The sequence below is a fragment of the Callospermophilus lateralis genome, chromosome 7 (assembly GCF_048772815.1).
Source record: "Callospermophilus lateralis isolate mCalLat2 chromosome 7, mCalLat2.hap1, whole genome shotgun sequence".
NCBI lineage: Eukaryota > Metazoa > Chordata > Mammalia > Rodentia > Sciuridae > Callospermophilus > Callospermophilus lateralis.
The window spans coordinates 72,903,443-72,958,574 of NC_135311.1; the positions used below are offsets into that span (position 1 = coordinate 72,903,443).

At 33.4% G+C, this 55,132-nt stretch overlaps 1 protein-coding gene and 1 pseudogene across 1 annotated transcript; one reads left to right on the forward strand and one right to left on the reverse strand.

Annotated features, from left to right (window-relative positions):
- Positions 1-8,055: 8,055 nt before the first annotated feature.
- LOC143403893 (calcium-activated chloride channel regulator 1-like) lies at positions 8,056-30,612 on the reverse strand. Its single transcript, XM_076862209.1, has 14 exons — positions 30,454-30,612; positions 29,124-29,264; positions 28,785-28,932; positions 28,157-28,265; positions 25,942-26,122; positions 21,258-21,485; positions 20,144-20,383; positions 17,166-17,343; positions 15,932-16,032; positions 15,256-15,480; positions 13,539-13,809; positions 12,833-13,003; positions 12,156-12,395; positions 8,056-8,396 (listed from the first exon to the last, which is right to left on the reverse strand). Exons 1-14 carry the CDS (start codon positions 30,610-30,612, stop codon positions 8,056-8,058), a joined length of 2,733 nt encoding a protein of 910 aa, XP_076718324.1.
- A 9,497-nt stretch (positions 30,613-40,109) lies between these two features.
- LOC143404620 (gem-associated protein 5 pseudogene) lies at positions 40,110-44,216 on the forward strand (annotated as a pseudogene).
- The last annotated feature ends 10,916 nt before the right edge of the window (positions 44,217-55,132 follow it).

Genomic DNA, 55,132 nt, shown 5'->3' on the forward strand with positions numbered 1-55,132 from the left:
CTATATAGTATACCTCTGTATGCATGCAGAGCTAAACCAAGATACGTGGGTACAATACTTGATGTCCGTAATTCAAGTTTATATTTTGAAAATATCTGTAAATTTATATAATGGGCCTGAAATTAGATTTTTATTTTACATTTTAAGAAATTTAAAAAATCTGGGAGAATACAAAGGACAGTATAACAAAACACTCTCATTCTCCTGATATAAAAATAACAATTAAAAAAATTATATCAGTTTTTTTTTTCAAGGGCTAAAACATTATAGTTTAAACTTAAGACATAGGTAACAAAGTTAACACCCTCAGTCTCATTTACCTTTCTGTCCACCACTCAAATCTTCCTCTATGAAGTGTTTAATGTGTCTCCTACCTAACCAGTTTTTCAAATACTTATTTATGCTTACAAATAAATATAGTACAGTTTGTTTTAATTTATGTACATTATATCATACTGTATCATTTTGAATTTTTCTTAATGTTTTTATTTTAAATTTGTTTAATATAGATTAAAGATTTATATTATTTATTTCTTTTAGCTATTGTATAGACGTCTACCCAGTCCCCTACTTCCGGATGCTTAGATTTTTCCAGTTTTCAGTTTGAAAAACATTTCTACAGGGAATGTCTGTCTTTACATATCCTGGAACACAAACATATGTAGGAATATGCCTGTAAGTAACATGCATGTTTTTAAATCTTACTAAATATAGCCAAGTTGCCTCCAGAAGAGAGTCCTATTTCCTCCCATTTTTACTAAGTAAAAGTTAATAGATATAATTTGGTGGAAATAGCATCTTTTTTATCGGCAGTTTGGTACCTTCAAGATTGAGACATTTTTTTGGTCTTTTAATTTTTCCTCTATAAAATTGATTATTGGTGTGCTTTTGCCTATTTCTTTGTTGTTGAGTTGTTGATATGTTTTTTCCCCCTCTTTTTTTTTTTTGGTCTGGAAAATACCTGCTTCTTACTGTCACAAACTTGTGTGTTATTTAAATTATTACTATTATTATTTTAAAAAATATTTCTTTTAGTGTTGATGGGCCTTTATTTTATTTGTTTATTTATGTGTGGTGCTGGAAATTGAACCCAGTGCCTCACAAGTATGAGGCAAGTGCTGTGCCACTGAGCTACAACTCTAGCCCGTAAATTATTTTTAAAAAATATTTTTTAGTTGTCAATGAACCTATATTTTATTTATTTGTATGTGGTGCTGAGAATTGAACCCAGTGCTTCACACATGCTAGGCAAGTGCTCTATCACTGAGTCACTACTCCAGTCCTTAAATTATTTTTTATTATGCTCTCATATGTATTAGTAATCAAAATTTAAATACTTAAAAAATTTCAAAAGGCTAAAACATTATGGTTTAAAACATATTGGGTATTTTAATATATGAATATGATACGTTTCTCCTTCAGATCTCTTTGAATGGTCTTCAGTGATATTTTATAGTTTTTCTCTATGAATTATGCATTTTGGGTTAAATCTTTTTTTTAGGTACTTTATATTTTGTTCCTAAGTGAATGTGAATTTTATAAATTATAATTTCTGGGCTGGGGTTGTGGCTTAGTGGTAGAGTGGTTGCCTAATATTCTTGAGGCACTGAGTTCGATCCTCAGTACCACATAAATATAAAATAAAGGTATTGTGTCCACTTAAAACTAAAAAATAAATATTAAAAATTACAATTTTTAAAAGACTTACTTATAAATAAGGACACTATTGAGTTTCATACATGGAATTCTCATATTCATATTGTTTGATTGCCTCTTTTAGTATTTTCTATGAAGATAATTATGGCTTCCAACTAATTGGTTTTGTTACTCTATAATAGTCATACTTTTGATTTATTATCTTATCTTTTTATATTGATTAAGGCCATCAGTGTAATACAGACTAATAGTAGTGCTCCCCTCATCTTGCGGAATACTTTAATGGGAAATCTTCTAATGTTTGCTTGGTATTATAATGCTTGGTATAGTATTGTCTTGGTAATCTGATTAAAATTCCTTTAATATCCCAGTATGCTAAGTTTTTCTTTTCTTAAAAAAATCATGAATTGATCTGGAGGAGTAGCTTATTCTGTAGAACACTTGCTTAGCATGCATAAGGCCCTAGATTTGATCCTCAGCACTGTTAAAAACAAAAACAAAACACACACACACACAAACAAAACAAAACAAAACAAAAACAACTTTCAGGCTAATTAAACTAGGTGCTATGGTGCCTTTCTGTAGTCCCAGCTACTTGAGAATCTCCAAGTAGGAAGATTACTGGTTTGAGTATAGCCTAGGCAATTTAGCAAGATCTTGTCTCAAAACGAAATAGAAAGTAAGCATCCATTGTATTTACTTTTCTATTCTAGTGATTGACACCTAAAGTTGCTTTCAACTTTCTGTAACTACAAAATAACACTATCATAAATATCCTCATGTAAAGTTGGATTTTGATTTGTGTGCTGGTTTCTCTGATACTTATGTCTGAGTATGTGATTGTTGGGAGGCCAAGGTAAGGTGTATATTGAATTCATTAAATACCACTATTTTTTTTCCCATAATGTTGTTTCAGTTATACTTCTGACAATAGAGGATAAGAATCATTATTTTTTTCATTTTCTCACCTCCAGTTGGTATTATTTGTATTTTAATTTTTATCAACCTGATGAATGTTAAGGTATTATTGCAATTGATGTTTCCTCTAATTAAAAGTGCATTTCCTTCATTTCTACAGTTAATTTGCCATTGGGCTTTTGCTGTGTTTTAAATATGGTTTGCCTTCTTTGAAACCTAAGTTGAAATTTTCCACTATGATGGTGTTGGTAGGTGGGACCTTTAAGAGGTGATTAGATCATTAAGAGGGATCAATTCCTTTCTTACCAGAGTGGGTTATCACTCTTTCAGGTCTGGATTAGTTATTGTGAGAGTGGGTAGTCATAAATAAGGCTGTCCTCATGTTTTATTTCTTCCACATACAACCTCTTTCTCTTCAGTTTTCTATCTAATATTTCTGTCAAGAGTTGAGGCAGCCTGAAACCTCAGTAGATGTGGCTGCCTAATTTTTGGACTATGAGTCAAAATAAACCTTTATCTTTTATAAATTTCTCAGCCTCAGGTATTCTGTTATAGCTAAGATTTACTAATCTTCTTCAAAATTATATCAATGTTTATAAATCTTTATTTCATATAATTTAGATTATTAGATAATTTAGTTATGTAGCAATAGATAACTAATTATGCCATGACTTAGTGGCTTAAAACAACATTTATTATCTCTCAACTCTTGTGAGTCAGGAATTCAGAAGCACCTTAGCTTTCTTGTGCTGAGTTGAGGTCTCTCATGTGATTGCAGTAAAGATGTCAGTTGGGTCTACAGTCATTTGATGGCCTGACTGGAGCTGGAAGATCCTTCTCCAAGATGCTCACTCACATGGCTGGCAAAATGACACTGGCTATTGCAGTGTCATCACTTCTTACCACATGAATCTTTTGATAGAGAAACTAGTATTCTCACAACATTGCAGCTGACACTTCCTAGAGTAAGTGAGTAAGGTAGAGGCTGCAATGCTATTTATAACCTAGCCTTGGAAGTCACACTCCAACATTCCTGAAATAACCTAGTTGTACAAATAATCTTACCTAACTGTGGTAGAGGACTATATAAGTAAGTAAGTGTGATTGGGGGGCCCTCTTGGAGGCTGGTTATCTCAGTCAGTCCTCTGGATACCAGTAATTACTGTCCTTCCCACATATATAATCTACTTATCCTTCTAACAAGGCTTCCCAAAGTTTCATTCCATTATAGCATTAGATTGAAGAATAGATTCTCATATAAATTATGATTAGGGGCAGATGAGGCTCCTTGGGTGTAATTTCTCAAGTAAAGTTCTACTTTATCTGAAGACCTGTGAACTGAGAATAAGGTTCACACAATGGTATATATACCACGAGGCAAGAGTCATGGGGGTATATCTTGAAGGATGGCTACCACATTTCTTACAAGGCAGGTCTTCCAGAGAAAAATTTACTTGATTGTTTTTCTAAGAGATTTTCTATTTCTCTTTTACTTTTGAAGAACAATTTTTCTGGTTACAGAATTTGATGGTGGTTTTTCTTTCAACTATTAAAAAAATTTATTGGTACTGGAGATTAAACACAGGGGTGCTTTACCACTGAACTACATCCCCATTCCTTTTTATTTTTTATTTTGAGATAAGGTCTCACTAAATCACCGAGAGTATCCCTAAGTTGCTGAAGCTGGCCTCTAGTTTGAAATCTTCCTGCTTCAGCCCTCGGCATCACTGGAATTACAGCCATATGCCACAACACTGGGTTGTCTTTCAGCATTTTAAGAGTTCACTTCAATATCATGTGCATATACAAATATATAACAACAAATTCCATCATTATGAACAACTATAATGTACCAATTAAAAAATGTGGGAAAAATGCCTACTTCATTCTCTTTTTGCTTCCATGGTTCCTGAAGAGAGTCTGATGTAATTCTTGCCCTTATTTTTCTATAGGTAATATTTTTTTAATTTATATTTTTTCAAGACCTTGTCTTTATCTTTACTTTCTCAAGTTTTAATGTGATATACCTATTTATAGTTTTTTATTGTGCTTGGTGTTCTTTGAGTTTCTTGGATCCATGGCTTAACGTCTTTCATTCACTTGAGAAAATTTTTAGGTATTATTACTTTAAATATTTATTCTGTTCCTTTCTTCTTCTTATTCCCATTTCATGTATGTTATACATTTTTGTAATCATTCCACAGTTCCTGAAAATTCTTTTCAGTTTGTTTTTTTCTCCTTTTTTTCAGTTTTAGAAGTTTCTACTGATATATATTAAAGCTACTAATTATTTTTCAGCTGTGTTATGTCTGCAGATTAGCTCATCAAAGGCATTTTTTATTATTGTTACAATATTTTATATTTATAGCATTTTTGATTCTCTCTTAGGATTTCTATGTCTCTCCTTCTTACGATTACCCATGTCTCATTCTTGCATATGGTCCCCTTTTCCATTAGAAGTTTTCTCACATTGACCACAGTTACTTAAATTCTTGGTTTGATAATTCCAAATTTTTCATTATATCTCAATCTGATCATAATGTCCTTTTTCTCCCACTTTCTCTTCAGATTTTTTTCTTTAATATGCCTTGCAATTTTTCATCAAAAGTCAGACATGATGTTTTAGGTAAAATGAACTGTGGTAAACAGGCTATTGGTGTGAGGTTTTATATTATCTGGCTAGAAGTTAGATTGTGTTTATTGTTTGCTGTAGCTTTAGGTCTCAAAAATTTTCTTTAGGGTACTTTTGTTAACTCCCTGGTTATCTTTGAGTTTCCTTAGAGGCACTGTCTTAGATTGGGTTTTAGGTTTCTAGTTCTTTCATCCATAGTCTCCTTTTCATATATAGCAGCCTATTAATGTAGTGGTATGTTGTGTGTGGAGGACTATCATGTAGTCCTAAACCTAGGTCTCAGTCTTTTGGTGTGCTTGTCTCTCCAGGGCTGTGACTTTCACAAGTGCTTTTCAGCCTTTTATTCCCCTTTGATGAGAAGGAATACTAGAGGACTCTTAAATTAGGTATTTTCCTCTTCCATATGGAAGAATATAAGAGACTGGAGTTGAGTATTTTCTCTACTCCAACTTGGTTAGGCACTAACTAACCAACTAACCTAAGGCAGTTAGGCTTCCTTGAGGACAGGCTTTTGTTAAGGTGAACAGAATTCTCTAGGCATATTTCCAAATTGTTATTATTCTTCCCTTCCTTCCTGAAAGTCTCTCATTTTTCCTTAGTGCTCACTCTAAGAATGTGGTGAGGCTCCTAGACATGTTATAACTCTCAAGCTTATCCATCAGAGTTGCTTGCAATTCATCATTTACAGTTTCATCATACCAGTTTCTACTGGTATTTTCACTGCCAGGTTTCTGTTCCTGATCATCTACGATTTTCTGTATTTGCCTGTCTCTCCAATTTTCTGGTAGCAGATTGCAGTGTGATTTCAGTTCTCTGATAGATCTAAGAAGAATTGGTGATTTTCAGTACACCTTTTTTCTTGTTTTAAAGATGAAAGTAATGACTGGGTGCTATTGATTTTTTTTACAGTTTATTTTGTGCCTGGCAGCTTTTCAGTTTTGTTTTGTTTAATTTAAATTTTTTATTCTATTGTATTTTTATGTCATCTGCAAAAATTAATATTTTTTCAATTATTATATCTTCTATTCCTTTTTTTTCCTTATTGCATAGGAACTTTGCTTTTTTCAGTACCTGCTAAAGCTCTATCATTTAGTATACTGGTCAAGTATAGGAACATAAATTTACCATTTCCTGATTCTATAGGCTTTCCTAATTTCAAAATCTATAAGCTTTCATATAATATTGATATAATTTTTTTTATTTTCCTGGAAGTTAGAATTATTACTTTTTGATGTCTAATTTCTTATCTCTACCTGAATATTTAATGCCCTTTTTCTTTATTTTCAAATGATCAGAGTTTGGACTTTAAGGTTAAAATATTAGCCTAATAATTTTCAAAAGTTTCATTTTGAATGAAGAATGATGGTTGAATTATAATATACTTTTTTATGTGTATTTAGATGATAATCTAATTTTCCTTTATAATCTGTTAATTTGGTAAAATACAGTAATCTTTTAACTTTTTTTAAAATCTTTTTTTTTAGTTGTAAGTTGACACAACAACTTTATTTTATTTATTTATTTATTCATATGTGGTGCTGAGGATCGAACTCAGGACCTCACACATGCTAGGTGAGCACTCTACTGCTGAGCCACAGCCCCAGCCCCATGATTTTCTAATATTAAGTTATCTTTGATTTTTGGGATAAATTCAATTTGGTCATGATATATTATTATTTTTTATATTTTCTTATGGGTTTGGTTTGCTAATATTTTATGATTTTTATATAATTTCTTCTTTGTATGTATTTGAAAGCTTTTTGAAATTTTGCCCATAAACAAAGGATTTTCCTTTGATATTAAACTCTCTCTCTCTCTCCCCCTCAGAAAAATCCCACCATTGCAATATTAATAGCTTAATTTATGTTATTAGCTTATAAATTCCATTGAGGTGATATACAATTAATTTTATGAACTTTATATATTGGCTCATAAGTGGCAAACAAATTACATGAAGTCCTCACAATAAATAACTATGTGCATTGATATTATATGGGCATTTTTGATGTAATAGGGTCAAATTTGTATTTCTTTTGAGAGGATGAAAATATTCATTAGCTTATTTAACAAGTATTATTGAATATCTACTACATATCAAGTACCATTCTGGATGCTAAGCATAAAAAATTTCCTGTCCTAGTGAACCATCTTGGTAATACTTTTAGGACCTCAGAATAAAACTTTATTATGATAAAGTTCAGAATAGAACTTTATTATGATGTTCCACAATTTATATGAAATAGTACTCTTGCCAGTTATTTCATGCTTAAGACTGAAACTTTGATACACTACTTTTAATCAATGAAAAGAAAGTAAATTTTACCTCCTAAGGTCAAAGGATTTCTTTTTCTCTTTTGAATCAGAGTGTTTCCCAGGCTGACTTTGGATCATTTATCATTGAAAAATTATCTTTATAGTCATTTTGGATTACAGTTTATGTAAACATGAAGTATTCACTCATAATCAAGCATATATACATCATTCTATAAAATTCTATACTACTGTGTATACATAAATATTTTTTAAATAACTTGTATAAATTTTGATTTTGTTAATATACCATATAAATCTGTGCATACTCTGAAAATGTTTTTATGAAGTCCATAATTATAAATATGTATTTTCTTTCATATTAAAAAATATTGGATGGATTGTTTGGAGAAAGGAATCATTAATTTTGATGTACATTTAGTAACTTGATTGGTATTAACTCAAATAATTAAGAAATTTATAATTTTTATACATATATATATACTACAAAGAATTTTGTATAGTTTAGTAAATTACTTCTAAATAGATGTTTACCAAGTATATGTAACATTGAATTTTAGTTAGAACAAATTTTTAGTTTAAAATACAGATAAAATTGCAGCTAATCCCAAAACTGTTAAACTGATTGCAGAGATATTGGTACCCAAAGCTGGGATGCTAGTTTCCTTTGGAGGAATAAACTTGGTTGCTTGTACAATGTTAGAAACCTCTGAAGTGAGATTGGCTTCATTGATAGCTTGAATTGCAATATAGAACTTGGTGCCATTTTCTATTTTAAAATGTTCTGGTTTAAATTCAAAAATTTCTTTTGAGCCAGCCTCCTTAGGTATTAGAGCAGAAGTATTTACTGAAGCAGCATTATCGAAATCTTTTTGGAGATCCAGGAAACATTTACTTATTCTTATATTGTAGCTCTTAGCTGAAAAACAAACACATGTCTGTTAAAATCACCAGGATGCTTTACTGCCGTCGCACTACCTTATGTTTAGGAGCTATCAAAAATTCACAGTAGGTTTTAGTTGTGGAAATCATATATATATAATTTTTTTTAGTTGTAGATGGACACAATACCTTTATTTTATTTGTTTTTATTTTTATGTGGTGCCAGGGATCGAACCCAGTGCCTCATGCGTGCTAGGCAAGTGCTCTACTACTGAGCCACAACCCCGACCCCTCAGATATATTTTTTTATCTGGTTATTTAAGGACAAATATATGTAAAGTTTTTTTAGGTATAGTTATCTAGTCACAGAAAAATTTAATTCATTATCATATACTACTTACAGAACCAGAATCTAAATTTATTTTTTAAAAGAGAAATATAGAACTGAATCCACTTTTTAATTTAGAACAAGAAACACAATAATGTTCAAATACATTAAAGACCTTTAGTACCTTGCATTTATGTTATTTCTTAAGAGAGGGAATATTGGGAGTAAGAAAGAAGATAGAGAAGGAAAGAGAGACAAGGATAAAGAGCAAAATAAGGTAGAGATTTGTACTAACTAAATATGTGCTCAAAAACTAGGCAGACCTTGATTAGGACCAGAATTCTTCTATTCTCAAACTGTGTAATAACAACAAGAAAAAAAAATAACCTTTCTTTTCTCCACCTGTAAAATAATTATTCAATAATTCTAGTGGTGAGAATGGTAAATGATAATGCATGAAAAGTGTTTAGCATAATTTAATAAACATTAATGAATTCAAACATTCATTAGCTATTATAATTATTAAAGAAAAGGAAAGAAGATGCCTGTGTAAATATTTCATGCCACACTGCTTTTAGATATATACCAGTAATTGACATAAAAATATCTTCCAACGTTCTGAAACATGAGAGTAAAACATCAAATATCCTTTTCTGAAGTGAAGACTTTATGTTTTCAGGAAATGTTGAAGATATTTCAAGTGTATGAAGAATATAACTGATTCAGCTTTTTTCCATTCAAACCTTCTATTTAATAATTTCTCCATAGATAGGCCTAATTGAGTCATTCTACCATTCACACAAATCCCATGTTCCATTAAGGTGGATCTAGGTACCAATCCCTTACTTTAATTCTGCTATTCCATTGTGAAGTTTTGCTTTCTTGACCTTGATCATGTAGTGTGAAGGTTCCTTCTCTTCCTGCAGTGTGCTTCCCTCTTGCTATATGCAATTTATACTCATTTTTTTTTTAAGGTCCAACCAAGGACCAAGTTCTCATGAAGTCTTGGTCAAATACTTCGTGCACCCTGATGATTGTCTCCCATGAACTCATATTACATGGAATGGAGTTTTCCAGATTGTTCTGTAGAAGTTCAATTTTCTTACTTACTTTCTTTTTTTTTTTTTTTGGTACCAGGGATTGAACTCAGGGGCACTAAGCCACATCTCCAGCCCTATTTTTGTATTTTATTTAGAGACAGGGTTTCACTGAGTTACTTAGTGCCTCCGTTGTTACTGAGGCTGGCTTTGAACTTGCTATCTTCCAGTGTCAGCCTCCCAAGCCGCTGGAATTACAGGCATGTGCTACCATGCCTGGCTCGGGTTCAATTTTTCATTCAGGTGAGGTCCTGTTATCTAAGGTCAAAGGTTTTCTTTTTCTTTTTTGAATCAGAGTGTTGCTCAGGCTGACATTAAACTTCTGGGTTCAAGTGATCCTGCTTTTTGAGCCTTCCAAGTAACTGGGACAACAGGCATACACCACTGTGCCTGGCTCAAAGACTATTTTTTATACTTCTTTTGTATTATCTAAGGCATCTGATACTGTAATGGGCATGTATTTGGTCACCTTAATTACTTATTGTCCAACATTACAGTTGTTGATACTTGAAATGATTGAAGTAGAGTATCATAAAATACTAGAATTATATCTACATGTTTTAGTAATTTTGAGATCATCTGGTCTAATTTACATATTTGACAGGTATGTAGTTTTGTCCCATTGGGTTTAAGTGCCTCATTTGAGATTATATAGATGTTCATTTATTTATTTTATTTTTGTGGTGCTGGGGATTGAACCCTGGGCCTTGATGCATATGAGGCAAGCACTCTACCAGCTGAGCTACATTCCCAGTCTTCATTTATTCTTTAGGATACTGCTACTACCTTACTTTTGTAATGTCTGAAGGTAATATTTGATGGTTACTTTTACCTCTTCCTGTATGTCACAAGAAAAGAGGGAGATTAGATCCCACCAATTTAGGCACTTTCTCTTATGGATCTCAGGGTCCATAAGTAATGCATTACTTCTAATTCTAGTTCCTATAATAAGCATGAGGGACATTTATTAAGACACAATCTTACTGAAGGTTTGGTCTTTACTGAATTGAATTTTGAACTAAATATTTGGTTAGGTAATTTCATTTGTGACTTTTTTAGTGCAAGTATTAGTATTTTAATTTTATTTGATTTTGCCATATGTTTAACAATTATTATGAGAAAATAATATATTTTAGAAGCTGTCACAGTGAGTTTTCAACATTGAAGTACAAAATATCTATTTGTGGTTGTCTTATATTTTCTCTGACTTGTGAAAGATTTTGTTCCCTGGTATAATATTGCTAAAAAAGAAATACAGCTTTAAAAATGCTGTATAAGTTGGTGTAAGATTAAAAAGAATCTTTTATTTTGAGAACCTTAATATAGTAAGCATTTTATTGAAACCCAAGAGAAAGAGTTATTGAATACCTGGTGTTTCAGCACCTACAGATCTTGAGATAGAATGTTTATCAACATTATATATTGCTTTCATTTTCTCACTGTACAGGGGAAATAGCAAGATTCATTTTGTCATGTAAAAATCTACTAGTCTATATAATACTGGAATATGGCAGATATTCAATAAATACTGATCGAATTTAGCTAAGTGTAAAGCAAAGATAGAAGTGATATAAACTTTTTGAAATTAGGGCAATTTATTATTAGGAATTTGAGTAAATGAGATATTTTGGTCTTGAACTTTATTCAAATTCCATGGCCAAATCTCCTGAACTAGTGAGTTTCTTTGCACATGAGCATCTGTCAATGGGTCATCTTCACCTAACTTGGTCTGCAAGTTTCATTATTCAAGACTCAGGTCAGAGATAGACGCCTCTGGTATGCCTTTTAAATATATATACTCTGTGATCCTAATGTCAACTGGACGTTTGTAGTCCACCAAAGAGATGTCATATCGTTCTGTGTTTATAATAACCTCTCTCTTATTTCACTGTATGAAATTATCTGTCTAATTGTGTGTCTTCTGTATTCGATTAAATATTGAAAATTGAGACTGTTTCTTGGAATTTAATAGTGTTTGAAAACTCAACAAAATTATCAGTAAATAAATAAAATTGTGCAAGTATGGAAATACTTTTAAAAATTTTCCCTTGTTTGGGGGAAAATAATTTAATAGAAAACTGTTTGCTCAGTCTTCTCAAACTAATTTCAAGATGGTTCCAATTGTGAGAGGGAGTTTTTGGCACAACAGAATCTGACAAGAGGGGTTTAGAAGTCTGTTTCTAAATATTATAGAAGTGACCTGGTCTAGTCTTTATTTCTTGGAGCTTCAGTTCTCACATTTGAAAATAAATGAATACTGGCCTATAGTAGACACTCCATAAATATTATTTGTAAATGGGACATTAGGAAATTCTCAGTAAATTAAAGCCAATGGTATTTCTTTAGTATATTTTATTAGTATCAAACTTACCTTTTCCTTTATCAAGAACATTGCCGGGAGCAGTCCATAAAAGTTGAATATGATCTCCTTTAAATTCAGCCTCAAGATCTTCAATTTTACCAGGTGGGAACACATGAGTTTGGTTACCTTTGGGTGGCACTCCTAACACAGTAAACGACCCTCCAGAAGTTAGTCTGTTGAACTCTTCCATTTTGGATTCTGCCACATCATCTTTGACTTCAGGTCTGAGTGGGTTCAGTATAATTTTACCTACCACACCCCCAATCAAAAAAAAAAAGTAATTTAAAAACTTTTCATTTTGCCATGTCTATTCTTTATCTTGTAAGCTGATCTTGCAACTATAGAGGATTAATGTTGTTTGATAGCAGATTTTGAAAAAGTAACAGCTTTTAGTGGAAAAAAACTTGTTTTAATATTATTTTGACATGAAGAAGGAGGCATGGTATGTTAAAACTATCTTTTAACTTATCTTTCTCCATTATTTGACTCAAATTCTTTGAGGATAAGGATTATTTTATTTATCTTTGTAGCTCCTGTTTTATTCATCTTTGCTTGCTCAGTGTGTTGAATATACAGATGATTACATAGTTATGTACTTAGGTTTTTCAGAGTACATTATATGTTCAATGTTATCCATTTGAAATTTAGGTAAACAAGTGACACATTTCTATTTTAATGATACTTACCATTTTCAACATAGCCAGGTATATACAGAGCCTTGTTGGGTTGTTGTCTTAAACTTAGTCTAGCTGTGTTTTTTCTTGCCTGAACATGCACTTTTAAACTGTATCTACCATTTCCATGGTAATCGGTAAAGTACCTTGAGTAGATGCCATCATTTTTCACAGTATCAGCACCTTGATATTGAAATATAATAATTAGTTATTCAGTAAAGTAAAAAAATGACAATTACTACCATTAATGAGCACTATTGATGTCAGCAATTTGGGAGGTAATTTAGCACAGTATTTTAAGTATGTGAACCCTGGAATCAGAATGTTTTGGTTCAAAGCTTGGCTTGGCCATTTGGTAACCTGGTGATTTGGGGAAAAGTATAATTCATGGTAGGCATTCAATTAATATTAGCTAATTCATAAAGAAGCTAATCAAAATAAGAAAAATATGCTAGAGAAAGAATATGTGAAACACTAATGAAAATGGAGAATAATTGCATTCTTAAATTCCAGAGGTAAAGTAAAACTGTTCATGAAATTTTAAGAAGATAAATGTGCTTATGCCTGTGCTTTGTCAAGATTACTGACAATTACAATTTAAAATTAATTTTCTTTAAAATATGATTCATAAGCATACACGGGAAATATTGACTTCTAAGTCATGGAATCCAATAGGAGAATTTCAAGTTCAATGGAAGTTAATGCAGATTTCTATTACCTATACCATTGTCCCAGAGCTCCAATGTTACTTGTTGTCCATCTTGAGTTTCTATAATGGCTGTTACATTGACTCCCAGAACAGGCAGAAACCCTTGACTGACTCGAGCGTAAACAATCATTGGACTAGGGTAATGTGCTGTGTTTTGATTCATGTGAGCAGTTGCAATTATTGGGAGTGTGGCAGGACTTCTTGCTCGAGTGGTCATTGTCACTGTTAGCAATTGAGAGTTGGGATGATTATTTAGAAGGCTGTAGGTCCAAGTGCCTGTCTGAAAAAGAAAGTTTCCTTGAGAGTTTTAGTTATGATTTCCTTTTCTTTGTTTGAGATGTAAAATTATTTAGAAATTTAAAGAGTAATAACAAGGATTTTTAATATCTGATTTTATAAACTAGCAAATAGTATGAGTATGCATCCCTAATTATTCTATTTGATTTTTTTATGACAGATGATCTGTCACTGTTTTAGTATTGACAGCATATAATATATTGTCTTTATTTTTTAACATAGAAATTGATTAATAAAACAGTATAATTTGATCAATTTCATTTTCCAGTGCCTCCTCTTTCCCTCCCCACAATCCACTCTTTTATTTGACTTGTCTCCCTTCTATTTTTTAAAAATATTTGTTTTTTAGTTGTAGGTGGACACAATAACCTTTATTTTATTTTTATGTGGGTGTCGAGGATCGAACCCAGTGCCTCATGCATCAAACCCAGTGCCTCGCGCATACTAGGCGAGCACTCTATCACTGAGCCACAACCCCAGCCCCTCCTTTCTATTTTTTAAAATTTGTTCTGATTAGTTATACATGACAGTAGAATGCACTTTGACACATTGTGCACAAATGGAGCACAACTTCTCATTTCTCTGGCTGTACAAGGTGCAGAGTCATACCAGTACTGTAATCATATTCTGTACACATATGAATCTATTATAACAAATTTAAAAAAAGGATACAAGTAACAATAAATGTTGGCGAGATTGTGGTGAAAAAGGTACATTCATAAGCTGCTCCTGGAACTGCAAATTGGTGCACCCACTCTGGAATGCAGTATGAAGATTCCTCAGAAAACTTGGAATGGAACTACTATTTGACCCAGCTATCCCACTCCTCGGGATGTAACCAAAGGACTTAAAATCAGCATACTACAGTGATGCAGTCACATCAATGTTTATAGCAGCTCAATTCACAATAGCTAAGCTATGGAACCAACCTAGGTGCACTTCAACAGATAAATGAAGAAGAAAATGTGTTATATATACACAATGGGGTAGCCACAAGGAATGAAATTATGGAATTTGCTGGTAAATGGATAGAACTGGAAAATACCATACTAAGTGAAATAAGGCAATCCAAAAACTAAAGGCTGAATATTCTCTCTGATATGCAAATGTAATACGTAATAGGGAGGAGGGAGGGAAGAACAGAAGTTCATTGGAGTAGACAGAGGGGAATGGGGGCGGGAAAAGAGGGGAGATGGGAATAGGAAAGACAGTAGAATGAATTGAATGTAACTTTCCTATGTTCATATATGAATACATGACCAGTGTAACCCCACATCATGTACAACCACAAGAATGGGAAGTTATACTTCATGTATGTATGATATGTCAAAATACAGTCTACTGTCATGGATATCTAAAAAGAGCAAATTAAAAAATGCAAAACAAAAAGAATTTGATTAATAAAACATGATGAAGATAAAAGATGTACCTCTGCAATGTCTGGTATTCGAAGTCGGGCAGAATGAATATTTAGCTTATCATCTTTGAAATCAGAGGTTTTATATATTTTCCCTTTTGGATCCTGAAGAATAATTTCTGGCTTTTGTATTGTCCAGGTTACAACAAAGAAAGTGTCATTTCCAATTGTACTGTCCACGGGAACTGTACCATTTATCCATTCCCTTCTTGTAATATTCAAGGCTTTACTTTCCAACTGTTACATAATTAAAAGAGACACATAAAATCCATTTGTTATTATAGTTAATGACATTTCAAAGTTTATTCAGTTCAAAGTAATTTTCAATTTGGTTTTAATATTTCAACTAAGGAGTGGGTATGTGGCACAATGGTACAGTACTTGCTTAGCATGCATGAGGTCCTGGGTTCCATCCCTAGCACAAAATACACAAAAGATTTCAATTAAAATAATTAAAAATGAAAGAATTTTCGAAATAAAAGCATATGTAATTATAAAGAGTAGAAGAATGGAATAGAATGACTGTAAGTGTCATGGAGAAGCAAACACAGTAAAGATATTTTTCTTCCATATACCTGATAAAATTTTAAGCAAAAGATTTGTTATTAGAGAAAAAAAAGTAAATAATTAGGACAACAGAAATTTATTACAGCTGTGAGAAAGCAAAGACTTTTCTTAGTATACCAACCTGAAGAGCCTGTTGAGAGATGTTACCACTTCTAGATGAAATTCTACTGAATGCATCTATGAGGCCATTTATGTCTTTATTGGCATAAAAACGAAGTCCTCCTAAATGGAATTTTAAATGGGTAAATCATATTTGTTATTCTGCTGTCATCAGTATACTTTAAAATCAATTTTATATTTCTTCTTAAACTTATAAAAGATGAATTTCCAATAAATTTATGAAATTTTCAGTGTATAAGTGTTCCAACTGTAATCCTACAATAACTAAAACCTTACTCAAATAAGTTAGAATGAAGGAAAATTTAAATAAAGTCAAGTTTTATTGTTTTTATCAATTTATTGTCAAATGTAGCTATATACCACATTAATAAAGCTGGCCTAAGCACTAAATAATGTTGTAAAATGAAATCTAATATAGTTTATATGAACCAGTTGCTTATTTTCTAGTTGGCCCCAAAACATACTGAAACAATCAGAGAATGACAGTTTAGAATTAAGTAAAAACTGATTAATTGCAGAAGTAAATAATATAGGATTTAAGGAAGAGAGATTACTTGGTGTGAAGAGTCAGGAAAGAATAGTTGGAGAGGGCAAGAATTAACACAGTGACTGCTAAAAAAATGTGACAATGCGTATTTATTGAATTAATAAATGGAAGAAAGGCCAGCTGGAATATTATTGAATTAGCCTAAGCAGGAGGTTGGCAGGGTTTTATTAGAATGTAGTAGCAGGACTAACTAAAAAGGGGAAAACCAGAAATATTCCAAACAGATTTAGCAGGATTTGGTGAGGTGGGAGCAGGGTGGGATGATGAAAAGAGGCCTCAATCAGTAATCAGGACTGTGTCCTTGGGCAAATCATTTGTAGTCCCTAGGTTACTATTTCTTCATTTATAAAATGGGAATTTCTAAATTTTTGCTGTGGGATTTAATAGTATTTTGGAATTGAGCAATAACTTTGGACTTGCAGTTGAATAGCCATAGAGAAGACAGTGGTAGTGACAGAAAGTAGGTGAGGAATAAATGAAGACAACAAATATTGAATAATTTGAGAAGCTGATATATGAAGAACTAGAGGAGGGGAAGAAGAGCTTAATTTGAGGGACAAGGAAGGGACAAAGATTAATCTTAAGATGGGAAATTTTTGAGTAGTTTTACTGTTTAGGGAGAAGGAGCCTTTGACATGGGAGAGATTAGAAATTTATTTTCTATCCAAACAATATTCCAAAGGTTTACCTGTCATATTTGACAGAGTCTCCAGCTCTTTGGCAGCAGAAGGTCCTAGAGCAATGGTGTGGATGATTGCACCACTCTGTTTGATATCCTCAAAGCATGAGCTTATTGCATCATCTTCCCCATCTGTTAGTAATATGATTTCAGCACCAAAGGTACTCAGGTTACTGTCGGTAATTGCCTGGTAGTGAAAGCCAGATTTTAAATTATAGAATGTCATTTCTGAATACATTTAAATTAAGAATAAACCTGTTTTCTACTCTTTTAGAGAAGTCTTTAGTCTTATACATCAGAGTAAGCCAAAGGAAATTTTTTATATTATTGTTCCAGAATGAGTGGTATATGGAAATGATGTAATGAATAGATTTTTAAGCTAGTCTCAACACTTCTAACTCTCTAATATACATACTCCTGCTATCCCAGAAAGGAAGAATAAAGCACTTAGAAGAATTTCTGGAACATAGTAAATACTCAGTGAATGCTAGCTATTATTATTATCTGAGGAGATACTTGGGATAGAGGCTAATGATCTAGGCAGTTCTGGCAGGCTGCAGATTAAGTAGCATCTGTAAAATCATTATAAATGGTGGGTAGGCAAGGTTGAATGATGTGGTATATGCCTTTTTAGTGCATTTTATTCGATTATTACTATAGAATCTTAGGATTTCTCAGAAAAAAATTTTGATTTGCCACGAGGAAGGATATTTATAGATTCATCAAATATCACAAATATTTTTTCATCTTTTTTTTTTTTGGTACCAGGGATTGAACACAGGGGCGCTTAACCACTGAGAGCCACATCTCCAGCCCCTTTTAGACAGGGTCTCACTAAGTTGCTGAGGCTGCTTTGAACTTGCGATCCTTCTCCCTCAGTCTCTTGAATCCCTAGGATTGCAGGCATTCACCATTGCATGGGGCTTATTTTTTTTTTTTTTCATCTTTTGCTTATTTCTACCAAGAGTATTAGCTAAGAACACTGGCACTGGTATTAGATACCTTGAAAGCAAATTCTGGCTCTGCCATTTGCTTATTAGAGTAATTACTATTTAGACTTTCTCAAGACTTAACACATGCACACACACACACACACATACACAAACACAAACACACATATGAGTTCTATAAATAGCTTAGTGTAAGGATTAAGTTTACAGGCTCTAGAGTCAGAAAGACCAGGTTTTGAATCATATATCTGGTAATTATTGACTGTAAGACACTGAGAAAGGTTTGATTATTCTGCGCCTCAGTTTCTTTATGTGCAGAATGGGCATAATAATATTCCCAACTCAGAAAGTAATAATAAGGATATAAAGTCATGCATGCAAAGCATTTAAATAGGTAATATATAGTAAAAAAATCTAGCTACTATTGTTTTGATTTTGTTATGTAAAATTGATTTTATGTATTGATATGGTTTCAGCATGTAAATAAAGAAGAACTTTTAAAACTTTGAATGTGATTTGGCATAATATATCAGCAATAGACTTTGTGATTAAACTATCATAAGAAACATGCAAAAATATATTAAGAAAAAACATACAGACCAGTATGCATGAACATTCTGTCACATTCCCAAAATATATAAAACCTGTCATATTTTAGAATAAATAGACATATATAACAAGAATCATGATAATTTTCATAATAGCAAGCCTTTTTTCAGCATTTATTTATCTTACAAAATTCCCACAAATAAATAAGTTAAGCCCTACTTATACCCACATGACCTAGGTTAAGGAAACAGACTTTCTTAGGTCAGTTATTTACTCAAGATCATTTAGTTAATAATATAATAAAGCCAGGATTCCAAGTTTTTTTTTTTTTAAAGAGAGAGTGAGAGAGAGAATTTTTTTAATATTTATTTTTTAGTTTTTGGCGGACCCAACATCTTTGTTTGTATGTGGTGCTGAGGATTGAACCCGGGCCGCATGCATGCCAGGTGAGCGTGCTACCACTTGAGCTACATCCCTAGCCCAGACTCCAAGCTTTTTAAGCCAATGTGCTTTAGGATGAATAGGTACCATAAGGGAAGTTAAGAGATGGGATTAATTAGTGGCCTTGAAAAGAGTAGCACTACCACTTTAACTAAGGTACAGGAATCAGTGAGGGCAGTAGTTTTTTGTCCTTGTCACTTACAACATGACAATAAGCAGGCTTAAATGGAAGCTAACTTAGGTTGGAAGAAATTCAAATGATACTAGAGGCAATTTGGTGTAGTACTCAAAAGGTGCACCTGTTTTTTAAAAAGTGTTTATATTAGTGTATTATACATAATAGTGGGGTTCATTTTGACATATTTATATGTGTATGTAATATACTGTATTTAAAAAATAATTCCACTTTCCCTTACCTCCTCTTTTCTCCTACCTCCCCTTCCTTTACCCTGCTAGTATTCCTCTTATTTATTTATTGTTTTTTAAAATTGTACCTAATTTTTTGAGTTCACACTTTTGTTTTTATTAAACTTCCACCTGATATTCATTGGATTTGGTCCTATACTGCCGGTGGAGCGACTCATCTCTGATTTTTAAATGTCAGTTTAAATTGACGAATAAGGCTTTCTTTATCCATAATATAAATGTGTTATTAATTTCTCTCTTCCACAATCTCCCAATGATATTATTTTCTACTCATAGAGAATTGTATTATGAGCATGTCAGAGATTTGGCTGTGCCCACTGGATTTCTTTCCCCCTACCTATCCACTGTCACTTAGTATTTCAGGAGGTCGTTGGTGAAACTGCCCATGAGAGATTTACCACAATGGTGTCAGAATGCTATTTATTTATTTTGGTGATGTTGGGGATAGAACCCAGGGCCTTGTGCATGCAAGGCAAGCACTCTACTAACTGAGCTATATCCCCACCCCCAGAATGTTATTAAATGAGGAACTCATGAACACATGACCCTTATTCAAAGATAAATGGAAAAATTAAAAACAATAGTAAATGGCAAATGATATTAAATTAAAAATAATTTTACCTGGAATCCAGCTTTGAGTCCATTGCAAATTGAAGTTCCTCCACTAGCAATTTTAGGAAGATTTGCAGTGAGCTTTAGGTAAGTGTTATCATTAATTATTTTTGTTAGCTTATTTTGGATCTCAGCAGTACTATCAAATGTGACCATTCCAACCATAGATCCCTTTTCAATAATTTGAATTAGGTACAGTTCTGCTGCTTGATTCATTCGAAGGAGACGAGTTGAGACAAGATGGTCTACCTGTAAGAAAAAGATATATTAACTGAATTTTTAAAATTTTTGACAGATTATTGAAAGACAGAGTCTTTTATGGGCCATAGATCATGATAAAAATTGATTGATACATTTTAAAATTTAAGTCCTTTATTTTATTAAAATCTTAAAAAAATCAATTGTTACACTTGTAAAAGCCTTAAAAATCGATACATTTTGTTAAAATTTTAAATTCGGGAATTTTTTTAAAGGAAATAATTTAAAAGAATATATGAAGATGTACATTGCAATGTGTTTTTTATAGTAAGTTGAAAATCTCTAAAATATCCAACAATATGGAATTGTTTAAATTTCTGTTTTATGTTTATGTATATATGTATATGTGTGTTTGTGTGTATAACACAACCATTAAATATTATGTCATGAAGGTCTAGGGATATAGCTCAGTATGTGTGAAGCTCTAAGTATAATCCCCAGTACTGCCAAAACAAAACAAAACAAACAAAAAAGCAAAAACCAAAAATCTCAAAAACCAAAAAACTCCTGGAAACATATTCTATATGTGGAATGTTTAAGGTATATTATGTTAAAAAAAGCAGATTATAAAACATTATATAAAATATGCTCACATTAAATAAATTGAAGTTTTTATTAGAATGACATGTTAAATGGTGGAAATTTATATTTGGTTAGAACTAAAGGTTAAGAAATAAAAAATTATCCACAATCTGCTAACCTTAATTTAACAATTTTTAAACATTATCTTCTAGTACTTATTTATATAAAATCATTGTGCTAAAATTTATAAGAACATATATACATATTTTAGCATACTAAAACTAAAACTAAGATTAAATTATATTTCTATTAAGTATTTAAAAGTTAACAAAAACTGTCTTACTGTATTCATGCTTCCAGATTTATCAAGTACCAAACAGACTACTCGATGTTTGGATTTGAGCAATGAAAATGTAGGATGAGGTGGTAGATTTGTTCCTGTCATGGGAGATGCATTCTGAAAATCATCAGATTCCTTGATTACATCCCATGTACTTTTGTGATTGCACATTTTGTTTTGTAGGTTTGGAGCTTCTGTGTTGTGTGTTTTTGCTGTGCAAAATTCAGTTACCTGGAAAGAAACCAATTAGGAGACAATATTGCAATAACTTGTGAAATATGACATTCCTTTCCAAATATGCAGTTAGCTGCCATATACATCCTCCATAGATTTTATTTTTTGACAGTGAGAGATTTCTTCATAATAAAATATTCTGATATCCATTTTGCATACTTGAAGGGTTGGAAGCAAGGTGAAGCCATCAACATACACTGGTAAAGTTTTTGGTAATTCTTTTAGGTATAAGTAGATAATGTCAGTGGAAGATGATGGCAGCTTGCACACCTGCTTATTAGCTTTTTACTTTCCCTTCCAAATTTTGTGGGGCTCAAGTCTTAAGTTTAAAGAAAAAGAGAGAGTGTTAGTTTGTGGTAATTTGAACTGTTTCTTAAAAGTGGAGTAGAGGAAATGGTCTTGTATAATTGTCTAAGTATATTCCACATTGTCACAGTTGAGTGAAAAACTTGAGGACAGATATTATAACAATTTGAATTTTTATTGACTCTGGTACGTTTTGACAGAAATAAAATAATACCACTAAAAAAACAATGAAGGTATAGGGAGAAATGAGGAATATAATTATTTGTCTTTTAATAGCAAATGGTGAATTGAATCCAATAACTCTTCCAATGGAAGTTTCAGTATTGTAGAATCTGTAAAAATCCTCCAAGTTTTGAAGACTTAGTAACTTAAAAAAAGTTCTCATATACTAGTGCCATATTCAGGTAGGAAATCATCTTGCAGCCTTAGCATCTAAGAACTACGTTTAATAGTGTCATTATTTTAATGTCCTCCCAATGCAAACACTCTATTTGTAAACTCATTTTTAGAAGAACTAAATTATTAACTTTGAATGCCTTTTATTTAAATTTAAGATAATTTAAAAATTTAAATTAGTTTCTGACATGGCTCTGATTTACATCTCCCAAGTGGGGTTATATTAGATGGGAGAAACTTATAGTTTGCAATTAAAGTAGTGGTTTATGATCAGTTTTAGCTGTTGTGAAATTCCTGTCAGACCTTTCCTTTACCATTGCCACTGTCTTTATTCAAGTCTCTTACCTTCCTATTGCCTTGGCTTCATTTCTTGCTTCAACCTAATTTTGACTGATTTTCTGACTCTTACTATGTATCCTTTGCTTTTACAATAGGACTTCATTCTGTCCCTAAAATATACCAGAAACTTTCACCACTTTCTCCACTAACTTGAATGGTAATTCTGTACAATTAGAAAAAGGCACTTCTTAAGTTCCTTAACTACTATATGCCTGAGATTTGTTCTAGTCAATGTTAAATTCTTTAATTTAGGCAATGTGCAACTTGTGCAACCCTTGCCTTATTCCACTCTTTGCTTTTGTAAATCTGTTTTTTTGAATAGAATATTCTTTCTCTTCCTGCTCTGGAAAATTCATACTTAATTCTTTTCAAATCCCAGCTCAAAACTCATATCTTCAGAAACCATTTTTGGATCTCCAGTTGGAAATGTTTGCTACTCTTATAACATTTGGTTCATATCTCTTCCTACTTTGTGTTGTATGTATTTTTCATGTATCTGTACACTTCTTACTAAACTGAATTCCTCAAGGCCAGCTTATCTTCAATTATTTCTGCAATTCTAGCTCCTAAAAGAGTTCTGGGCTTGAAGTAGGAATAATAAAGATTATGGAAAGGAAGTCATGAATTTGAATGTTCAATATTTCATACCATATCTCTCCTGGGTCTTACTTTATGCCCTGGATACAAATTTTATGCAATATATTAGGTCTGTGACAATTGTAATTGGAAGTTGGTGTTATTCTAGACAAGATGTATCACTAAAACATTGATCTCTGAGCCATATCTTATGTAATTACTCACTCTCCATATTTCAGCTACATAATCTCATTTATTATTCTTTAAGTTTTGGGTAGATGCCATAAATCTCCTGATAATCAGTTAATTTTGGAATGTAGCATTTGGAACAGGTAGTACATACTCTGATCATCCTCTTGTGTCACATTTTAAAAAAATCTATTTAGATGTAGAACGTCTTGGCTAGCCTTTGTTGATTAGCAGATACAAGTAAACTTCCTTACTTGTGTGAAATATCTTCAGGAGGGAGCTTTATTAAGCTGGAAACCAATTTTTATTTAAAATTTGGGTTAGTGTAAGCATTTTAGAAGAAAATATCAAGCCTATATTTTTACTCAAGCCTTTCAAAATTAATGCCCTATGCACCAAAATAATTTTAAATTTATGGGATGAAGGATGTGGCTCAGTGATTGAGTGCTTGCCCAGCATGGGCAAGGCCCTAGGTTTCATCCTCTGCAATTCAAAAAGAAGAAAATAATTAATTTTTTCAGAAACAATAGATCTTTATAAACTTGCCTACAGAAGTATGTTGCTAGTTATTTTGTATATGAAAATCTGCTTCTTTAAATAAGGTGGCCTTACTATTTAGAGGTTGTGTACTTTATTTTGATTTGTTGTTTTTGATAACTTTCATATGTTTTGTATTTTAAAATATTTTTGCATGTGTAGAAACTCATTAAGTAGCTACAATAAGTTTGCATTAATTAAGATTGGGCTGCACAACAAAGGAAATAATCAGTGGAATCAAGAGACAACATTCAGAACAGGAGAAAATATTTACAAACTGTCCATCTGACAACGTATTAATATCCAGAATTTATAAGGAACTCAACAGCAAAAACACAAATAATCCAATTAAAAAGTAGGCAAATGATCTGTATAGCTATTTCTCAGAAGAAGACATACAATGGCCAATAGATATAAGAAGAAAATGCTTGACATCATTGATAATCATAGAAATGCAAATAAAAACTAAGATGTAATATCATCACACTCTATTCAGAATTACTATAATAAAAAAGACAAAAAAATGCTGATAAGATGCTTAGAAAAGAGAGGAGCTCTTATATACTGTTGGTGGAAATATAAATTAGCATAGTCAATATAGACAACAATGAGGAGGTTCCTTTAAAAATTAAAAAGAGAACTATCATATTCTGCAATTCTACCACTTGGTATATATCTGAAGGAAATCAAATTAATAGATTAAAGAGACATATGCAGTCTTGTTTATCATAGCACTATTCACAATATCTAAGATATAGAATCAACTTGAGTGTTCATCAATGGATAAATGATAAGAAAATATGGTGTATATATGTACAATAGAATATTATTCTGCCATAAAAAGAATGAAATCCTGTCATTTTCAGCAACATGGATGACTCTGAAGGAGACTGTATTAAGTGAAATACAGACACAGAAAAACAAATACTTTATGATTTCATATATAGAAGCTAAGAGTTGATCTCATAGAAGCAGAATCTAGAACAGACTGAGAAGAATAGGGGGAAGGAAGACAAGAAGAGGTTGGGTAACTGCTATAAAAATAAAGTTCTAAGAAATAAGTTCTAATATTCTATAGCTCAGTAGGGCAACTATTATAAACAATAATTTATTCTATAGTTCAAAATAGCTAGGCGGGATTTTGGATATTATTGCTACAGAAAAAGGATAAATATTTGAGGTGGTGGGAAAATTAATTACTCTAATTTGATCATTACACATTATGTACATGTATCAAAATATCACACTGTCTCAGGATGTCATTATATGTGAATAAAAATTAATTATGATGTGTCAATTAAAAATAAAAAAGTAAAAAAGAAGAAAACAAAGATTGGGCTTAATTATCCAGGGAAAGAGAGAGTTAACTAACTCTTTCTCAAATATTTTACATGCTTTGAAAATTAAAAATTTGAATTTATTTTGACTTCCCTTGTGCTAAGCTCTGTGCTAATACTTTGTTAGCCCTTGCAAGCCTAACAATGACAATGTGAAGTAGGTGTTTTAATTCCTATTTAAGAGATGAAAGTACTAAATCTCAGGTTTAGCAGTTTGCCCACAGTGACAGAGCTTGAAACTTACAGGCTGGGTTTTTATAACAAGCCTATCTGACTCCAGTGAACCTGCCCTTGTATCTTTTCTGTGGTGATAGAGCCATATGTGTGTGTGTGTGTGTGTGTGTGTGTGTTTTATAATATTACTTTGCAATAGCTTTGTATGCCTTAATAGGAAGATAATGGGAAATCTAGAATGTCAGTCCTTTCCAAAGCTGCATTATGAATTACTTTAGAAAAGTAGTATAGCTAATTCTTAGAAAAGGAATTAAAAGTAAGGTTGTAGCTCTTGACACAGTTCACAGAAGTTAATGAGGGAAGGATGCCCTAGGGATTTATTATGCGACTCCAATGAGAACAGTATAGTGCTACTTGTGAATAAATGAAACAGGTTAATAAGGAGAGGATGGGAAATTTTCCAGATACATCCTGACAAGCTGGAGGAAATGACCTCTATTTAATTGCCTGTATAATTTCTTCCTTTCTATTGGTAGACATAGTTTCATAGTAAAAATTCATCTCCCCAGTTAACTTTTTCCTAGGGGTTCTATACTTACAGAGTTGAGATTTTGCATGAACATTATGGAGTCTCTTGCAGTCTGAGATTTGTTTGGGATAAATGTACATTTTGCTTCATACAGCCCTGTTTTTGAGTCACGTCTGCATTGCCTTGTTATACAGCTGCCTCCCTTGCATTCATTGAAAACCACATTCATACCAGTAATATGAGTGGAACACCTATGATGAGATAGATTACATTTATATATGAAGACTAAGCAAATCAGGAATAAAGACCAACATCCTAAAATCTTACTTTCAATGACTACTGCTATTTATCATGCACCAAACATACCATTTTGACAAAAGTAGGCACAAAGTTCTATCCCTATTTACCATAGATTTCAATAAAAACAGTTTCAGTTTATGTTTATTAAACATTCATTCTTCACTATTGTTATCAATAAATCTATCATATTTGTGACTTTGGGCTAAAGATGACAATTCCTAATTTACAGAGATATTTGAAAATTAAATGAGTTAAAAGATACAAAGGAATTGGTCTTCAGTAGGGAGGGGAAAATCAACATGTTTAAGGTCCTTTCAGTTTGCATGTGTGGTACACAAGTTTCATATTTTAGCACTTGGTAATTTACATTTTTAGAAATAATAGCCTAGACTGAAGGAAGAAATAAAAAATAAACCCTGCATGGAAATGCATGTGCATTCAAACTATTTCATCTGCATGATGAAAATAACTATCAAGTCACTGGCAGGGAGTGTGTGTGTGTGTGTGTGTGTGTGTGAGAGAGAGAGAGAGAGAGAGAGAGAGAGAGAGAGAGGGGAAGAGAGAGAGAGAGAGAGAGAGAGAGAGAGAGAGAGAGAGAGAGAGAGAGAAGAGAAGATTCTAAAGAATCTGCTTATATGTATTGTATTCTCATTTTATGTTATTCTTAAATTTCATGAAATTAGTCCTTGTTTGTTTTTCAAGCATTAAAGGAGATGGTGAGTAATATCTTCCAAGAGAATCAGCTCTAGAGTTAGTCTGAAAGTTGAACTTAAACATGATAAGAATCCACTGCCTTAATGTGCCTGTCACACATAAGAGCTCAATAAGTGTTGTTTTAGATATTTGTTTTTACTTTTATATCTTTTTGAATAACTGATTATAAGGAAACTCATTGTTTTTTTTATTAATTTATAAAAATTTACTTTTTGATTATTTGTTTTGCTTTGCCTTTTTAGCAGGCCCAAGGCTAGGGGATTAAAAACAAAAGTCACTGTCCTCAAGGATCTTGAAGTGTAGTGAGGAAAATCAAATTACATGGACAATTGCTATGTGATGTAAGTGTTAAAGACATGTTGCTGTGGGACCTCTCCCAAGGTCATATAACCTCAAATGGAAGGAAAGGAAAGACATTTAGAGAAGCATTTAAAGGATCAATAGGTATTTTTTTTCCATGCAGGTCACCAGATCAATAGGTATTTTAGGACAAGTTAGGAATTTTGTGAAATGAGGGTGGGAGGCATGAGTGTTCTGGGCTGAGCACTCACTCGGTCTGTGTGAAAGATTCCAGGCAGCTCAGTGAAGAACAGGTGAACAAATACAGAGCACGAGGGAGAGCTGTTTCTTCTAGCACCCCTCTTCAATACATTTTTTCTCTCAAAGATTTATTTCTTTATTACATTGATTTTTGTAGTTCTTCAGTACTCTTTTAAGTATTGCATAGCTTGATTTTTTAAAAAAAGCTTAAGCATCTTATCTATTTATATATAGGACCTGTTTCTATCCACCCCCAGAATTATATTTCTTAAAAAAACAGATTTACTCACTTACCCTTGTAAAATATACTTATTTTCCTCAAATGAAAACTAAAATATATTTACCATGAAATTGTAGCAGCTTAACTTACTTCCATGAAGCAGATTTCATCCTAAAAAATTATGAATCAAGTTGAACAAAAAAGTGGGTAGAGTTGAATTCTAATTCTCTGATCTCTTAGGGTTTGATTTTTTTCTTTCTCTTTTGCCAGTAACACACATTAGTACAGTTCTGTGAGTGGTGAAATGATTCCCAGTTCCTGATTGATCTTGATTCCCAGATGGACTCCCTAGACATAATTATATACATTCATAATGGTGCAGGTTGGAAATTGTAATTTACCATATGAAAATTCAACCACTTGAGAGATAGTCTTTGTTTGTGTAGTGTAAAAAAATTGGAAAATCATTAAGTGAAAGTTTTGAAACTGAAGTTGTTCAATACAGTGATACCTTGTTGCTTCAATACTGTTTTTTCTGGAAATATAGAATGGCCGGTCCATATTATACTCATCAAACACTCCCCACCGGAGATGGGCCCACTCATGGACAAATACTTTGCCTATGAGAGAATATTGCCACTTATAAATTTATATTTCTAATATTTTCATACAGTTTCCTTATATTTTAAATCTCTCCCTATTTACCAACCTAACTGAGTCAAGATACTCTAGAAATTAACACTTTTCATTAGGTCAAAAAAGTTGAAATGGGTTAGCACCAATAAACAACTCATTTTATTTATTTATTTTTAAAAATATTTATTTTTTAGTTGTAATTGGAAATAATATCTTTATTTTATTTATTTATTTTTATGTGGTGCTGAGGATTGAACCCAGGGCCTCGCATGTCCTAAGCAAGTGCTGTACCATTATGCCACAATCCCAGCCCACAACTCATTTTATTATTAAACCCATCACACAAAAGAAATAGGTTAAATATAACTTGCATATTTCCAAACAAAAGTATAACTTAATACCTATTTTTTTCTTAAAAATCTTTAAAAATTCTCTTAATCACATTTTATGTGTTTTTTCCCCCATTGGAAGTAAGAACATAAATATAAAATAAATATCCCTACCTCGAGGCCCATAGATAGACATATTATCAGTCAACAGGAAGTTTGGAGTGAAATGTATATATTGTCCTTTCTCTCCACACTGTCCGTATTGAAGAGTATAGGGATCATCTCCATATTTCAGGTAAGGATCAGCAACTATGACATCTGCCTGAAAAGCAAACAAACAAACAAAAACGAATGGAAACAAATTCTAAGGGGATTTTAAAAGCAAGGAATTTTCATCTACACTAAGAAAAGTTACTTTTAATTTAATTACTAAGTTAGCAATTACAAAAGTTGTAAGTATGAATTTTTAAAAAACCACAGAAAGCACTTTAGGAACTACACAAAATAGCCTACCTGGTCATATGATTCTTGCTTTGGCATTAAGTACTCAGATTTTGACTCCCAGGTAACTGGAATTAAGATGCTTACATTCCTGAAATAAACTCTTCTTTCCGTGGCATAAAACAGGTATGTAGAAGCTTCAGTTACCATTTCCTGATAAAAAGTACCTCATGGTAACAATTTTGCAGTGAAATAAGCATAAACATAGGCATACAAACTAGAAGAAGCAAATGTAAACTCCTTTTCCTCAGATAGTTTAAAGACTATCACTGAAGAATAGGCTGAATTTTGTTACATCTCTCTAGTCTATAAACTTATTTTCATATGACCCCCAAAGCCAACTGTTTTTCACTTGTCCACAACTGCCATGAGCATTATGAGTTGAAGATGGAAATGAGGGTGCTGGGTGAGATACAAAGGTGATTAAGACTGGGAGCTAGTTGATAAGTTGCTTATTTAATCAAATGGGTTCTTCTGATTGGGTTGTTTAAGTAAATTGGGAGTTTAAAGTTTGTTTAAAGTTTAAAGATTATTATACTTGTTGATTAAAACTTGCTAGATTTATTTTGAATTTTCTCATAAAAGACTAAAAGTTTTGGGTTGGGGGATGTGGCTTAGTTTTCACCTTGCCTAGCATGCACAAGACCCTGGGTTCAATTTTCAACATGGAAAAAAATACTAAAAGTTTTATCAAACAGCAATATTTACTTTTGCCACTTACGTATGTCTGTTCAAATCACCTAATTTCTCTGATTTATACAAGAGTCATAATCCCAATTCTTGACCTCCTCACTGGGATATTGAGAGGATCAAGGAAGATAGCAGATATTAAAATGTCATTTATAAAATGTTTTTTGTTATACTAATACAGATTAAAACAGGAAGATAAATCAATTTTAAAATATTTTCTTTAACAAAATACATAACATTTTTATGTTATATTTTCCAGAAGTAAACAAATATGAATAACCGGAAAATCATGTAAGATAGCGAGCCTCCACAGTTTAAATGTAGATTAGTTTTTTAAACTCGATAAAAGTAATTTTTGAAGACAAGATATGAGGACATTTCTCTACTTTCTCTTAAGTTTTTCTGTTAGCTTTACTAGTTGAAAAAATCTTTAGTAATTCAGTCTTTCAATAATCCATTAAGGGAATTATATTAATATACAATAAAAACATAAAACTAGCAGATATTAATCTTGAAAGTTTAGATAAATACTACATAAATAATGAACACTGTCAAGCAACTTTGGGAAGCTATAACTGTGTGAGTGTTATGTATGTCTAGGTAAAGACAGTCACTGAAACAAAAATATGTGGATAATAAAATTTTCTCTTACCTTTATGCTTTGAATGAGTGTTTCATTTTCTGGTACACTGGGATTAATTGCAATGACAATGTCTTCATATCCATTGTTATTCAAACTTACCATTGAGCTTTTCACCTTAGGCAAAAAGTGCAATACTAAGAACAGAATAAGCTTCAGCCTGAACACCATATTTGCAGGAGCTGCAATAGCCCTTCTGGAAATGTAAGGTGGTATTTATGTGTCTGCTTAGCTCAAGACCAACATATTTGCATGACATAATAGAGTAAAATTCAAAAATTTCCTGGTGAACTTCCTCATCTTATTCATCCTAAAGATTTAGTTGTTAAGTGGCAGTTGAGATTATGCTGAACATATTCATCATGCTTTCTAAAACAGCCAAGGCATTAAGTAAGCATTCATTGGATTGTGACATTCTTTTAGATTGTTTGTGTAGTACTCCTCTTAGTGGTGGGTGGATATCATTGCAATCATCATTACCATCAAATACTATTAGAGAAGTCAGTCTCTGGATCCGTTTGCTGAAAGACAATCTCTGGAGGGGTGAGGAAATCTCAATAAATTGAACATAATAAAAAAGCATATGAAAAAGGTTTGTATTAAAAAATGCTGAAGTGGGAGTGGCAGTAAAGTAAGGGTTTATATTCTTTCTTTAGATGGGAGTATACAAACACAGTGGTTGGCAACAATTATAGGTCAAGGGGGAAAATTTTTTTTATTACCTTCTGTGACAGTTACTTGTTTATTCAATTTTCAAATAACATTGAATGCTTTAGATCCTTGTGTAACTTGAGAAGTCCGTATGCTTCAGTTAAGATTTCTTTATGGGAGTTAACACAAATGTTCCTTGGTTTGGAATAGTTGTACATATACCATTGTGAGCTTGCTCTGGAATCTGATGAACTAAGCTCAACTCTTGCTTCAGTCATTTAAATAGAAATGTGATTCTTTGTAAGAATTGTATGACTGTTTTTTCAAGCCTAGTTTCTTTTCTGTGAAATCAGAATAATTGTGGGATGTTGGAAGAACATTTAGTTCTTAGACAATCTATGAAAAGCCCTTCAGACAAGACTTCTGATATCTAATAAGCCTTCAATAAATGTTATACACTATTATTAAACATTGTATGGTACAAATACAAAGCTTGTTTTTTCTAATTAAATTATGTTTTCATTGGTTTATTTTGTAAAAGTTTATGTAACCTTCCAGTGTTTAACTGGGAAATGAGAAGTCCCTGAGACTAGAGGAGGAACTGCCTGTTAGAAAGTTTCTTTAAGATTTTAGGAATGTTCTCTATCTCCATCTATTGACAATATCTAGGTTTGGCCTCATTGATAAAATCATCCCAAATCATTCCCACTAGAACTAATTTTTCCTTTGAATTTACTTGAAACATTATATTACATACCCATTACATTGTTTTGTTATTAATATACACAGTACATCTCCAAATTAGATTGTAAACACCTTGGAGGGAAGAGTGTTTTTCTGAGTTTAACCTCTCTCAACTTCAATTTCCTTAACCAGAAAACAAGGATAGTAATACTTGTTCAGAAGGAATATTGTGAAGGTTGAGTGAAATAGCATGTGTGAAAGCACCTATTGTAAATGCTAGTGTATTGTAGACCCCCAATAAATGTTTATTCCTTGCTTTTTCTTATTTCTTTTAGCTCATACAGAAAGGTTTTGTGGCTTCTATGTGCCAGGCCCAGTGTTCTGCTCTTTAGCAAGAACAGAAATGAGGAAAACATAGGCATTGCCTCCAAAGAACTTGAAGAACTTGTTGCACAGATTAGATTAGAGTATAAAAAGATTAAAATAAAAATAGAAAAGTTCTATGAGTTACAAACACAGCTGTAGCAAGCCAAAAGTTGGGGAATATTTTTTGTATGAAGAGAGAGTCAGGAAAGATATGGTGGTAGGCCGTTTCTTAGACAGTGGAGAAATTAATTTGCTGTAGATTATACTTTTCAGAAAAGGACAACTACAATATTGAAAACTCAGGTCAATCAGTTTCAGAGTCTATATTTTTTTTAAACGTGTGGCATATAACACTTTCAAAAGGATGATAAGTGGATATTAATCTTAAAAATTATTTTGAAAGTAGTTTTTTTATTATAAACAGTAGTTGTCAGTAGAAGATTCAAAATGCAGATTTCTACGATTGATTTTGTATGAGTCAGAGGAATTTCTATTTTGTTTCAATTTTAGGCTGAATGATGGAATTTTCTTTGGCTTGTTTGCCTTAAGAATTAAGAATTAGATACAAGTCTTTCAGAACTTAATTATTCATTTTTGATAATTTGGAGGCAAAAAACCTTTCAAGAAGTCATTATTAAATTGTATCTGAAATAGAAGTGGACAAGCATAAAAATCATATTGCCACAAAATTTCAGAAATTTAATATCTAAGAGTTTTTAAAGTGATCTTTATTAAAACTGGTTTTAAAAATTCTTTTGCTAGTGCCTCTTCTTCCTAAAAGATATTTTTTTCTGAGTGGAAAGTTGTAAGCTGGGAAGGGTTCAAGTATTGACGCAATAGCAAATCAGTTTTTACATAGTTACACTGCCTTTCAAAGAGACAAATGAAGATCAGTTAAAAGTAAATGACATTCTTTGTAATATGGAATCTAAAGAAGGGAATATTAAGAGCTCATCAATGGATGTGATTCACTGATTTAAAAGAATGAGACAACACAACTGCACACACCCATTCATGCCCCAGTGCAGTCATTCTTAGATGTCATATTTAATTCCTATAGAGATAAAGCTGGAATTAGCTGTTACAGAAACTTGAAACTGAAGAATACAGTGAATTGGCAATTTAATTTCCTTGTAAATACTCCTTCAGAATTGCCTTTATTGACTCTTTTTCTTTGTTTCTTCTGTTATATCATCATCTTTGAAACATCATTCTATTTGCTGCCAATAATCATACCCTGAATTTGAGAATATTCTCTCCATTTTTATTAATCTGTTCATTCATTCAGTAAACTTAATGAACATTTAAAATATGTCAGGGGCTCTGCCATGCAGGGTTATAATAGTATTGTTTTAGTTATGGTCATTACCTTCTCAAGGTGCTTATGATCTAGTGAAGATGCTGGACATGAGTGAATATGTTGATTGATTTTCTGCTTGTTCTTTATACAACACTAAGCATTGTTTCAATTTAGAGAATGCTCTGATTGATTATTGTATAATTCTCAAGAATTTTGTACTTAACATTATCTCAAGCAAACTTTGTTAACTTATAAATTCAGTAGCACACCATGTAAATTGCCTTAATATCTACTCGCCTGCCCTTCTTGCTAAAAACTTTATTTTTTTCAGCCATCCTCAATTCTTATATGATTAAAAGGATAGTTGTTCCCATTGCAAGCTCAAGTTAGTCTAAATTTAGTTAACTAAATCCAGGTTAGTCCAAGTTCATGGTCTTCAAAGTGTAGTTTGCAGCTCCCTGAAGCCCTCCTAAATCCCCTCTGAAAGTTCAAAACTATTTTAATTATCATGTTAAGAAGTTTGCATTTTTTAATGTATTGACATTTTTAAATTAATTAATTTATTTTAATTAGGTATATATGACAGCACAATGCATTTTGATTCATTGTATACAATGGCAACACAACTTTTAATTTCTATGGTTGTATATGATATAGCATTGCACTGTATGTGAAGTCATACATATACCTAGGGTAATGATGTCCGTCTCATTCCACCATCTTTCCTGCCCCCATACCCACTCCTTTCCCCACTTTGCCCAATCAAACTTCTCCATTTTCCCCAGGGCTCCCCCGAATTATGGATAAGCATCCACTTATCAGAAAGAACATTTGGTTAGTGTGCTGACATTTGATGATGATGATGATGCAAAAGATGGCACCTTAGCATGAGTCTAAAGAGTGACCCTAAAGTATACTTACGTATAGTCATTGGATTCTTCACTACCAAGCACTAGAAGAATAAAATGTCTATTTCAATTAAGACTGGTATGATGAAGCAATAAAAATTAATTTTGTTAAATTAAAAAACAACCGTAAGCATTCTTAGTCTATATCCTGTGTTTAATAACTCTAATAGTAACATTTTTTGGGTCAGGTATTGGGGATTGAACTCAGGGGCACTCAACCACTGAGCCAAATTCCCAGCTATTTTGTATTTTATTTAGGGACAGGATCTCACTGAGTTGCTTGTTGCTGAGGCTGGCTTTGAACACTCCTGCCTCAGCTTCTGGATCGCACCCAACCAATAGTAACATTTTGTAACTCTTTTTACATATTTTTGTTGTTGTTGTTGTATCTCACCCATGGTGGCTTGTTTCCTTTATGTTTAGAGATGTTTGACTTTCACTTGCTTATTTTATTTGGAACTTTATTTATAGATCTTTGAAGTCCTAGATGAAGAATTTCTTAGAAGAATTTATGGTTGTGAGTAAAGCTATCTGAGTGCACTACTGCTTTGACACCGCTTTTTTCTTAAAACAGATTTCTGCTATGTGAAGTTAACATATAGACCAATGGCGCTTAAGTTTTAAATCTTTGGGTTTACTCCATTGAAATAGTTAAAATGATTTCAGAGGAAAGACTTGCTTGACCTAACTTTAAACAGAGATACCCCAAGCTTAGCTATTTGACTATTGACAAGCATTGGGGTAATGAGTTTCAGAACTCAAGACTGATCAATCAATTGTAGGTAGGGAGGCTGGATCATGTGAGAATATAGTAGCTTCTAAAGGAACATGGTAACTTCTAAGGGAATAATGAGTGAACAAACATTTCTGCTTGTTCTTTCCCGAGTAATGCCCAACTTTTGTAGTACTTGGTTAACAAGGATCTAACAACATACCTGTTTTACTGTTCTAGTAGTTTTAGAAAGTGAATTTTGTGACTTAAGTATTCTGAAAACATGGATGAGTGAAATTTGTTAATTTACTAAACTCTCTGGGGGTTCTGTGTCTATATCTTGTCAGTGAAAGTGTTAGATCCAATGGTTACTAGGGTCCCCAATATAGAAGCACTATTATTTTAAGAGTTACTTCTTCATTAATCAATGAATTAAAATTTTATCAACAACCATGCATCTAATAGACTTTTGTGAATACCTTCTATGTTCAAGATATTGCACTAGGTGTGGTATGAATGATTTTAATCAATTTTTTAATTCTATTGATTATAAACTAATCTTTTTCATTGAAATATTGCTTATATTTTAATAATACTGCTTTATTCATATAGTAACAAAGACAATCTTTAGTATAGTTTTGGTTTAAAAAATTCACAAATTTTACATTAATATTACAATAAGTTTTTATGTATAGATATTATGTAATTGATTGACATTAAAGGTAATTAAAAAATATTTGTGAATGAGCAATGAGGTGGCTGTTATCATTCCTTTCTAGTGGAAGGGTAAATTGGTATATCCTTTTGGGAAAGCAAGATGAAAAAATACATGGTATGTGATTATTTTTAAAATTATATTTGATTCAGCAATCTCATGCCCATGGATCTATTTTAAGGTAATATACAAGGTTATATATTTAGTACAACTATATTTATGACAATATTATTTTAAAATAAAAAATTCTGAACAATATACATATTTATTATTAGGAAGATAGGTAACAAATTATATCTATCAAGAATATTACAGAGTCAAGTTTCTGAAGGTTGTTTATGAAAACTGAATTTAGAATTTGATTTTAATATTTATATATGGATAGAAAATATCTGGGAAAAATAAACAAAACTCTTTAGCATTTTTCCTTTGTTTATTGGCATCACAATTTACTATTATTTTATTCTTTAATTCTTTTCTATATTATCCACATTTTTCATAATAAATATGTTACATAAAACATTTTAAATTATTTTTTGTTTTATTTGTTTTTGTTAGATATATATGACAGTAGAGTGTATTTTGACATATTATACATACATGGAATTTAACTTATTCTAATTAGGATCCCATTCCTGTGGTATATGATGTGAAGTTTCACTGGTGATATATTCACATATGAACTTAGGAAAGTTATGTCAGATTCATTCTATTGTCTTTCCCATTCCCATTCTCCCTCTCTTCCCTTCATTCCCCTTTGTTTAATCTACTGAACTTCTATTCTTCCCTTCCCTGTCTTGTTGTATGTTAGCATTGGGATATCAAAGAGAATATTTGACCTTTGGTTTTGGGGATTGGCTTATTTCACTTAGCATGATAGTCTCCAGTTCCATGCATTTACTGGCAAAAGTCATAAAGTCATTCTTTTTTATGGCTGAGTAATACTACATTGGGTATATATACCACATTTTCTTGATCCATTCATCTGTTTAAGGGCACCTAGGTTGACTCCAGAGCTTAACAATTGTGAATGGAGCTGCTATAAAAATTGATGTGGCTGCTGGTTTTAACTACTTTGGATATATGCCAAGAAGTGAGATAGCTGGGTCAAATGGTGGTTCCATTCCAAGTTTTCTGAGGACTCTCCATACTGCTTTCCATTGTGGTTGCACCAATTTGTAGTCCCAACAGCAATGTATGAGTGTCCATTTCCCCCTACATCCTTACTAACATTTATTGTTTACTTGTATTCTTGATAATTGTTATTCTGACTGGAATGAGGTGGAATATGAATGTAGTTTAATTTGCATCTCTCTAATTGCTAGAGATGTTGAACATTTTTTATATATTTTTGATCATTTGTATTTCTTCTGTGAAGTGTCTGTTCATTTCCTTAGTCTCTTTATTGATTGTGTTACTTACATCTTTGGTGTTAAGTGTTTTGAGTTTTTTATATATCCTGGATTAATGCTCTGAGGTGCAGGTGGGTAAACATTTTCTCTCATTGTGTAGGGTGTCTACATTCTTGATTGCTTCCTTTGCTGTGAAGAAGCATTTTAGTTTGTTACCATCTCATTTATTGATTCTTGATTTTACTTCTTGCACTTTAGGAATCTTGTTGAGGAAGTCATTTCCTAAGCTGAAATAATGGAGTATTGGGCCTATATTTTCTTCTAGTAGGTGCAGGATCTCTGGTCTAATGCCTAGGTCCTTGATCCACTTTGAGTTGATTTTTATGCATGGTGAGAGATAGGGGTTTAATTTCATTTTGCTACATATAGATTTCCAGTTTTCCCAGCACCATTTGTTGAAGAGACTATCTTTTCTCCAATGTATGTTTAAGGCACTTTTGTCTAGTATGAGATAATTATGTATGTGGGTTTGTCTTGTGTTTTCTATTCTGTTCCATTGGTCTTCAGGTCTGTTTTGGTGCCAATACCATGCTGCTTTTGTTACTATAGTTCTGAGGTATAATTTAAGGTCTGCGAGTGTGATGCCTCCTGCTTCACTTTTCTCATTAAGAATTACTTTGGCTATTCTGGGGCTCATATTTTGCCAAATGAATTTCATCACAGTATTTTCTATTTCTATGAAGAACATCATTGGAATTTTAATAGGAATTGTATTAAATCTGTATAGCACTTTTGGTAGTATGGACGTTAATATTTTTACAACATTAATTTTGCCTCTCCAAGAACATGGGAGATCTTTCCATATGCTAAGGTCTTTTTCAGTCTCTTACTTTAGTGACTTATGTAATACACTTTAAAGCAGTGTTTAAAATTAAACCATAAATATTATTTTCAGTGAATATATGTAACTCTCATAGCTTTTGGTATATCTGACTTGGACATATTGAAATTTTAAATTATTTCTTAAAATTGGGATGTTTAATACATATCTCATATGCAAAATATCTCTTTTCAATATGAAATTTGTTATATTATACACTATGTCTTAGTGAAAAAGATATGCCAACCAGTTGTAGATTTTAACTTTTGACCAATTATTTTCTTTAATTTGTTGGTGTTGCCATTAGCACTGGTCCTGGATTATGATTTTTTTAAAACTGATATATCACCTAAGGTCAGTTGATTATTATTTAATCCTTTAATCAAGCTTATTATCAAGATCAAAAGTCCCAAGCAGATGATGGAAACTTCCTTTAAAACCAAATGTTTATCCCAACTTATATATTAAATTTGTTCAATGATTTTTTTTTTGTTGTGATTGAATACTTAAAAGTTGTGTGCCTCCATTATATAGAATCTTTTTTAAAAAATAAAACTGCTTTATTGAGGTATAATTATTATTAATAGCCATGTACATCTAAAGTCTGCAACTTGATGAGTTTGGGATAAGTATTTAATCATAAAACCATCTTCACCTTTAAAATCATAGACATATCCATCACCTTGCAAAGCTTCCTACTGAACTTTTCTTTGTTAGAAGGCTTTTGATTAATGATTCCATCTCCTTACTTGCTATTGGTCTTTTCAGCTATTTTATTTTTCTTAAATAATTCGGGCTCCATAGGTGTGCTTTTATTTATTCATTTGTTCTAAGTTATCCAGTTTGTTGGCATTTATTGTCCATGGTAATCCTGATCTTTTGTGTTTTCACAATATCAGTTGTTATGTTTTGTCTTTCATGTATGGTTTTATTTATTTGAGTCTTTTTTTTCTTATTTTCTTAGTTTTAACGAAGCGTTTGTCAATTTTGTTTACCTTTTAAAAAAACCAACTCTTGATCTCTTCTTTTTTTTTGAGTCTCTATTTCACTTATTTCTGCTCCAATCTTTACTATTTTCATACTTTTGCTAATTTTGGACTTATTATTCTTTGTCTAGTTCCTTTATGCATAATGTTAGGGCCTTTACTTGAGTTCTTTCTTTCTTTCTTGTTTGTTTTTAATCTCTCTTGGAATTGCTTTTGCCATATCCCACAAGTTTTGGTCTATTCTGTTTCAATTTTTATTCATCTTAAGACACACACTCCCCACACTTATTTTATATACATATATATATATATATATATATATATATATATATATATATATATGTTTACCTTTTATTATAGTTTTAATATGAGGTGTCCTCATAGTGCAGGAGTATTCAGAGGTAAAATGATTAGTTTATGAGAACTGTAATCTAATTAGTTCATCCTAGTTTGAATGGACTGACGGGGTGCTAACTGTAGGCGGGTGGGCATGACTGGAGGAGGTAGGTCCCTGGGGGTGGGCCCTGGAAGAGTTGTTATTCCTAGGGCTCCTTCTGACCTCACCATGAACTGAGCTGTTTTTCTCTGCTATGTCCTTCCCTCATGATGAGCTGCTACACCCTGGGCCCAGAGCAATAGAGTTGGCAATCTCTATAAACAGAGAACTGTGAATCTGTGGACACTCAAATAAACCTTTCCTCCTCTAACTTGTTCTTGTCACAGCAATGCAAAAGCTATGTAAACACCTTTTGATTTTTTTCAACCATTGGTTGTTTAGCATTGTGGTATTGAAATTCCATATATTTTTGAATTTTCCAGTTTTTCTCCAGTTATTGATTTCCAGTTTCATACTGTTGTGGTCAGAAAAAGTATTTGATATAATTTCAGTCCTCTAAAATATGTTAAAACTGGCATTGTAGTCTAACATATGTTCTATCTTGGGTAATATGCCAGGTATATTTGAAAATAATGTATTTGGGAGCTCCCAATGATCCATCCTTGTGGCTGCTTTCTTCAGCCTTGCTGCCGTTGATTCTGGGGCAGAAACTGTGGACACTGCCTCCCTCCCTTAACTGGTAGGCACCCACTGCAGCGATGCAGTGCTAGGGGCCTCTTTGGTTTCATGGCCTGGACTTCCATCTTCCTTGGGCACATGGGCTCAGGAGCAGGCACGACCCTGGGGACTCCCATGTTTAGAATCATAGGAGAGTTGGTGGGACACACTGAAAGAGTCTCTGGCTTCACATTTTCTCATCATCCTGGTCAATACAACCTCTGTGCCACCAGCTCCAATAATGGGACCGTGAAAATCTTGGATTTTCATGCACTACATCAGTATACCAAATTAACAGTGCATTAGTCTCCTTGAGTAAAGGATTTAATAGTATCCCAGGATGAAAAAGGAGTAGTTTTCTGTTATTGGTTTAACAGAAATGACAGCCAGCACCTCTTTGTAGAACCAAGGGCAATTTTCTTTCATACTTGTTCATGTCATCATGAAGCTTTAATCACTATCTGCTACAAGGATGGCATAGTGGTTATAATTTACATCCATAATAAAGGAGAAGTTATTCACAAGTTTGGAGTCCACCTCAAGGCCACATTCTGCAACTGCTCTCAAGACAGAGGAGTGATGATTTTGAAACTTCCCTTTCTGCAGAGAAGAGGACAGGGTATAGATCCAACTGTCAAAGAATGCCTGTGGTTGACACTCTGCTGGCCTAGGGATCAGCCAATGCACCTGGTGACAAGTTGGTTTTGAGGTGAACTGCTGCTGTGGGATCTCACTCAGTCTTGGAGACAGAAATATATCCTCTTTCTCACTTCATCAGAAGGACAGACTCATTCTAGAATTTCATTTAATTTATGTCCCTTGCAAACTGAGGATGACAAACAGCTGCTTCTTTCCACATCAATGGATAGAAATGTAAAATGTCGGGACCTGGCCACCCTGGAGTGATGCTGGACCCTGCCTTCCCTTGGTGGTTTTGCCTACAGCCTGGCTTTCTCTCCTTTGGATGTGGGCTGTTTGGCCATAGGCACTGGGCATGCCATGATCCATGTATGGAATACACTCTTCATAAAGAATAACTGCGATGTGAAAAACTTTGGCAGGGTGTAAGTCCAATGTTACAGTGCTGTGCTGGCACTCAAACAAGGAAAGTTACTTAGCTTTTGGAACTGATGACAGAAAAGTACATTTACTCTAACAAACATCCACAAATTTCCAGCACATATCATAAGAAGACTGTATACACATTAGCTTGGGGACAACAAGCACCCGCAATGTTACTCAGAGGAGAAGGGGACAGACCTTCCCTCACTTTATACACCCATGGAGGGGAAGGAATTGTCCTATAGCATAAGCCCTGAAAGCTGAGTGGAGGAGCCTTTGACATCAATAAACTCATCAGGGAATCAATTCCATCAAAATACAGATTGCTGTATACACAGAAATCAGCTGGAAAGCAGATGGCAAAATCATGGCTCTTGGCAATGAAGATGGAAGACTGCTTTTTTTGTGTGTGTGGTGCTGGGGATTGAACCCAGGGCCTTGTGCATGCAAGGCAAGTACTCTACCAACTGAACTATATCCCTAGCCCTTGACAATGAAGATGGATCAATAGAAATATTTCAGATTCCCAACCTGAGACTGATCTGGACCATCCAACAGTCACAAGCTTGTGAATACCATTTCCTGGCATCCTGATCATGGCAGCCAGGTGTAGCCAAGCTCTCTGATAGTCTCTGTCTCCAACAATGTGGTAATTTTATGTGAACAATCTGAAAACTGTCCTAGAGAGCAATCTTGAGTCTCTAGTGACCATTATAGAGCCTACTAGGCCCTCTCAGGACATACAGCTAAGATTACTAGTCTGGCATGGAGCCTACATCATGATGGAAGGCTAGTGTCTGCTTTCTGTGATGGTATGGGATATCATACCAGGTATGGGATATTCTCCAGTAAAAGCCTCTTTGTGTGGCATAGTCCTTATTGGGTACAGATTGCATCTACTCAGGGGGAGGTGACTTATGTGTGTACAAATAGCTGACTTCCATACAAGCTCATTCTTGGCCTCTTCATGACCCAAAAAGTATTGAATTAGAGAAAAAATGGCTCTCTCAACGGAAGCCAAAGTCCAAAAAGAAGAAAAAGCCCACCTTGTGAGTGCCTGTAAAGCAAGCTCCTCACTTGACAGGAGCTAAGAAAGGAGCACAAAGGAGAACTCAGGACCTGTTAGAATGGCCTGTCAGACCAAGAAGGGGAGAAGGAAGCTCAGGAGCCAGAGTCACCTTGTGGCCTTGCTTCAGTGGTTTCTAAAGAACCAGTTATTAGTACTCCAGTTTCCTCATGCTTTGAAAAGTCAAAAGTCACGGTTAATGACAAAAATCTCTTTCCTGAAAAAGTAGCCACCTAAAAGAAACCAGAAGCCTTAATCAAAAAGAGAAAAGCTTGTTCGATGCTTCCTCTGAGCTCAAGCCTAGGCTACAGGGCTAAAGAGGAGATTTATCAGGACTATTTGGTACTAGCAACTGCAAAGCACTGCAAAGAGCTAAATGAGGATGTGTCTGCAGAGCTTGAGGAAAGATTTCACCTGGGGCTTTTCACAGGCAGGGCTGCCTTGTACAGAATGATTGAAACTGAAGGAAAAGGTCACTTGAAAAATGGCCACCCAGAATTATTTCACCAGTTCATGCTTTGGAAAGGAGATCTAAAGGGTATTTTCCAAACAGTATCAGAAAGAGGGGAGCTGAAAAAAAAATCTGTGGCTATGGCACCAACAGCTTGCTACCATGTATGCTATAGGCTGTAGAAGCCTTTGCCAAACAGTTGTGTTTTCAGGATCAGTATCAAGGCTGCCTCTCATCTACTTTCTATTCACAAAGTATATGAAGCTGTGGAGCTGCTCAAGTCAAACCATTTTTACAGGGAAGCTATTGCAGTTGCCAATGCCTGGTTACACCCTGAGGATCTGATCCTGAAGGACCAGTATCTCACCTGGAGATCCATCCTAGAAAGAGATGGCCATTATGCCATAGCAGCCAAATGCTATTTAGGAGCTACTCCTCCTTATGATGCCACCAAAGTTTTGGCCAAAAAGGGAGATGCAGCATCACTTAGGATGACTGCAGAGCTGTCTGCAATTGTAGGAAAAATGGGTTGTCTGCTTCTCTGGCTTTCAGATATACTCAAGAGCTGCTTCTAGCCAGGAATTGGGTGGGAACCCAGGAAGACTTGCAGCTGCCTGAAAGCCTACAGAGTCAGAGACTGGTGTTGCCTGCTTGAGCTACTGCATCTGGACGAAAAGCAGTTTCTAGAAGGCAAAAGCTCCTCATTTTATCACTTTTGGACCACAGGCATACAAGCATTGCTTCAGCTTGTGGTTCAGAGCTACGACTCTGGGAAGTTCACCATCATGCAAGACATCTACTCGGCCTTTCTCCCTGATGGCTGTGACTACCTAAGAGACAAACTGGGTGGCCATTAATCCCCAGCCATATCAGCTTTCAAAAGTTTGGAGGCCTTTTTTATTTATGGGTATCAGTATGAAATGCGGTGTTCTCTCTCTCCAGGCCTTGCCCTGAGTCCAGTGACTGAGTAAGGGCCAGTCACAGGAGGATACTCTCTATTGAGCAGGTGGACAGTTCCAGGGCTGAAAAGACTGACCCTGAAGCTGCTTTTCACCCAAAACCCAAGCAGACCTGCAGGACGACAATTGAGACTCACAGAAGAAAGTAAGCAAATGCTGAGTGCTTGTAAGGAGCTCTTTTCAGAAAAGCATGCCAGTTTCCAGAACTCATGAAGAACTATTGCTGAAGTCCAAGAGACTTTGGCTGAAATGACCCGTCAACACCAGAAGAGTCAGCTCTGTAAATGCGCATCCAATGGTCCTGATAAGAATTAACTTGAACAGAAAGAAGAGGACCTTGCTAGTCCTCAGAGCCCATGTAAAGAAGAAAAAAAAAAAATGAGAAAGTCTCTTTGCCTGAATGAACCAAAAGCCGTACAGAGATAAATGAAAGAATGGCTAAATTTCCTGAGAGTATTTAAGATCTGGCCCTTCCCAAATGTGCAGGAGTACTGCCTCATCCTGCTTCATATCAAGTCCCAGTGTCCTGCTGTGTGATCCAAGAAATGCTGCAACAGGCCCAAGAGCTCCTTCAGAAATACAGCAACACTAAAGCACACAAAAGACACTGCCAGACCTTCTGCACATGAACTTTCAGGGACCTTGAAGAAACATGCCACAGAATTGTTGACATTTTTTATCTCTTCAGTTACACCTTGCCAGGCATTCACTCTGATCCCTTGATGTGTTTACAGTAATCCAAACTAAAACAGTAAGGGTTAAGCTTGAATAAACTGTCTACCCTTAGACACAGTGGAATTGACTTGGGGCTCCAGATCATGAAAAGCCAGCAGTAGTTGTTCAGAACAAATACCCGTGGAGTAATTGTGTCATCTCTAAAGGCTTATGCAAGTTTCACCCAAAGATGAGAAACTTTTGTCATCACCCAAAGCGTTATGTTCTTGAACACAAGCTACCTTTATAAATATTTCGCCTGATTGTAAACATTTTATTCTTATTGGAGGTGAAATTGCCACATTTTATGACTATTGATATAGATTTGTTTTAAATTTTTTTTGTTGTTGTTAACCTAGGCTCTTCTACGTCTACTTTTTCAAAGACTAAAGTTTGAATGTGACATAGGCCTTCCTCATCATGTTGACTCTTTACTCTGAATTTTAGGCTGAAATTTTGATATTGTTTTATGGAATTGCTTATTTGGGCAAATCACTAAAGTTTTAGAGGAACAAATAAGTAACTCATATGTGTGTAATCCTTTCAGTTTTATAACAAACAATTGATGGTGACCAAGTAGCACAGGAAGAAATTATTTCCGTGGTTTTTAATCTTTTGGGGTTACAGAACCCTTTTGAGAATTAAAGCCAAAAATACTCTTTGAAGAAAAGTGCATATTTCTAATTTTACATATATGACTTTTGGATCATTTGACTCCTATTTTTACTATAAAGGTACTCTAAATACTATTTAATTACAAATCCTTAATCTCTCCTCTGTGGTTATTTACACAGTTGAACAATATTTCATATCTAGCTACTAAGACAGAAAAATTAGACAATCTAGGTGGCAGAGGGGTTACTCCTTCCCAATAATTGAACTTTTTTTTTTTAAAGATTCATTGTGAAGGCTTTTTTGCTAAGGTATCTAGTTTTTCAATTAATTTCTAAGGTTGGAGTTGTGAGCAGCAAGAATAAAATTCATTGACAGGAACTCTCAAAGAAGGAAAAATCTTGTGAGACACTTTGTTTAGAAGACATTTATGTGTGCCTAGCTTTAGCACTTAAAAAATGCTAAATCCCCAAAAGGAAACAGTAAAATTTAAATCCTCATAGTTATTTACATAATAACTGAACTTTCATAAGAGGGTGTAGTGCTCCAGGGGTATAGAATCTTCTTGAATACAAAGATAAATGGGCATGGCTTAAGTACATACTGGATGGCAGTTCCACAATCTCCTAAAATAAAAAAGTTTATTCCCTTCCACATGGGTAAAGAGCAGTCATCAAACTGGAAATTCTAAAAAATAATAATAATATAATGATTGCTCTTGGATGGAATGTTCTGTATAGATCTGTTATGTCTATTTGACTTAAAGTGTTCAAATCCAATTTTTCTTTTATTATTTTTCTGCCTGGATGGTCTATCCATTGTTGAGTGTGGGATTAAAGACCCCTATTATCATTATATTGCTCTTCATTTCTCCCTTCAGTTTGCTAATATTTGTTATGCATATTTAGGTTTGCTGATGTTGGATGCAAATATATATTTATAGTTGCTATATCTTTTTGATGAATGGAATCCTTTTTATTATGTAACATTTTTGTCTCTTTTTACAGTTTTGGACTTCAAATTTATTTGTCTGATGAAAGTATAGCCAATCCTGCTCTCTTACTAGAGTTATCATTTGCATGGAATATCTTGTTTAATTCCTTAATGTTCAACTTATATATTTCCTTAACATTAAAGGGAGTCTCTTATTAATTAAAAAAAAAATTAAAAAAAAGGGAGTCTCTTATTTTACCTTGTATATAATTGGATCATGTGTTTTATACATTCAGCTGATCTACATCTTCTGACTAGGTAATTTAATGTACTTACTTTAAAATAATTATTGATAGATCAGGACTTAAATATTATCATTTTGTTAATTATTTTCTGTTTTACAGTTCCTCTGTTTCTTTTTTCCACTCTTGCTATATTCTTTTGTGATTTGATGATATTTTTATAGTGATATCTTTAAAGTTTTCTTTTTCTCTTTTGTGTGCCTACTATAACAATATTTTGTGTGAATACCATGAGATTGCTTACATTAAAAACTGTGTTATAAAAGTCTATTTTAAGGGTTAAACAACTTCAGCCACATTTAAAAGAAAAAAAAACTAACACTTTTACTTTCATCTTCCACACATTTTATTTATTGATATCACAACTTAAACCTTTTAATATTGTGTATCTACTAAGAAATGATTGTAACTATATTTTAATACTTAAAAAACCCTTATGCCAGAGTTAGAAGTGATTTATGTACCATCATTATCATAATAGTTTTCTGAATTTGATAGTATATTTACCTTTACTAGTGAATTTTGTATCTTATATGTTTTTCTGTTGCTAATTCTTTCATTTCAACTTGAAGAACTCCCATTAACACATTTTTTTTGTAAAGACAAATCTAATGGCAATGAATTGCCTTAGCTTTTGATTGTTTTTGAACATCTTTATCTCTACTTCATTCCTGAAGGACAGTTTCATCAGGTAAAGTATTCTTGGTTGACAGCTTTTTATTTTAGTGCTACATCATCCTACTTTCTTGATTTGTGAGATTTCTGCTGAGAAACCACTAATAGTTTTATGAGTTTTCTGAATAGTGATATATCTCTATCATTGATTTTTGAAAACTTGATTATAATGTAACTTGGTAAGAACTTCTTTACACTCAACAAGTTTTTTGGGATTAATTGATCTGGATATTCATTTCATCCCCCAGATTAGAGGAGTTTTCTGTCATTATTTCTTTTTTTTCATTTTTAATTTTAATTTGTTATATATGACAGCAGAATGAATTACAATTCATATTATACATATAGAGCACAATTTTTCATATCTCTAGTTATACACAAAGTAGAGTCACACCATTCATGTCTTCATACATGTACTTAGGGTAATGATGTCCATTTCATTCCACTGTTTTTCCTACCCCCCTGTCAACTCCTTACCCCTCCCTCCCCTTTTCCTCTTTGCCCTATCTAGAGTTAATCTAATCTTCCCATGCCCCCCGCCACCACTACCACATTATGAATCATCAGCCTTGAATCAAAGAAATCATTCAGCATTTGGTTTTTTGAGATTGGCTGACTTCACTTGTATTATATTCTCCAATTTCATTCGTTTACCTGCAAATGCCATGATTTTATTATCTTTTAATGCTGAATAATATTCCATTATATACATATACCACATTTTTATTATCCATTCATCTACTGAAGGTCATCTAGGTTGGTTCCACAGTTTAACTATTGTGAATTGTGCTGCTATAAACATTGATGTGGCTGTGTCCCTATAATATGCTGTTTTTAAGTCCTTTGGGTATAGACCAAGAAGTGGGATAGCTGGGTCAAATGGTGGTTCCATTCCCAGTTTTCCAAGGATTCTCCATACTGCTTTCCATATTGGCTGCACCAATTTGCAGTCCCACCAGCAATGTTTGTGCCTTTCCCCCCACATCCTCGCCATCACTTATTGTTGTTTGTATTCTTAATAGCTGCCATTCTGACTGGAGTAAGATGAAATATTAGAGTAGTTTTGATTTGCATTTCTCTAATTCCCAGAGATGTTGAACATTTTTTTCCTATATTTGTTGATTGATTGTATATCTTTTTTTGAGAAGTGTCTGTTCATTTCCTTGGCTCATTTATTGATTGGGTTATTTGTTTTTTTTGTGTGTGTGTGTTAAGATTTTTGAGTTTTTGATATATCCTAAAAATTAGTGCTCTATCCGAAATGCACGTGGTAAAAATTTGCTTCCATACTATAGGCTCTCCATTCACCTCACTGATTGTTTCTTTTGCTGAGAAGAAGCTTTTAGTTTGAATCTATCCCATTTATTGATTCTTAATATTAATTCTTGCACTAGAGCAGTCTTATTAAGGAATATGGGGCCTAATCTGATATGATGGAGATTTGGGCCTACTTTTTCTTCTAATAGATGCAGTGTCTCTTGGCATCAACAAATTTCTAGAGTCATATGATTTGCCCAAATTGAATCAGGATGATATATACAATTTAAACAGATCAATTTCAAGTGACGAAATAGAAAATACCATCAGAAGCTTACTAACCAAGAAAAGCCCAGGACCAGATGGATACATAGCCAAGTTCTACAAGATCTTTAAAGAAGAACTAATACCAATACTCGCCAATTTATCTCAATGTTAAGGTCTGTAAACAAGTCAGGATGGCACCTGTTATTTTGCCAGAGATATGTTAGAGTCTGTAAACAAGTCTGGATGGCACCTGGCAAAATGCCAGAGGGAGTGGTTTGTAAAGTAACAAAAGCGAGCCATTAAGTGTAGAGATTCCTGATTGGTTGACTGCTGTATCTAGTTTATGCTAATTAAGATAAGCTGTGCAAAATGTATAAATACCTCTGTTATCCTACAATAAACGGCTTCCATTCCTGCTGCATCAATCTACACAAGTAATTCGTCACCCGCCGGTTATTCTGTTGCAGCCGGACTGCGGCATCTCAGGAAATAGAAAAAGAGGGAGTACTTCCAAACTCATTTTATGAGGCCAATATCACCCTGATTCCAAAACCAGGCAAAGACACATCAAAGAAAACTTCAGACCAATATCTCTAATGAACATAGATGCAAATATTCTCAATAAAATTCTGGCAAATTTAACACAAAAACATACCAAAAAGATAGTGGGGTTCATCTCAGGAATACAAGGGTGGTTCAACATATGGAAATCAATCAATGTAATTCATCACATCAATAGTCTTAAAGATAAAAATCATATGATCATCTCAATAGATGCAGAAAAAGCATTGACAAAATACAGCACCCCTTCATGTTCTAAACACTAGAAAAACTAGGGATAACAGCAAACATATTTCAACATTGTAAAAGCTATCTATGCTAAGCCCCAGGCCAACATCATTCTAAATGGAGAAAAATTGAAAGCATTCCCTCTAAAAACTGGAACAAGACAGGGATGCCCTCTTTCACTGCTTCTATTTAACAGAGTTTTTGAAACACTGGCCAGAGCATTTAGATGAAAGAAATTAAAGGAATACGGATAGGTAAAGAAGAACTCAAATTAGCACTATTTGCTGATGATATGATTCTATACCTAGAAGACCCAAAAAATTCCACCAGAAAACTTTTAGAACTAGTAAATGAATTTAGCAAAGTAGTAGGATACGAATTCAACACCCATTTGAAACCCAAAGAATTTCTGTATATCAGTGACAAATCCTCTGAAAGGGAAACAAGAAAAACTACCCCATTTACAATAGCTTCAAAAAAACAATGAAATACTTGGGAATCAACAAAAGAGGTGAAAGACCTCTACAATGAAAACTACAGAATGCTAAAGAAAGAAATTAAAGAAAATGTTAGAAGATGGAAAGATCTCCTTGTTCTTGGATAGGCAGAATTAATATTGTCAAAATGACCATACTTCCAAAAGCACTATATAGATGTCATGCAATTCCAATCAAAATCCCAATGGCATTCCTCATAGAAATAGGAAAAGCAGTCATGAAATTCATCTGTCATCATTTCTTTAAAAAACTTCCTGCCCTTTCTCCCTCTGGCCTTTCTCAACTGCTTCTTTTGGTACTCTTATAATACATTACTGGTTTACTTGGTGATATCCTATAAATCTTGTAGTTTTTCTTAATTCTTTTTTCTTTTTCTTTTTTTTCTGATTGAGTGGAAATTTTTAAATGTTCTATCTTTGAGTTTACTGAATCTTTATGTTACTTGATTAACTCTGGTGTGGGAGCTTTCTATGGAATTTTTCACTTAAGTCATTGTATTTTTCAGCTTCAAAATTTCTGTTTGATTGTTTTTATGGTTTCTGTTTTGAATGTCTCATTTTTTTTCATGCATGGTTTCCCTGATACCAATAATTTATATATTTGTATTCTATTTTAGTATTCTGAGTTTTAATACTATTGTTTTGGATTCTTTGTTAGGCAATTTATATACCTCTATTTCTTCATGGTCAGTCAATGGAGCTTTATTTTGTTCCTTTGGTGGTGTCATATTTTCTTTTTTTTTTTCATGTTCCTTGAATACTTACATTGTGTTCTTCTCATCTGAAGAAGCAGTCACATGCTCCATTCTTTGCTGAGTAGCTTTGGAGAAGAAATACCTTCACTACTCCGATTGACTAAAGATCTGGAGATCTTTTAGAACTTTTCTACTGCTATATCCATTCTACTACTCTTGTTCCTTCTTAGGTGGGTAAAGATTAGGATTGTGAGCCTTTTCTTTTCTTTTTTTGTAAATTTTTTTTAGTTGTTGATGAACCTTTATTTAATTAATTTATTTATATGTGATTCTGAGAATCGAACCCAGTGCTTCACACATGCCAGGTTAGTGCTGTACCACTGAGTCACAACCCCAGCCCTCGTGAGCCTTTTCTTGATCCCACAAAAATAAGCCAGTTTCTTAGAGCCTCTAATTTATTTCTTCTAATATAGTATCCCGAATGATCAAGATTATGTATCTTCTTCCAATTCAGCAAAGTTGAGCCATCTACTGATATATATGTGCTGTTTGTGGAGGCTGATTTCTGCCATCTATAGGGGAACACGTGCACTGTCTACAGGATAGAGTTTGGGATGCCATGTGGGAAAGATTGTGGGGATGCTTATGATGGTGAGGGTGGATGTGGCATACTAGGATGTGTTTCAGCTATTTGTGTGGGTGGTCTGTGGGTTAGACTCCTGATAGAGTCTGCAAGTGGCCTATAGGGTCTGTGGGCTATTCTGAGTTTGGAATTCTGTGAGTTACTACCCCATTTTCCCATTCCTAGTTTTCCTCAAATGATTCAGCTGATCTCTTCAGTCTTCTGGATAGAGTGAGATAGAAGTAGGTCTTTTGGGCATTGTCCCACAATGGGGGGAGTTGGGTGCTTACTTCACCTTTACTTTCTTCCCCTGTGGGGAAAAAATCCACCAGCAAAGAGATATCATTGGCACTAAGCTCTGCTGCTTTGGAAAAGGGTGACGTGGGTAAAGTAATACTGGTTTACACTTTAATGCATCTATTCCTGGATTTTTTTCTCCACTGAGGTCTTCAAACCTTTCAGTTGGACCCTTAAGCCCTCATAAAGGCATTCTTATCCATGGGTGTTTGTTATAATTGGTGTTTCTATGGGGGTTTGAGAGTTGAATTATCCTATTCCTGTTATGTTATGTTATTGTCTAGTTAGAATCTTTTTACCTTTATACCCTGAGGACAAAGCACAAAATTTGGTAGGTACACACTTAAAAGACATGTGTTGTAGACTTTATAATTATAAATAATTGAATGACTGATCTAAACATTAAAAAAACTTGAAATTCATGAACAAGTATTTATCCAGTGCCTGTATGAATCATTCTAGGCTTTGTAAATGCACTAAATTGCAAGCTGATGGAGTCCCTATCTTCAAGGTTCTTATTTTCTAATGAGGATAATAAATATGAGGGTCTTTATCAAGAGATAACATTTGAGTTGAGGCTTAAATAATGAGGAAACTTAGCAGTTTAAATATCTAGGGAAACAATATTCCAAGCAGAAAAGCAACAAGTACAAGGTGCCTGGGAAAAACAAATATACAAGCAAACAGGTAAGTGAAGAAGTGGTAATTCATAAGGAAACTGGGTAGGATCAACATGGTTAAGGGGTAAATCACTGGCAGCTCAAGTATTACCTTTGTTTCCTGTGAAAAGCTGTAGGTTCCTCATCTAGCCTAAGGACTGATGAGCTTCTCTTATACAGAGGCTCTTTTATTATATTTTATCACTTCTCATTTCAAAGATATAATGTGGAGTAATGATCAAAAGAAGCACTATTCTGCTAGTCACTGCTATATTCCTTGGGGCTTAGCCATATACACCACTGCTTGGGCCTTTCTCATCTGCTTAACTGGCCTTCCTTGGCCTAGTGCACTGACCCTGCCAGGCCTCTGCTGAGACTCCCTCTTTCAGAATCTTTTATAGTTTCTTCTTCTTCGGGGGAACCTCTCCCTCCATTCACCTGCCTTCCCTTCCCACCACACCCCTTACACAAAATGAAGTGATCATTCTCCTTTCTCAGTCATTAAAGCTTGCCAAACAGATACTATTCATGCATGATAAATTATATCAAGTCTGTTCTCATGGACTAATGTGAGAGGCCTAAGAACTTTGCTCCCATTCAGTGAGCATTTGAAACATTAAATTTTTGTGCAACTAATAGGCACTCAAAAAATATTTGTTAGTTCACTTGAACCTGAAGAAGTGACTTTACTAATCAGAGGTGAAAAGGGAGGTGAAAAGGCAGAAGGGGAAGAAGAGGTGAAGAAACACGATAAAGATAGGGAACTTTATACAAAAATAACTGCAAGTAAACAACTGCTTTACACCTGTATAATTCTGTGAGGTATTTTTTCTATGACAATAATCAGATGACATTTTTGTTAATATTTCTCCTTCATAGGGTCATGTTCTGTATACCAAGATGGCTAATGTTATCATATATTTGAACTAAAGTAAAGAATCATTTATTATTCAGATTTAGGAAGTTTGGATGTTGCTACAGCAAAATAGTCATTAATAGACATTTACCTCTTTCTGAAATCCAAGAAAGATGAAAAATACACAAATGAAAAGACTGAGGGGTGGTCAGGGCCTTATTGAAATATCTGTAAACATGCTGAAAATGGGCTTATTAATTTTTCAAAGCAAATTAAAACAACTACGGAGAACTTTTGTATTTTTAGTGCCTGGCACTGCATTAACAGAGTTAAAAGCCAATTGATAACAAAGGCTTCTTCTTTTCCTCTTCTTAGAATTCAGTTGTAATTGTAATTGATTAATTTCACTTCTTTTCAGTCTGAGATTAATTCTAAGAGAATAGGGATTACATTAGTCTCATTTATCCTGAGAGCTCAGGACCATAGTAGATACTCAGCAAACATTAGAAAGAAAATGATATGAAGACAGGAAAAAATGATTGAGCACATACTAGGTGTGATCATTTTGACAGGTGCTTATAAATTACAGTAGCTACCTCATTTTTATTTCCCATGACTATTCTTGAAGATATTTATTATTGCAATTTTATGCTTAAGAAAACTGGAAAGGAAAACTTACATTATTGAATATTTACTATTTTCTAGATTTTATGGTAGGAAATTTATATATATTTTTTATATGTAGATCCTTAAAATACCACAGAATAGGTGTTTTAAATTTAAAGAATGTTGCTACAGCTTATTACAAATTGGATACAAATAATGTTTGATGAATAAATTCATGGATCTTTGGTTCTTATTAGTTTATTTATTGATTCATAGATACTTATTTGTTCATAAAATTCTTATAAAAAGTAACTTTACCAGTAACGCTTACCTTAAGCAAAAGTAAATGTCAGGCTTCCACCTAAAAAATAAAAACTCGAACTTTGAAAATCTTTTCTATATAACTAACAATAAATGTTGGTGAGGACGTGAGGAAACAGGAACACTCATACATTTCTGGTGAAACTGCAAATTGGTGCAACCACTCTAAAAAGCAATATGGAGATTCCTCAGAAACCACCATTTGATCCAGTTATCTCACTCCTCAGAATATACCCAAAGGACTTAAAATCAGCATACTATAGTGTTGCAGCCATATCAATGTTCATAGCAGCTCAATTTACAATAGCAAAGCTATGAAATCAATTTAGGTGCCCTTCAACAGATGAATGGATAAAGAAAATGTTGTATATATATAAACAATGGAGAATTATTCTGCCATAAAGAAGAATGAATTCATGGCATTTGCTGGTAAATGGATGAAACTGGAGACTATCATGCTAAGTGAAATAAGCCAATCCCAAAAAATCAGAGGCTCAATGTTCTCTCTGATATGTGGAGGCTAACACAAAATATGTGGTGGGAAGAATAGAAATTCATTGGATTATACAAAAGGGAATGAAAGGAAGGGAGAGAGATGGGAATAGGAAAGACAGTAGAATGAAACAGATATAACTTTGTTATAGGTTTCCTATGTTTATATATGAATACAAGACCAGTAAACTCCACATCATGTACAACCACAAGAATGGGAAGTTATACTCCATGTACGTATGTCAAAGTACACTCTACTGTCATATATAGGTAAAAAGAACAAATAAAAAATTAAAAAAGAAAATCTCCTCTAAAATTTATTTCAGCTTCTACTTATCACATTTAAATAATCTCATTTTCAATAAAAATCTAAGAAATTTGTTCATAATATCTGTTTTTAATTAAGAAATTTCTTCATAACATACATTGAAACCCATTTTCTCCTCTTTTCTTAGTGGGGGAAAAATTCAATGGCAATATATTTTGCAAGTCTTAGTCTTTATGGAGTCTCACCTCTGCATACAATGTGGTTCTATAAATACAACTGGAACTTTAAAAGACTAGCTTTAATAATAAATATATCATTTGCAGCCCTTTAATTTCATGGCCTTAGAAGAATATTCTTATAATTTAAATCTTTGAAATTTCACATCCTTCCATTTCCTGGCCTTGGGTTGTAAAGTTTTCCCCATGTTTTATTTATGCCAGTAGTAAGTCTCCTTTTCTGATATTTACTGATTTGTATTCCTTTTTTTATTTAAAAAAAAGTGTTTTTTTAAGAAAAAAAAAAAAAGCCTTTGTTGAAGGTCTTCCTTTTCACAGAACTGTGTTAGAAGGTCTTCCTGTCAATGAAGTGACAGTGTTGGAAGTTCTGGGCACAAAAATAGTTTATGGTCTTTCAGATTAGCTGAATCAAAGAGGGTAATCAAAATGATATGTTTTATAGGCCTAT

Bases quoted from the DNA above. Each gene is read 5' to 3' on its own strand.
- LOC143403893 (XM_076862209.1), bottom strand. From the start codon at position 30,612: ATGGTGTTCAGGCTGAAGCTTATTCTGTTCTTAGTATTGCACTTTTTG. The intron at 28,933-29,123 runs GTAGGCTATTTT...TTTGCTTTTCAG, and splicing joins AGCAAGAATCATATGACCAG to GCAGATGTCATAGTTGCTGA. The intron at 12,396-12,832 runs GTAAGTATCATT...GGGGTGTGGTAG, and splicing joins ACCTGGCTATGTTGAAAATG to GTAAAATTATACTGAACCCA.